We start from the raw sequence: 72089 nt of genomic DNA on the forward strand, positions 1-72089 counted from the left end.
AATGAATCTGCAATAATTGTTCTTTCAGATAGAGATAATCCAGAGTGCAATAAAATATTGGATAGTTACAAGAAGGGATGACATGCCTTTTCAGTTACTCAGGATAAATCAATATTGGTAACTCTCAAGGCAAAGATTCAAAGCTAGAATCACATATTGACCATTAAGCGCATGTGGTAAATATTTTATATATATATATATATTTTAACTTCCGACCACCATGAAAAAATTTCACGATTTCCAAATTAAAATGAGGTATGTTGACCCCAAAAACCAACTAAAAAACATCCATAATACCATAAACTAAAAAAGCAGTCTAACACAGAAGCTTCTGTTAAGAATTTTCAATATTCCAAAAAAGAAGTCGGAAACTTTTTGTAAATTGTAGCAAATAGTAAACAAAGTTACCCTCGGAAAGAGATGTAAAAACAAAATCTTTAGTATCTTCAGATGAAATCACCAAGTTCTTACAGAGTTAAAGACGCTTCCTTAAAATGCACATACAAAATCAAAAGACAAATGCTCCTACAATCCTACTCCTATGGCTCAACGAGCACACAAAGAATCACCAGGAAGGGTGTAAATGAGGAACACGGCGAAGACCCAATAGAAAGTGTAAAACTGAAATGGATTCATAGAGTACCTCCTACGTCGTCCGAATTCCATATTGGTCACCAAGCCATAAATAATACCAAATCCAAAAGCACTCCACTAAAACACATTCCAAACACTATATTTCACACAATGAGATATTTCTGCACCAAAATCAAAATGAAAGAAAATTTTGGGGATTTTGGAGTCATCCAGTTAGGGCCACAGTCAACAGATTATATGGGATTCTATATTGAATGCCAGCACCAGAATTAATGCTTAACAGAACCTTTGACCATAAATGTTTTGAATGGTAAGTTAGCAGGGATACCGAGAAACTCAAGGAATCAAGATTGATCTAAAACAGCAACAACAAATTACCCTATCTAAGAATATATATATAACTCATAAACGTTAGATCTTTACAGGGTCAAAGAGATCTTGTCAGGAATTAAAGGAAGTGTCTTTAGTGTAAACAACCAAGGAGGCGTAGGAAGAAATGTAGATTGATCTCAACAAAATTATAAGTCACACTCGTCATAACTCATAAACGGTAGCCTCCCAGTGTCACCCACAACCCATTTCACCCATTTGGATCACAGAAGAAAATATGCCATATTTTCCCTGCCAAACCCACTCCAAAGTGTTTATAGCTCTTAGTAATAAGGCACTTTTGCAATAGATATTCCTACTTTGTTAGGATCACCAAATGGCTCGAAAAAAGAAAGATTAAGTAGACCTAAGATTGATTGCCCTAAAAAAAAGCCAGAGGCTGAACAGACATGCTTGTGAGACCTATTACCTCAATAGACAAATAGAGTATCCTTCAAGACTTCAACCACAAGACTATACAAACCACTCAGACCATACATGATCTTGGCAAAACCTTGTCATAGGGTGTAACTAGTTTGGGCGAGGAGCAATTGTTAAGGGAAAGGCTGTTATTCTTGTGAGACCTTTCTATGTTTAAGATAGTATCTTAATGAAAATTTGAGAAGAATGTTAAATCTTAGACCACTTGGTCCACTCAAAGATATTATTAGCCACCAAAATCCTAGAAGTATACATCGACTGTAAACCCGAAATCTATCTGTAATCACATGGAAAAGGCCATTATTTAAGTACTGTAAGACTTTGCACTGAGTTTACTCTGGTCATCCAAAACCCTTCGAAGATCATAGACAGCACGAAATGCAACATAAATTTATCCTGATAAAAGATCTTAGGTATTGGAAAAAGAATACTGATATGCTTTATTCATTACTCAAGAGGAGAACCCCATGAAAGACGGTTCATCCCTCTGGGAATGTCGTCTCTCATGTGTAGCCCGATCTGCAGCCTTCACCGAAGGGACTTTCAGAGTTCCACCTTTAAATCTCTAAAACTTCGCCCCAAAAGGTTGACTTCAATTTCTTGAACATTAATCATGCCACTAGTAAAACCACATGAGGCGTTTCGTTGTGGAAACATACTAGAGATCTTATTCTCATAAAATAGAAACTAGAGAGGACTTGTGGATTTGCATGTACATAAAACACAAAAGGTTGCATAACTTCAAGTAAATACACTACTTACAGCATACCTCCATTAGTCCATACAGAGGAACCATAGTTTAAGCTAGCAACAACCATAAAAGCAGTTGTAATTTTTTGCTTCATTCACTTTGATCAAACAATCCTGCAAACAAAAGAAGTACATATGTAATGAATATAGCGTTACACCAGACCAAAGCAATTATGGAATACATATACACAGTACACCTATGAGTCACCAATGGCACTGGTACCAGAAAACCCCGCTTAGTACCCTAAGCTACACAGTTGACATGTTTCAATAAGAACAATGATTCGAGTCATAGACAACTTAAATGATAGAACGCAGAATCACGGTGCCTAAGCAGATACTGGCAGATCCAAGAAATTCTTCGTAAGTGTAAGGGGGGGGGGGGGGGGGGGGGCGTACGTGTAGGGGGGGGGGGGGGAGTACCCCGTAATAGTTTTCACCCAATGTTGATAAAAGTAGATTCTATAGTTCGTTACATTTTAAGAGATCTAGTTTACGTTTTCATTAATAATTTTGAACTTAAGTACTAGTACAACTCAACAAATTTTAAATAAAAAAAGAAAAAGTCATATAGAGAGAGAGAGAGAGAGAGAGAGAAATATAATAACTTTAAAAAATAAGCGGGGAAAGGGGGGGGGGGGGTGGCCTCAAAAAACTTTCGTACACCCCCCACCCGCCCGCATGCAGAATCATTATAGCAGCGGTATTGCATCAAAATAAAACGGCATGGCCATACTGACCACTGAGTTGGCCTCAAATGCCCCTCATAGTATAAATGCTGCTCCGCATAAAATTTAACCAAGTCCCTGCAGACTGCAGTGATGATAATTTCCATTAAAATCTTCTACTAGCAGTTAAGAGTAGAAAGATTAGGAACAACTGGTGATTTATACAGCCATTATAAACATCTCTACCAATTTGAAACAGTAACGCTGGCATTTGCATCAAAAGTCCTAAATATTAATAACATTTGATTACTACCAAACTTGAAAACTCCAAGATTGCAAATTGATCTGCTCAGAAACAGGGACATGAAATAACATGGACCTTGAACAATTGACTTCATAAATCCGCCATGTGCAGCCAGTAAAAAATAAAATAAAATTGTGAGGCTATATAAAATTAATAAGAGATGACACACTTGATTTAGAAATTTTTGCACTAATGCTCAACTCAGCCCTTGAAAACTTTAGGGTTTTCCCACTCAATACCAGTGTATAAAAAAGCGCAACGCGCACTAAAGCGATAAGAGTCCTAGAGCCAAAGTGCAAGCAGAAGGCGCGCGCCTCATCGAAGTGAAGAGCACCTTTTCAAAATTAAAGGTTTATTTACTATTATGCATATATATATCTGAGTATCTTACTAAAATAGAGTATTTAAACCACAAAAGTATATGAGCATCATTTGCTTCTTTATTACTCTTTGTTTTAACAAAAACAAAGCACATAACATAGTGTTTATCATGCACTATCCACTAGGAAGCAAATAGGAGTATACTATAAGCATCGCCGACGACGGTTATTGTCTTCTCCTTTTCTTCTTTTTCCTTATCATTTGGACTCTTGGCCCACTTTCTATTGTTAAGGGTTAATAGGGTGTGGTCCGGAACAAAGTAACAACATAAAAAGAGAAGATTTCAACATAAAATAAAAAACAGACGAAAGAATTTCAATGAAGCACACAAAAGCACGCTTCAATTCGCTTCTTCCAAAACGCTTCGATTATGACTAATTAAATGCTTTGTGATTCAGCACTTAAGCGCGCTTTTTCATACACTGCAAGTCAACACAAAACACAACTCCACCCTTGATAACTCTTCACTGGGTTGCTCCACTCAACAAAATATTCGTAAGATTATACTCAACTGGGCTAGCACCCGTTCTCTATCTTTAGACAATCCATGCCAGCTTAATCAAACTGAAAATATTCTCATATTCCAACTAAAATCATGGTTGCTTAACAGAATATGCAAGTGCACTGTTAGTGACTTGCATATGATTTTCACGACTGATACAACAAGCACACATCACCTGAAAGCAGGATAAACCAGCAACCATCTACGCCTTCTACACATTGACCAAACAACCAGTTCTACCTTGCTTGAATGCTTCACACAACTAACTTCATCATCACAAAATATACGAGTACAATTTAACAATATATCCTACACTTTGCTCACACCCGTAAAGAAACAAACAAAAAAAGGCCTCTAGAAATCCACAATTAACAAACCATAAAAATACAATTCTAATCCGCTTCAGAGTCTCATCAGACGACGTACCTTCACTGGGCAATTCAGGAGAAATCAAAACAGCTTAAAGCATCAAAATGGTAATTTTCTGCATCAAATATTTCATTGTTCAAAGCTCCTGCATATCAGATGCCAGATGGTTAAATGATCCGAAAAAGGTTCCAGTAGACTGTATCAAAATCACATATGGAAAATTAGAAGAACAAACTAACAATAGCAACAATATCACAATAATTCTAATAAAGCTCCCGTCCTAGGAAGAGCAACGTAGTCTCAAACACTGGTACCATATTAGGTGTTTTTTTAAGGAAGTGTCATATTAGGGTTACGTGTACATCGCCAAAAGAATTGAAATATAAACCTTTTACCTGTATTTGAAATGTAGAAATAAATCAACAAATCGGATCTCTAACCCCCCAGCCCATAACAAAACTGCAAATCATTGCTTTTCATATAGAGATAATCCCGATTGCAATATAGTTTTCAAAAATCAATATCAGGCTTCGCTATATAATGTTGGATAGTTATACAGAGGAATTGACATGCTTTTTTCATTACACTGAGGAGATATCAGCTTACCATGTTGACTCACAAGGTAAAGATTTAAAGCTAGAAACATAAATTGACTATTTGACAGTGGCAGATCCAGAAAAAATAAATAAACACAGGTGAAACAACAAAATTGTTAAATTTGACTTGGAACATTTGATTAATTATAGGATTTTTTGGCTTTTAACACCTTAAAAAAATGAGCGTTTGTTCTTTAACACTTTACTTAGTTTTTATTTTATTTTAACACCTTAAAAAGTACATAAATTTGGTTTTTTCCACCACTTAACAGATTCCATCCAAAAATCTGTTAGTGGGGCCTACTATTCAACATTTTTCCTCCTGTTTTCATTTCTTTCCACGGATCTCACTTCCAAAATTTCCCATCAACATGTTCAAGAAAAACAATTCTACACATAACCAATATTTCTAGATTAATCTTTCCCCTTTTACAATTTGCACCCCTGAATTAATTTTAGGTCATTCCTACATTCAATTCCTTCAAGCACCATAATTATTTCTTTTGAGATCTTTGACCATAGAAAATTTGCAATGGTAAGATAGCAAGGACACTGAAAGTCTTAAGGATTTGATATTATCATAGAAAATATTAAAAACAGCAACAAGAAGTCACTCTTACCTTATCTAAGCAGTATAAACGCATGCTCTTTAGAGCTTTACAAGGTTAAAAACAGATCTTGTTAGGCGTTGAAGGAAGTCTCTTTAGTGACAAAAACCAAGAAAGTGTAGGAAGCAATATAGTTTAGTCACAACAAAATTACAACAGTTAATAGTTGCGCTTTATCTGGTTAGTTCCATATCTCCAACATAGCCTCCCAAGGTCACCCTCAATCCATTGAGATCATAGAAGAAAACATGCTAAATTTTCCTTGCAAACCCTACTCCAAAGTTCACAATTCCTGGTGACAACCCTTAAAGGGCACTTTCGCAATCTATATTCTCTACTCTGTTAGGGTCACCAACTAGCTGCAGTGACCAAAGATTAAATTAGAGTATCAGAAAAAAGATTGATGGCTTAAAAAAGGCCAGAGGCCCACAGGCCATACTTGTAAGACCTTTACCTCCACAGAAAGCAGACCAGCAGAGTGTCTCCTCATTTCAAAGCCTATACTGACTACTCGGAACCATTGCATAGGGTATAACTCATGAATGTGAAAGAGTTTCAAAGCTGGTTCTCTCTAGAAACATGCGGTGAAGAGCAATTGTTATGTGACAACCACAATACTTGCGAGATATTTCTATGTTCATATAGCATCTTAATGTAAATCTGAAATTTGTTAAAGCTTAGACCACTTGGTTCACTCAGAGATAATATTGACCACCAGAATCCAAGAAGCATATACTGATTGTGAACCCGAAATCTATCTGTTAGCACATGGAAAAGGCCATCTTAAAGGCTATACTTCAAGATTGTAAGACGCTTTAGGGGTGACAAACTAGATAGTGACTCTTAGGCTCTTAGGTTGCCCATGGGATGGGGATGTAGTGACTGCCGGGTCACTGACATCCTCGGCCCACGAGCCATGTTCCAATGGGAAGCAAGCAGAAAGTCACACTTGTCACCTACTTTTGGGCTTTTCTGCCACTTGCTCCCACAATATTATTATTACACGGTACAACACCAATAGAGAATAGTGGGCAACCTCAACATTGTAAAAAAATAAAAAAGGTAACTCATAATAGTGACTAAAAGATAGTGGAAAATGATGTGGGACAGAGATAACTTTATGCATGGTCTTGGACAACCTCACCAATGTCACCATTGCTCATGCTCTAAGTGTTGTAATGACTGATCTTTAATCTCAATTTTCTTTTTCTAATAGCCACGTAAAGGTCTTAATTATAAGGATAATTTGTGTTGCATTTCATGTTGGCTATGATCTTTAACGGGTACCGCCGTATCGGATGACCAGAGTAAACTCGCTCCAAAACATTTTGGTAGTTTGTCACTATCTAGTATCTACAATGGTGAGCTTACTCATAAAGAGAGAGAGAGAGAGAGAGAGAGAGAGAGAGAGAGAGTTGTGCGTAACAAGAAATTCACCATTGCTCATGCTCTTAGCAAATTCATTGAGTTTCCACAGTTCAAATATTCTAAACACGAATTCGATTCAAGAATTATATTCCCTACGTCCCATTTTAGTTGTCAATTTTTCCTTCTTAGAATTCCCATACAGTTGCTAAGCTAGAAAAACAATGTTGGATGGTTATAATGATGATACTGAGATGCTTTATTCATTACTGAGAGGAGAACCCCCGCAAAAGACAAGAGGACAATTCCTCTAGGGATGCCCTCCCAAATTTGTAGCCTAGTCTGCAGCCTTTACTGAAGGAACTTTCAGGATTCCACCTCTAATCTCCAAAAACATCACCCCCAAAGGTTGACTTCAATTTCTTGAACCTTAATCAATGCCCACTAGTAGAACCACATAAGGCTGTACCGGTTTTGAAAGATACTGGAGATCCTATTCTCACGAAATAGAAACCAGAAGAAAGGACCCATCACGAAAGGGCTTTCATATGGCTATTAGATTTAACACAAAACACTGCATAACTTTAAGAACATACAGCATACCTTCATTAGTCCGTGCAAGGGATCCAAGGTTTAGCTAGCAACATCAACAAAAGTATGCGTATTTTCTGCTTCATTCACTCTGATCAAACAATCCTGCAAACAGAAAAGGTAAATATATGATGAATATAAAGGTTACTTAAAGTGAAGGTTTAAGAGGCCGGGATCACGTGAGGAAATGGGAAGTTTTTAAGAAGGAAAGCAGTATATAGAATTCATATCAAGTATTAAAAAGACCAAGGCTACCCTTGGGACAATACTACTGTTTATTTACAGATGTCCTTACACAGTACACATGTAGTAAGAACCTAGATTTCTGGTTCCAGGATATTCAGCCAAGTAGCCAACTGTTAAAATATAAGTCACATTCAACCTTTGGTAATCAGAGGCTTCGGCATGCAAGTACGGAATACATATACACAAATCACAATACCTATGAGTTCTAAATGGCACCGGCAACAGAAAACAACAAAGTTCCCTAACTACACATTGACACGCTATCTTGTGAAAAACAAAAACAGCTTAAATGTTAAAATTCCGAATCACAATCTACATGCAGATACCGACAGATCTAAGAGATATGTTAGTAAAGAAAATGATTTGACCCAATGTTACTAAAAGGGTGAAAACTGAAAATAGAATCTAAAGTTTGCTTCATTTGAAGAGATCTGGTCTATGTTTTCCTTCAAAGAATTATAAAATTTACTTTGAACTTAAAATACTCCAACAGTCCAACTCAACAAAAAAAATTCAAAAACAGTACAGAAATAGAAACATGGAAATGTAAACAAGCATGACTCCTTGATAAAAGGAGGAAGTCGAGAAACAGCAGTTTTAGGCAAGACAGTAACTGTAAAGGAACAAGGAAAAGTCCCAGAAAAGAAGTGCTTAGTAAGAGACTAAGGGGAAAACTTCCAAGAAGCATAAATCATGCAAAGCCCTACACAGTGGCCCAACCATTGCAGTTATAACCAACAAAGGTAGATTCAACATTATCCAAATCATGAACCCTGCCACAACTCACAAGTACCTCAAATCCACCCTACCCAATCCCAATCCCACATGCAGAATCATTATAGCAGTCGTATTGCATTCCAAATCAAAAGGATTAGCCATGCTGACTACTGAGGCAGCCTCAAATGACTCTCTAGGTCGCTAGTCGCTACCCAACCATCAATTACCCATACAGGCGAAGCCACAGATTGAGTTCACAATCACTCTTGGGGCCTTGCGCGCTACTCTTCAGTCATGTAGTTACTTATTCAAAGTACCCTCACCGGCCTAATCTCCATAAAATAAGAAACGACCAAAGAATTTGGTAACCATGTAACACACAAATATGGAAGAAAAAATCTAGAATAATTGGCTGAAGAGGATACGATAATTAGTTCATTAAAAATCACAGACCATAAATGTACAGAACAGTACTCCAACAAATCCTTATTCCTTAGTTCATCAGTCATCGGATTCTCAACAATATAGACACTAGAATTCACCCCCAAGTGTAAACTGTACTCCGCTAATGTTACTTAATGCAGAAGCTGGTAGGCTACCCAGAGACCAGGTCCTCATTGCTACTATAAGTTGCCAAAAGAACATACAATTTGTTTTCTGTGGGGTGGGGAGGGGGGGATTAGAGCATACAATTTCAAATTGGCCTTTTGTTATCTCAGGGCCTGGTCAACAAAAAACTACTGCTGCAGCGAAATATATGTTGCACAGATGATGATAATAATCAGAAGTTGCATGAACGTTGTCCCCCATATCATGTGCTACACTGATCAAACACTGAAACACTAAACCAGAAAGAGAAAGGAAAATCAAAATGCGTCTAAACTGAGGAGTTAGTTTATCTCGTGTTGAATACACTTAACAAGGTTTTCACAGCTACGATTATCATTGTACATAGAAGTTTAGAACATATAATATGAATAAGAAAGAAAATGAGAAGTATATACTCCTTTATCCCCAATTCCCCAGAGTAAAGGTACTGCTCAATATCTATTACTTCATACTAATGAAAAATAGTCCCGGGAATATAAAACCAATTTCCTGCAGCTATCATTGGTTTTTTTTCCTCCAGCAGCGTAGAAAAATTTATGAACCACTTATGATAGACACAGTTAATGAACATGTGCAGGATCTTAAACAGCAATGTTGGCATTAGCATCAAAACAGTCTCAAATCTGTATTAGCAAACTTGAAACCTCCAAGATTGCAACAGGGACATGAAATGACTTGGACCTTTAACAATTGTTGACTTTATAAGTCGGCCATGTGCATTGTGCAACCAGTATAAAAAAAAATTGTGAGAATCTTTAAATTAGTAAGAGATGCAATACTTGAGTAACTTCACTTAGGTTTTTTAGGTAACTTCCACTCTAATAAACATAAACATCATGATAATTATACTCAAGTTGGCTAGCATACTTTCTCTATCTTTAAAAAAAATCATGGAGTTCTCATACTCCAATCAAAAACATGATTACTTGACAAGAAGTTAGTGAACATAATATAATTTACACTCTGCATTCCCAACATGAAAAGTTCATTATAAATCCAAAAACTACAGAACCTCATCAGACAGCATACCTCAGAGGGCCGTTCAGTAGAATTTCAGACAGCTAAAAACATCAAAATGTTTTGTTCCGCTTCTACCACTTATTGTTCAATAATCCTGCACATTCGGATACTAAATTGTTAAATGAGCAATTTGCAAAAGGTATTGGTGGTATCAAAAGAAGCAGGTTACATTGTGTAAACCCCAAACATATGCCCTATCAACCATAGAAATAACAAATCAACAATCGCAGAATACCACCATATGTTTCTGCTGAATCTTCCGCGCTAGGCAGGGCAACAAATTCTCAAGCTATGGAGTGAAGTGTAAACCTTGAAGTAATCTTGATTATCAAGGGAAATTAAGATTTAAATCACTGAAGTCAAACAACAACAACAATAAATTGTTGAACTCATCACTGGAAGTATAATGCCACAAATACTTGGCTTATAATTGAAGTGTTTCGTTTATTGATTATCCATGAATCCTTATAATTCAGTTGCAGGAGCAAGTGAGATCACATGATTTGCATTCGAATTGGAAAAGGCAAAAAAAAAAAAAAGGAACACAATCATATACAATGACATTAGATCAGAGATTTAGGTACCAAAATATAGTAGACATTTAGTATTTCATATCCGCATCAAACAAATACAGATCTAGAAACATGAAACTAAAGATATAGATAGACATAATCATAAAAGTTAACAACCTAAAAACCCTAACCCTAATTTCATAACCTCCAAACAACTTAATAAATACAACCATAACCACATTCAAACCCTAACCACCAAACCTCTTAAGAGCTAGTAAACTTGGTGACCGCCTTGGTTCCTTCTGACACGGCGTGTTTAGCGAGTTCACCAGGAAGAACAAGCCTAACAGCAGTCTGAATCTCCCGGGAAGTGATGGTAGGCTTCTTGTTGTAACGAGCGAGCCTGGCTGATTCCTGAGCAAGCTTCTCGAAGATGTCGTTGATGAAACTGTTCATGATGCTCATCGCCTTGCTGGAGATTCCGATGTCAGGGTGAACTTGCTTGAGAACCTTGAAGATGTAGATCTTGTAGGTTTCGACGCTCTTCTTGTGTCTCTTCTTCTTCTTGTCACCAGCGGCGGCTCCAGCTTCTTTTGGAAGCTTCTTGCCGGCCTTTGGCTTCTTCTCTGCTGGAGCTTTCTCGGCGGCGGCGGCCTTCTTCTCCTCCGCGGGCTTCTTCTCGGCGGGTTTCTTCTCTCCCTTGGGCGGCATTTTGGCGAGTGTTTTTTTTTTAGAGAAAAAGTGTTTTGAGTTGTTGGATTATAGAAAGAGATGATAACAATTGAGAGTGAGATGTGAATGATGAGAGATACAATGGAGAAGTGTTTATAAAGGGAAGAGGGGTTGTTTCTAATTGGATGTTAGAGGTTCACACGGATTGGTGACGTGGATTTTCATTTTGGAAATGAATTCGTTTTCCGCCTTTTAATTTGGTATATTTCGTCATTTTCGCGCCTGTTTGGCAATACCAACTTTAGTGCCCACTGGAATACTGGACTATGAACTGGGTTGATTCAAGAAATGGGCTTTTGTTACCTCGTCAACCAACCCATAATCTGAAAATTAACCTTCTTCATATCGAATATTTGTTCCGTTCGTTTTTGCTTACACCATTTGGAAATTCATACTGCGTAATTTTGTGAAACGTTATCTTTAATTTTGGTAGTTTTATAAATTGCTAAATTTTAAAAATATTTTTAAATATAATTACCTTATAAATTTGGTTTGTTTGACTAAGGCTCTGTTTGACAACATTGGCTGAAAGTGACCTGAAACTGATAAGGTGTCACCTGAAACTGATAAAGTGCTGAAACTAATAGGGTAGTTATTCGTATTACTCGTTTGGTAGAACTAATTTCTTAAGTACCTGAAATTTTAGTATTTTCAATTGGTATATATATTTTAACATCTATAATTATTTTCTTTTGTAAGAATAATTACAAATAAAATCATATACAGAGTATGATTTTTGAAATTTTAGTTAATATTATATGAAAAATAATGTTATCAATATGGTCTATGTCGATCTATATGTCAAAAAGATTTCGTACTTTTTTTTGTTCTCTAGCAGAGTACAATATACTAAAGGTATACTCGTAATTGCAATATTATATTGATTATTAATACGAAGTATATAAGTTTAGTTGTATGTATTAGGGTAAATTGTATGTTATATTCACAAGGTATCAATCGACCAAGTTTCCTTTAGATCGAAAAACCTAAATCTGAATTTTTGTTTTTACATTGAAGAATTTTGACTAGGATCGATGTGATTTTATCTTTTATAAATAATCAAAGAATTCTCTTAATTCATTTCCCATGATGGTTCATATGAATTAGCATTGATGTACATTCGCAAATCTTGACAAAATTTACTGTTTAATTTCCTTCTCTGGTTTAATTTGGTTGGCATTCACTTAATCCAAATTTTAAATATTCAGACTTTCTTTTTCACATTAAATTGATTGTTCATCCATGGAGTCCTTGAAAGCACCGACCTCCATAGTTAATGCTCCACTCTCCCCTGCATAGGTATATCTATGCCTCTGCCGCAACCTAGAATTGAGTTCCTTGCTTCCCCTTCCAGTCGCCTCTAGTTCCCAGCCACACCCCACCTACGTGGAGAGCATCAGCATCACAGCATGAGATTAATTGTCAATAGCAACATCAATGATTTTACACTTAAGCTGCTATCAAAAAAAAAATTGATTTTACATTATTTTCAGTTTTTTTTTAATGAAAATTAATAAATTTCAGCTGCTGGAACTCAAACGTTATTCTGATTAACGTTTCAAAATCAGTCAATTTATCCGCCTTAAATTTTATTTCAGCTTCCTACCAAACACTCCTAATTACTTAAGGTGACTTATATTATTAGCTACTTTTTATTTAAGGCGACTGAAAGTGCTTGCCAAACAGAACCTAACACTATCATTTGATCTTTGTCGCTAATGTTTTCAAATGTGTATTTCTTTTACTCTTTTAAATAGTTATGTTCATTTGTTGTTTTGTTCATTTGCCATATTAAATAGCCGTTATAATGAGGTCCAACCGGACGGAAAACATTAACTGCAAACATCAAATTGTATTGTTAGTCAAACAAACCTATCTAATAAGTTAGTTAAATTTAATTTATTTATTTTAAACGTAGCAACTCACAAAACCTCCAACTTAAATGTAGTATTTCACCAAATTTTCCTAATTTTAATTGTCAATATTTCTAATTAGTTCTTAGGTCAAAATTATAATAAAGTTAATATTATGAAACTGTATATTGAGACGAATATGACAATATCTCATTTAACTATATTAATTCTTATGCATGAATTACAAAATATGATCAAATAATCTGTATTCTATAAGGAAACTCTTGTGTAAATGGCATTCTGGTGTCCCTACATAATTCACCAAATGCCCAAAACTAAAAATTATATCTTTGAAGCTCAACGACTAGTTTTTGTGTTTGAAAATTAGATGTTGCTTATTATTTGGTTCTAGATACCCCTATACAGAGTGTTCATTTAATTTTGACTAGATAAAAATCTATATGACTAGTTATATCTTTTTAAAATCATTTTTTAAATCATTTACTCTTACTGCAGTCTCCGTCTGTGGACACATGTTTTGGGGGATTTTATTTAAAAAAAAAAAACACAAAACAAGAATGTAACTGTGTGAGTGCTCGTCAATGGATAGGAAATCTTGTGAACTCATTTATACGGAGTATTAATTGAATATCTGAATAATTAACAGTGGTTGTATTGTAGTTTTTCCAGCAAAAATACAACAGAAACATCCTCTGAGATGAGAAAAAGGGATGAATATACATGGCTATTTCTGTACTCCAATAATGCAACAACACAGCTCAGATGTAATCTGTTTCCCAAACCTCCCAAGTCGCAAGTGATGTCCTGATAGCATACTTCTGTACGCAGGAGGTCTCAGTTGCTTGTCAAAATTCAGTTGCTTGTCAAAATTCAATAACATCAAACTATCCCAACTGCACAGATGATTAGAATGTATAGCTTAAGAATATATTCAAGGTACTCAAGCAGATTGTTAATGTTGCCTCTATTTGCACAGAATCTTGCTTATGTGTGTCTAGTTCCTGAAACAATAGAAGTTTTTACAAGGTTAGAAACCAACTTCCAGTTTGTCACAAAGTCCACATAAAAATTTACATACTTTCCTGCAATTAACCTCCTCTAACCAGAGATTGCCTCACCTAAAGAAAGGCATATGAACAAGGAAGTCGAGACAACATGGATATCCCTAGTGATCCCATGTATACTAGACGCAAGAGCTTGATGTATAAACTGGTAAGCTCAAGCGAATCAAGACACTAGTTTGTAAAGACACGAGGTGGAAGATATATACCACAAAGTTCTAGGCCATTGCCAACACTCAACACCTTAGTCTTTTTTTCTTAAAGCCATTGTTGTCCATTTTATCACGTTTTCTGGGAAAGCAAATCAAAATCATATCCCAAAAAAAACTCAAACAAATCACTGGTGGGATTTTTGTGATACTTAACATTTGGAAATTAATCAAATTCATAATGTTCGATCAAATTCTAACAAATTAAATTGTAACCCAATTGAAAATTCAACAATATTAAAGCAAACCCAATAACAAAAACAGAGTTAAATTCAATGAAACACGCGATTTTTTTACTAATTTACCTCACAAGACAACAATATTGAACAGATTAAACCAACAACGTTGGTTTTCAAAAATACCCAATTGAAAATTTCAATCTATGTTGAGAAAATAACCCAATTGAAAATTTCAATCTATGTTTGAGTACCTTGAAGATGTAGATCTTGTAAGTCGACGCTCTTCTTGTGTCTCTTCTTCTTCTTCTTGTCTCCAGCAGCGGCCTTCTTCTTCTCTGCGGGCTTCTTCTCGGCAGCCTTTCTCGGCGGCGACAACCTTCTTCTCCTCCCTTCTTCTTGTCGGCCTTTGGCTTCTTCTCAGCCGGATCTTTCTCGGCGATGGCGGTGTTCTTCTCCTCCGCGGGCTTCTTCTCAGCCTTTGGTGCCATAGTTGCTGATGAGAGAGAAAGTGAGAGAGTTTTTGGGGAGTTTGTTTAAAAGTATGGAATAAGGACAAAATAGTAAAGTTATGCTAACGGAGACTTAACGTCTGTTAAGTGTAAGGGTAGTTTGCGTATTAAGTCATTTGTGAGGGGCATTTGGTGAATTTCTGAAAGTCGAGGGGCATTTGGTGAATATCGCAAAAACTCGGTGGTATTTCATGAAAAATCCATATAGTATAACCTTTATTTTTTTAAATATGAATTTTGTGAACATTTTTTTAATCCAATATTTATATTAGTGTTAGTAATATAATTTTAAGCTTTTATATAATCCCGCACGCATCGAGTGCATATAAGACTAGTTAATCTATGAGCCAAGAGTCGTGTCAAGAGTCGAGTCTTGGCTTCATGATTAATTGTTTATTAAATGGATTTTGCATGTGGATTATTTATTGTAAGTGAAGCATGTTAGTACTAGGATTTCATTCTAGCTTGTTCGTACTCAGCTTTCGCTGACTTCGTGCTTCATGTCTTTTGGTCATGGCCTTCGCCTTAATGACCCTATGATGATCCACCATTACATTTGCGTTGTTGGGGAGTAGATTTTCAATAAGCAGGTTTGTAGAGATAACTTGCGGGAGAAATGATCTAGCATGGGATGTGTTTGAGCGTTGTTTTCTCATGCATTCTAATCTCTATTATTTTCTCTTAGTCTAGACTATTAAAACTAATTAGTTAATGTATTTTTAATGGATTGGTTTTGGGCCGTTGTGGTTCCAATTTGTATGGAAGCAATGAACTATTATTAAATGTTTGAATGTTAGGTATATTTCCGTTGTGTAATTCTGGTACTAGCCTTAACCGTTATCACGGTGACGGTAATACTTTATTAATTCCTTTATTTTAAGTTGAAAAACGGTTTAATAAAGACAAGGAATTATTAGGGTGTTACAGCATCGATGCATGGTTCATAAACTTTTAATATCAATCTAAATAGTAATTAGAATAAATCTATTTTAATGAGTAATAAGGGATAAGTATATATTAATAGATTAATAAAATTTCAAATATAAATACGAGTTTGAAAATTTCCTTAACACTATTATTTTCTTGTTTTTTGAATGTCTAACAACATAGCAATACAACTTCCCCCCTACGCTATTTTGAATCAAATGAATTGTTTTTTCATAATGGGGGATTCAAATATTCCTTTAGATATGAATAACTCATATACTGACCCATTCTATGTCCTATTTTATATACCAATTGATGTTATGCAACAAAATTTCCTATATTTATTTTTCTAGCTTGCAACATAGTTCCGGCGATACACAACTTACGAAGGAAGTAAAGAAGAAAAATACAAATATAAATACAGCTTCAAATCCGAATCACATAATGTACTCTTCTTACATATGTTTAATAAATTACTATCAAAAAAAAGTTTTAATTTAATTGTTCATTTACCTATTATATCTTCTTTAAATTGGGGTTTTGTTCCCTTCAAAAAAATAAATAAATTGGGGTTTTGTTTGTTTATAGATACGCAATAATATGTACTACCTCCGTTCCTAAAAGTTCTTTACGCTTTCCGTTTTAGTCCGTTCCTGAAAGTTCTTTACGCTCCTACTTTATTCCATTTTTACTCCTATTTGGCCCACCATAAATTACCCACTCACAATACTTTAATATTAGTTTCCACCCACTCACATTGTTGGACAATTTATAGCCACTCATTTTTCATTTGTTACCCCACCATCACATGTTCACCAAAATTCCTTAATTACCGTGCAAATAGTAACCGTAAAGATCATTTAGGAACGGAGGTAGTATTGAATTAGATATTTCCATATTGAGCTGTATTGTTCATCTAATCTATTTTTGTAATCCCCCTAAATTTATAAATGTTATTAATATATTTTAACGTATAGTTAATTATATTTAAATAGAATTTACAAATTTTAGTAATAAATATATAATGAACGTGCATTTATTTTATTTAATTACATTCTAAATATTTTAACGATTTATGCAATCTAAAATAATTTTATAATTTTATTTTGAAAAGAATTTGAATTACAAAAACACGTTTGAATTTGGAAAACAATCCTAATCGATTTTGGATTCAAACAAACCCAATTCTAATCCTAGCCCAAATTGACAAAGCCCAAAATAGATAAACCCATAACTCTCCTCTCCTCTGCTTCAACTTCACGTGAAAAACCTCTCAAGCCTCCCCTTGCTTGCTACTATTCACGTCACCGCCACCATCAACCTGCGACTACCGTCGTCCCTCGCCGTCGCCGGTCTGCACGGTAGTCTCCTCCTTCTTCCTCTTCTCCTTCGTTTTCTTACTCTCCTCCTCACTTGCGTATTCCTGTTATCCCACAACACCACCACCACGCTGCCACCAGCGTTCGTGGCTTTGCTTCAACCACCGTCGCTGCAGCCCTCGCCGTCCACCACTGCGGGGTAGTCTTCTCCTCCCTCCTTTTCGTTTTCTTTCTCTTTCTTTGTTTCTTGCTTTCGGCCTTTTCTTCCCCTTAATCGATGTTCTTCTATTCGACCAACAACCACCGCTGCCGCCTACGACAGCAACCACCTTCGTCCGACCGTCGTTCCACCGCTGCCGCACCCCTGCGCTGCATTCCAATCCTCTTCTCTTCTCCCTCTTGGTTAATTTCTTAAACCCTAAGCTAATTACATATTTTAATTATGTTTTAATTATGTAATTTATGTTTTATTGAATTAAATGCATATTTTTTATAATTCAATTATGAATTTCAGATTTATATGTTTTACATAATTGAATTATTAAATTTCAGATTACATAATTTGATTTAAATAAGAATTTGAATTATTTACAGCATGAATTTTAAGTTTTTAATGGTTTTAAATCCCGATAGAATGATTATGAATTATTAAAACTGTTATTTTTATTATGAAAGTAGAGAGAAAGGGAGAGAGAGGAAGAGAGAAACTGTCAGTTATTCTCTTATTTCATTAGGCATACATAATATATACATATACATAGTATTATATAGGGGTAAGGGTATAATGGGCATCCACCCTAATATATATTTTATAACACTCCCCCTTGGATGTCTATTATCCAAAACAATATAATGCCTTATAATGCGCATGAAATGCTGCCTCATTAAAAACCTTACCAGGAAAACCCAGTGGGAAAAACCATGGTTAAGGGAAAAAGAGTGCAACGCGCATTTACTCCCCCTAATGACAACATTACTAAAGATCTTTGAGACGGCGCAAACCAATGAGGTGAATCAACTTTTTAAATGTAGCAGTAGGAAGCGCCTTAGTAAACAAATCTGCCAAATTTTCACTTGAACGAATCTGCAAGACATTTATATCGCCATTCTTCTGAAGTTCATGAGTGAAAAAGAATTTTGGTGATATGTGCTTTGTTCTATCACCTTTGATGTATCCTTCCTTGAGCTGTGCAATACATGCTGCATTATCTTCATATAAAATTGTTGGTGCCTCTTTCTCGGAGGATAAACCACAATCTTCTCTTATATGTTGAATCACAGACCGTAGCCATACACATTCACGGCTAGCCTCATGAATTGCTAATATCTCAGAATGGTTAGAGGAAGTAGCTGCAATAGTTTGTTTCATAGAACGCCAAGAAATGGCAGTACCTCCACATGTGAACAGATATCCAGTTTGTGATCGGGCATTATGAGGGTCAGATAAATATCCTGCATCTGCAAAACCAACTAAACCTTCTTTTGATAAATTAGGAAAGAACAAACCCATATCTTTTGTACCTTGTAGATAACGAAGTACATGTTTAATCCCATTCCAATGCCTACGGGTTGGGCATGAGCTAAACCTTGCTAACAAATTCACAGAAAATGATATGTCAGGTCTTGTATGACTAGCAAGATACATCAATGCTCCAATTGCACTTAAGTATGGTACTTCAGGACCAAGAATTTCTTCATCATTTTCCCGAGGACGGAAAGGGTCCTTATCCACTTCAAGTGATCTTACAACCATAGGGCTACTCAATGGATGTGCTTGATTCATAGAGAACCTTTTTAGCACCTTTTCTGTATATGTTGTTTGATGCACAAGGATTCCATTCTTTAGGTGCTCAATTTGTAACCCCAAACAAAATTTTGTCTTTCCAAGATCTTTCATTTCAAATTCTTTCTTTAAACATTCCACGGTCATGGAAATCTCTTCAGGAGTTCCAACAATGTTTAGATCATCAACATACACTGCAATTATAACAAATCCTGATCCAAATCTCTTTATAAAAATACATGGGCTAATAGGATCATTCTTATAGCCTTCTTTTAATAAGTACTCACTAAGGCGATTATACCACATACGCCCAGATTGTTTCAATCCATATAGAGATCTATTCAATTTGATAGAGAAATGTTCTCGAGAACTTGATTTTGTTGCTTCTGGCAACTTAAATCCTTCTGGGAGTTTCATATAGATATCATTATCCAGTGGGCCATACAAATAAGCTGTGACTACATCCATTAAGCGTAAGTCAAGTCCCTCTCTCATTGCCAGACTAATTATATATCTAAAAGTTGTTGCATCCACCACAGGAGAATATGTCTCCTCATAATCAATACCAGGTCTTTGTGAGAATCCTTGTGCAACTAATCTTGCTTTATATCTTTCAATATCACCATTTTCATTTTTCTTTCGCACAAAGACCCATTTATGTCCCACTGGCTTTACATCTTCAGGTGTACGGACTACAGGTCCAAATACTTCTCTTTTTGCAAGAGATTTCAATTCTGATTCAATTGCTTCCTTCCACTTTGGCCAATCATCTCTATGTCTACATTCTTCAATAGACTTTGGTTCATGATCCTCATCATCATCCACAACATTTAATGCTACATTGCATGCAAAAACATTATCGACGTCGATTTGATTTTGGTTCCATGTAATTCCAGACATGATATAATTCATTGAAATTTCTTCATTATCAGGTACCTGAATTTCATCTTCTATCATGTCTAAAGTCTCTTCTGGAGATCCTTTAAAATTGATCGTATCCTCTATTGGACCATCATTAACCATTGCTCCTTTCCTTTTTCGAGGATTCTTGTCTTTGGAACCTATTGGTCTTCCACGCTTCTGGCGTGCCTTAGACTCATTAGCAACTTCATTTTGTCCTTCTGGGACCTCAATCTTAATTGGAGCATTCACAGCTGGTATATGTGACTTAGTCACTCTCTTTGGGTCAGTAAAAGCGTCTGGCAACTGATTTGCTAAATTTTGTAAATGAATTATCTTTTGAACTTCTAGTTCACATTGCTTAGTACGAGGATCAAAATGAGATAATGATAATTCATTCCAACTAATTTCTTTATCCAGCTGTTTGTTTTCTCCCCCTAAACCTGGGAAAACTGACTCATTAAAATGACAATCAGCAAAACGAGCCTTAAATAAATCCCCTGTAGTTGGCTCAAGATATTTGATTATTGATGGGGAATCAAATCCAACATATATTCCCAACCTCCTTTGAGGACCCATCTTGGAGCGATGTGGTAGAGCTATAGGGACATAAACTGCACATCCAAAAATTTTAAGATGGGATATATTTGGTTCCTGGCCAAAAACCAATTGTGATGGGGAGAATTTATGATAATTTGTTGGCCTGATGCGAATTAATGCTGCTGCATGTAATATAGCATGTCCCCAAGCAGTAATTGGGAGTTTAGACTTCATTAGCAATGGTCTAGCAATCAACTGAATGCGTTTAATTAATGATTCAGCAAGACTGTTTTGTGTATGAACATGTGCTACAGGATGTTCAACATTTATCCCAATGGACATGCAATAATCATTGAAAGATTGTGAAGTAAATTCACCAGCATTATCAAGACGAATAGACTTAATAGGAGTATCTGGAAAATGTGCTCTTAATTTAATCAATTGAGCAAGAAATCTCGCAAACGCCAGGTTGCGAGATGATAACAAACATACATGTGACCATCTAGTCGATGCATCGATTAAAACCATAAAGTATCTAAATGGTCCACATGGGGGATGTATTGGCCCACAAATATCCCCTTGTATACGTTCCAGAAAATTGATTGATTCAAAATTTATCTTAGCTGGTGATGGTCGAATTATCAACTTTCCTTGTGAGCAAGCAACACATGAAAAATTATTAGAGAGAATCTGCTGGCTCTTTAATGAATGCCCACAAGAATTTTCAATGATTTTTCGCATCATGATTGAACCGGGATGGCCTAACCGGTCATGCCAAACTATGAAGCTATCAGTAAACTTCTGGTTTACTATAGCATGTGTTTCAATAATATTAATTCTCGTGTAGTACAAACTAGTGGAGACTGTAGGTAATTTCTCCAAGACAGTCTTTGTGCCATTAGTTATGCTCGTGATTTGAAGGAATTCATCATTTCCTTCACTAATAGTCTCAATATGATAACCATTACTTCGAATATCTTTAAAACTCAATAAATTTCTTTGAGACTTGGGAGAATATAATGCATCAATGATGACAAATTTAGTTCCCATAGGCAACAATATATTTGCTCTTCCGGAGCCTTCTATAATATTAGTACTACCCGATATAGTACTCACACTAGTTTTTCTCATCATCAATTGAGAGAAATATTTCTTATTCTTAAGTATAGTATGAGTAGTTGCACTGTCTGCAAGACACAATTCTTCATCATTTATTTCCCATTGACCTTGAGAGGTATTCATATTCTTCAAGGAAATAAAAATATGTGTCACAAAACTAAACATGTCCAAAACAACCATTATAAAATAAAACACCCAAAATAATACAATATCTTAGAAAACACACAGAATATAAAGTAATTATACAATCACAAAGTTCATAACTTAAACACATAATGTCATAATTAAAATACTACAATTCTATACCAAATCCAACACAACATATTAAAAACTTAATTATTCCCTTCAGGGGAAGTAAAGAAATCTGCAACTTCTAGGAGAGTTGTATCACCAGACTCAAAATCACCTTCGCCATCTTCAAATACAAGATTGGTCTCAACATTCTTTCCTTTCTTCTTCAATGATGATTGATAAAGGTCAACAAGGTGTTTTGGAGTGCGACATACGCGTGACCAATGGCCTTTTCCTCCACAACGATAACAAACACTAGTCACATTGTCACTTTTTCCTTTCTCACCTTTACCATCTTTGCGGTCCCACTTCTGGTGGGAATGTGAGCTCTTGTAATAACCTCCACGACCTCTACCATAGCCACCAAAACCACGTCCACGCCCACGGCCTCGCCATTGGCCACGACCACGACCACTGCTGCTGGCATGGTCTTTATTCTTTGATATTTTCCCGCTATGGGATGTCACATTCGCTTCAGGGAATGGAGTTGAGCCAGTAGGGCGTGCTTCATAATTTTTCATTAACAGCTCATTATTTTGTTCAGCCACAAGAAGACAAGATATCAATTCAGAATATTTTTTAAAACCTTTTTCTCGATACTGTGTCTGCAGGACAACATTGTTTGCATGAAAAGTGGAGTATGTTTTTTCTAACATATCTGCATCAGTAATTTTCTCTCCACACAATTTCAATTGAGAAGTAATTTTAAACATGGCTGAATTATATTCACTCACGGATTTAAAATCCTGTAATCTTAAATGCAACCAATCATAACGAGTTTTTGGTAATATTACAGTTTTCTGGTGGTCATACCTTTCCTTTAGATTGCTCCAAAGGATTTGTGGGTCTTTAACTGTCAAATACTCAGTTTTAAGGCCCTCGTGGAGGTGATGGCGAAGAAATATCATAGCTTTAGCTTTATCTTGACATGTTGTTTCATTTCCTTCTTTTATTGTTTCACCAAGCCCTTTTGCATCAAGGTGTATTTCAGAATCTAACACCCATGACAAAAAGTTTTTTTCCAGTAATATCAAGGGCCACAATCTCAAGTTTTGCTAGGTTCGACATGATTCACTATACAAGATAATAATATTATAAATCAATCAAGCATATTATATACGGGTTTAGGTAATTCAATTCAAGAAATACATTATCTCAAAAAAAATACATCCATATATAACATGTTATGGACTCCATATAAATCTAAACAAATAAGATACATATATTGCCGTATATAATACTCATGCATTATGGAAGTAATTAAATGAATATGATGATTGCGACAATAAAGACATGGTTTACAAACCAATTTACAGATTGTGGACGGTTACCTCGGTAATTAATCAAATCACGTGCATTTTAGAATTATCAAACAACTTAGTAATCAATCCTAAAAGCCTAAAAAATACGTAAATTAAAAATAAAATAAAATAACAATCCTAAAAGTCTCTAAAGTCTGGAATACATGCTGATAATTTGATAACAATGAAACAAACGTCATTGAAATCGATGGTCAAATCCTTTTTTTTTTCGTTGGATATTATTATCCAATTGTAGTAGTAGACGGTTATTAAAACAACTTAATTAAAAAAAATAGTCTTATAATCAAATCATGAGAATTCAATCGGTATCATGTGCAAGATCTAATAACTACTTTAAAAGCAAATCATGAACATGAGATAAACTATACCAAATAATATAGTACACCATAAGATATAAAAATAATTCAATAATCCTAAAACATATAATTAACAATAACAATCCTAAAATCCCATAAACTCTAGAATACTTATAATTATTTGATAACAAGAATAAAAGGAAACAAACATCATTCAAGTATTCAACCTATGTAGTTCCGCACTTTCGCTAGTCAAACTACCACTTTGTATATCAACCGACAACATCAGGATGTAACATGCTATTTTTTATTTTACAAAAATGGATATAAGTCATATAACTAATCTATGCATTTATGAATTCAAATTCAAAGAAAAAGTGTAACATAGCAAATCATATGAAACAGTTGACTAACCGATATAATTAAAATCACTATCAGATTAAAATGCTTGTAAAACAAATCGATGAATATAAATTAACATTCAAAATATTTGACTAACCGATAATGATGTTCTTCGCCCGGTAATTTGGATTTAATTCTTGTTGGTGTACTCCCGTTTGTTCAATCTCGATTTTCTTTGATTTCCATCAACGGTTAGCAATGGTGCTGATAACGTATTATGAAAGTAGAGAGAAAGGGAGAGAGAGGAAGAGAGAAACTGTCAGTTATTCTCTTATTTCATTAGGCATACATAATATATACATATACATAGTATTATATAGGGGTAAGGGTATAATGGGCATCCACCCTAATATATATTTTATAACAATTTTTATGTTCTAAGCATGATAATTTGGTTTTGGGAAAGCTTTAAACGATTTCATATTGCTGGAAATTTAAAGAACGGTGTTTTATAGAATTTTAATGGATTTCTAATCATTAATATAATAATTATTATGCTAGGAGATTAAATATCCAAGTTTTGGATATTGGGGAAGGTTCTAAATATGTTTAGGATGTATTTAAAATACTTTATTATTGTTGTGAATTATTAGAAGTTGATTGGGAATCTTTATTGGTTGTTTAAGCGGAGAATTCTTTGTAGGCGACTTTTGAAAGTGTTAATGTGGCCTATCAATTCGCTTACACAAGGTACGTACATACCTGTGTGTTTTTGGATGTGTGTTATTGTTGAAACTATGTTGAATGTGATTATGAACCTGGTTTATGTTGAAATTTCATGTTCAATGTCGTTGAATGAATGCGTCGAGCATAGAACTTTATTATGAGAATTATAACATGTTAGCATGGATGATTGGTGCAAGCATGTCAGTTGGGAACTTTATATTATTTTATATATATTGGTTTAGATCAATTGATCGTTGTTCCTTTTAGCATTCCACTACTTTATGTGAGTCGAGGACCTTGCTTAGTAAGTTGATACTTTACACCTATATAAAGGTGGTTGACCATTGTTAAAGGAAAGATTGAATTAATTGAAATGAGTTATTGATTGATAACTTTGTGCACTACAAGAAAAATGGGTTATAGCAACACCCTTTTGTGCAACAGTTTTACTGGTGTTACTATAGACTGGCTATTGCAACAATTAAATTTTTATTCAATTGAGTAGACTTTAACATAGAAAAGTGTTGCTGTAGAAAAATTATAGCAACAGTTTTGTGATTTTTTTTATTCTTTTTAGTTTTTTAGGGGATATTGCAACACTTTTTGGTCAAGAATCTAAATCGTGTTAAAATGAGGGATTTCTTTTCCAATAGAGCTCTATTTTTTTTCCTTCCTCTCTTCCACGTTTAGTCTATAGTTTTCTCTCTAAACCTTTCCATTTCTTTCGTCCATCCTCTTCGCTCTCAAGCATACGAATTAGAAATTGGGTCTTTACTCAGGCGATTTATCTTCACACTTGTGATTGGGTTGTGAATTGGAGTTTAGAGAAACTAGCGATTGGCGGTATGAATTGCGAGAAGAAAAAGGTTAGATTATATATTTCTCTTCGAATTTGGTCTTAAGATTAACAATTTGAAGCTCTATTTTAAATTATTCAACGATTATATCTGGAATTTTTGTGTGATTTTATGGCTTAAATTAGGGTTTCTTAATTAATGAATTCGTATGATTTGATTCTCAGGAATATCCTTGTTATAATCTTGTTCCGGCGATTCAAATTCGATATAATATTATGCATTAATTTTTTTATCTAATTCCTTAATTAATTTTGAATTTTCTCTGTATGCTATTTGATTCTAGTGTCTTTACCATATACGATTATATTCGTGCTCATCCAGATATATAATTTTGAGACTGTAATCCTGTACCTTTCTATGATTTAATTAGGGAACTTTTTTGTTGAGTCCAAAATGTCAATCAAGCGTATGAAATGATTATCCTAGATGATTTTAGTTGCAAATTTTCGTACTTCCTTGGAAATTTTCTTCAGCAAACCAATCTACTATAAGGAAAGCACTGAGGTAAAGCTAACTTTGAGTGCCTATTTTTAGGAAAAACTTATAACTTTTGAGGCGTATCAACTAAGATCCTTCTACCATGATTTTTTTGCTTGCTAATAATGAATGTACTTGATTTTCAATTTCATATAAGCTGGTTCATGCCTTCATGTATGATAGAAACCATGTGAAGACGACTAAGGGTGTATATTCATTGTATTTCAGTACTCCTACGCAAATGATATTGGACCACTTTTGACATGATCATCCTCTCATTTTATTTTATTTAAAAAAATTTACCTATGTATTTGATGATATACTTCCTCTATGCAAAATAAAAATCACATTTTTCCGATTGCAAAAAGAATCTTATATTGTGAGTATAATTAATGTGTTATTTCTATTTTTTGTGTATCACTTGTAATAAATCATTACTATTTTTGAAAATATGATTAACCACATATTTAGAATATTACATTTCGTATGTGAGAATTTCAAGTAAGTGGTTTTATTTAATGTTTAATAGACTCCATTGTTTTCTGGTAAGATATAAAGTTATTTTGCATTATCTTGTTGTGGAGAGTATTGGGGATCTCAGCTACTTGTCGAGTACGACTGAACCGGAAGGTTCTTATTCCCAAACTCCACGTCATAAACTGACATATATAATGTAAGGAGCACGTTTTCATGAAGGTAAAGTTCTATTACTGCAAACTCATGTTTCATATTTTAAGTAAGGTGGATTTTGAGTCTTGGATGATAGTTTTCTCGAATCAGGTGAAAATCAGTTAAGAAAACAATTTTCGTGACTAAAAGGTGATGGTTTTTTATGTTTTAGCTAGAGCTGCTAGTTTTTTTATATTATTATTATTATTTTTTTGTCTTTGTATCTTTGCCTGTTCTTGGCTTGAAGAACTAGTCAATGAAATTAAGCTTCACTCCTTCACAAAATCTTCTCGTACGTAATTTATTTTTGGAACAGATATATTATAGTGAATTTAAACATTCACATTAAGGGGAGTCATTATTGGACCAAATCAGGCTTTTTTGACCATGTGAAAATAATAGTTGGTAACTGGTGCATTTTGTGTAGTTTGTTGGGGTTGGCCGCAGGTCTGTGTTTCCTCTTTTGCAGACTGTTTTGTTCTTGGAGGTGTTGTTGTAGCCAAGCTTTGTGTGTTTTGCTACTGGTTGGGTGTTATTTTTTGGGTCTGGTTCCTATGTTAAGGTGTTTGGATATGCAGTAGTGGTGGATGCTACTTGACTCTTGTTTCCGTGGTCAACTTTGGCATGATTATCATTTCTATTTCCATATGCTTGTTCCTACATAGCAGCTCCTCTTCTTTCTCTCTTTTTTCAATGTCAGAATGCAAAATAAACATTTTTATTTACCAACCTTTGCGCATAGGCTGCTTCTTGACCTCAACTTTAGTGTTTCCAATTTACCAAAGAACTTGTGTACTTTAGAATAATGATTCATAGTAGGAAATTTCAAACAGTAGAAACAGATCTTTAATTGACTATGTCAGTACATGCCTACAAGGTAACAACTGCCAATGACTGAATTCCTTCTTGTTTCCACCTTTCACTCTTGGATTGAGAAATTTTGGTTTTCCATAGAAAGCTTTAGATTTGCATGAAGCAATTTCAATGGAACCAAAGCCCTATCTTTCTTAAGTTTTTCCTCCCTTTCTTTTCTTCTTATTGTTGTTCATGCGAATGCCAATCATTTGTAGTAATCATAGTCATCACCCTTTTCTTCTAAATGGTCTATCCCTTGGAACTTTATATTCTTAGAGCTGTTTCCTTAATTTTCCCTAGAAATATCTCCATTCAACTCTGGCTGCACCTTCTTGGTCTTGTGTCCTCTAAACAAACCACATTGCTTAGATGAAATTGAAGATTGGTCACCTTTTCTTGACGGTGAGTATGGTTTTTACTTGCAGTTGTTTAGGTTTCTATTCATAAAATGATGGAACCTGAACTCTAGTTCAGCACGGTGTAGCATGCGTCGGAATGCAGGGTGGCTTAAGTATGAAAGAGGCATAACATGTCTCTTCTTGTTAGCCTGATCACCTACACAAACTGGTATATGTCCTTTTGGAACTGCTGATGCATGCTGATTTCTGCTAAGAACCTGCTTTGCAGTAGAGAGCATAGAAGGGAATCAGATAGCCATCTTTGCAATGAAATTGTTCAAAGCAGACAAGAATAAATGCTTATATTTGCTCATGTATTTGTTAGTAGCTTTTCAGATTATGATTTGTTGCTTGCTGTTCAGTTTTGTAAGGCTCTGATATGCTATTTGTTGTTCAGTTCTGAAAGGCTCTAATCTTTTGCTTGATATTCAGTTCTATAAGGCTTTGATTCTGATCTGCTGCTTTTTGTTCAGTTCAGTTCCAGTTGGCAGATTTATTTTGTTTAGGTTGGGGGGTTTAGGTTTCTGCCCTTCATGTGCGGTTGTGCTGCTTGTTTATGTTTCTTCCCGTGCAGCCGTTGTGTGGTTTTCATCTGCTGTTTTGCAAAATAGATCATATTATTTCATTTGAATTACATGCATTAATTTTCCTATTATATTGACTATTTAATTTGTTTTTCTTTACAGGGTGGTACATAGAAGGAAAATGGTAAGGATGGCAAGAAGGGCATAGATTGAAGTTTTTTTGGACTGATTTTTGGACAAATAAATTGAATACTAGATAGCTTTTAGATTGCTTGAACCATTAGTTCTTTTTTCGAGATTTATTAGTTTTCTAATTGATGTATTTATAAATTAACAAATTTTTTTGTTATTAGAATGATTGTTATGGATATTTTATTTTAAGTAGAACTTAATTTCAAATAAATGTTTTCTATTTGTAGTAGTTGGATATTTTGGTATAATATTTTCATTTTAATGAGCTACTAAATAAACACGATGAAACTGTGCTATAAGCTCGCATTAAAATGTCGCAATAGATGTATCAAGAAACGTTGCTAAAGACTCACATAAAAATGTCGCAATAGCGTAGCAAGAAACGTTGCTATAGACTCATGTAAAAGTGTCGCAATAGCAGTTTCAAGAAATGTTGCTATAGACTTCAAATGTGTTGCGATATTAGAGAAATAAACGTTGCTATAGACTATTGATAGTGCTGCTTTAGATAATAAAGTGTTAGCCTAGACACTAAAGCTGTTGCTTAAAATCCTAAATAATCGTTAATAAAACATAATAATTGTTGCCTTAGATATAATAAAACTGTTGGCAAAAGTTAAAAGTCGTTGCCTAAGAAAAGCGTTGCTAATGATAACTATGGCAACAATTCTATAATGTTGTTGCCTAAGGCATCACAACTGTTGCCATAGAGTTATAGCAGCGCCACCTATTGGCAACGCCATATAAACTGTTGCTATAGGTCTATGGCAACATTTAATGGATCTATGCAAACACATTTAGGCCGTTGCTATAGCCCTATTTTGGAGTAGTGGTGATCGCTTACTTAATTCCAAGATAAAAACAGTTGTGAATACTTGTTGATTATATGATTTATGTGATTGACGAGTCATAACAAATTATTAATTGGTAAATCATGTAAAGTGAAACTGAATAGCAATAGCTTTAGACTTTGCACGTCTGAAGTGACGGATAATCAGGAGTTGGGGTTCATGGTGGTAGCCCATGGCTTTTTCTGGGACCGGATTAATCACTGTGTTCTATTTTCTTCAAAAGTTTCTCGATATCGCAGGTCACTGAGGTTACAGCGTCGCGCCCGTACCTCGTCTTCCTTAGTGAAGGCTTCTGGTTAGACAACTCGGTCCATTGACTATTTCAAATAATATCAATGTTATAAAAGTCTAGTATAGTCTAGTCCAGTCAAAATGTGGTCTTCAAGTTAATATATTTTGGTTGTCCTTACTTATGTTTTATTAGTATCATGTTAGGAATATTTATTCATTGATTTAGTATGTACTACCTCCGTTCCTAAAAGTTCTTTACGCTTTCCGTTTTAGTCCGTTCCTGAAAGTTCTTTACACTCCTACTTTATTCCATTTTTACTCTTATTTGGCCCACCATAACTTACCCACTCACAATACTTTAATATTAGTTTTCACCCACTCACATTGTTGGACAATTTATAGCCACTCATTTTCCATTTGTTACCCCACCATCACATGTTCACCAAAATTCCTTAATTACCGTGCAAATAGTAACCGTAAAGATCATTTAGGAACGGAGGTAGTAGTACTCAACTTTATTGATTACGTGCTTTGTTTGTGTGTGTTGATCATGGATATGCCTTATTGATCCTGTGATGACCCATTTTGGTGAGAAGTCTCTAAGGATCAATAAATATTGTCCATCTACAGGTTTGAAGATGATGCATCATTGGGCTCGGGATTGGAGAGCTTGTAGTTTAGTTTGATTTACTAAAGTAACTTTGGTTTATTTAATTGGACTTTAAACTTGTTGAATTAGTTACAACGACTTTGCTTTCGTTGGTTGGTTTTGGAATTAATTCTGTAGTTGACTATTTATAAATTTAAAGTTAGTTTTATGTTTCCCGATGCAAAATTCTGAATAAGCCGTTACGTTTTCACACAGGCGATAATATATAATTTGAATATTCTCTATAGTTATATTTATTAAAAAGGTTATTATAGAAAAGGGAGAATTGTCGGGGTGTTACAATTTTTATGTGGTGTAAAAGAAAAATCATAAAAGTAATGAAGCTATCCATGCAATAATAAAATTTCAGTATTAATCTATGTCATAGTATACGCTTCGTTTAAATACTTTTTTTTTTGATATAGACAAGAGAATATACACGTTTTCCATAATATTGTATAGGGGGATGTTTTTTTAGAACAAATGCAATATTTTACGTCAAAGATTGTTAAAATTTGTTTTCTGGAAGTTCGAAGCAATTCACGTAGACATTAATTCGTGTATATATACTCCCTATTAGTAATATTTCAATTTTTATGTAAGTCTATAAAATATGTCTTTTTAAAAATTATTATATTACCTCTTATAATATATATATATATATATATATATATATATATATATATATATATATATATATATATATATATATATATATATATATATTTACACTAAAGAGATGCAAATCAAAAGTGATATTTATCAGCTCCACATTGGTTTTCCTCTCTTGTAGTATAGTATGTAGAAGATTAATATATATAGATAGATAGATTAAGATAAATAATAAAATATTACTATCAATGGCGGTGATAACTAACAAATTTAGTTGCTAAATATATTGCGTATAAAATAGTACAATCAATGGCAGTTACTCCCTCCGTCCCTTAATACTCGACCTGTTTTGACTTTTTGTACTATTCACATAATTCACTTTGATCCTATTTTATTTCTAGTATATGAAAACAAATGTTAGTATATAATATATTGTTGGATTCATCTTAATATATATTTTTTAAATATTAATATTTTATAAATTTTTATAATATGTAGTTAAAGAAATTGGTGGTCAAAGTTGTGCATTAACAAGCGTGTCCGGTCAAAACAGGTCGAGTACTAAGGGACAGAGGGAGTATAATTATCGAATTTAGTTGTTAAAATAGTACTCCCTCCGTATTTTAAAAAGAGATACACTTTCCTTAAACGGTTGTATTTTAAAAAGAGATATATTTTCCTTTTTTGACATATTTTATTCTCCACTTACATTATATTAATATTTCTTTCTTTCTTGTGGTCCCTACACTTACTCAAATCATATTTTTATTATAATAAATAATTCACCTACTACCCCACTCCCATCTTAATTTAATACATCCAACTCACTCTCCTAAAACTATGTGTCGGTCAAAGTGTATCTCTTTTTAAAATACGGAGGCAGTATATAGTAAATTTTTATACACTCTTATTCATAGTTGATTGATTTTCTAAATTATTTGTATTATAATTATGTAAGTATAAATCAGCAGATTACATACACTTAAATTTTTATAAAAAAAGATACTCTTATATTGGTTAGATTTGTTACCAACCTTTAGAAAAGATAATTACAAAATATTTTTCTTGTATAGAATGAAACATTAGTCTTATTATTTGACATATAATCAAAGGCAACTCAGAAAGCGACATTTGTCAGCTCCACGTTGATTTCCTCTCCTTTTTATGAAATACCCTCGAGGTTTAACTTTATTCACCAAATACCCTCGTAGTTTCAGGTATTCACCATATACCAATGAAGTTTCATTTTCTTGCATGACGTGACCTTGTTAAGTGGCCGTTACGTGACTATTAGAAACTTCCATTTTTTTCACCCTATACCCCTATGGTATCTAAAACTTTCACCATATACCCCTGTTAAGCAGCGACTAGTTTTTCCAAAAACTTAACCCACTTTTGAGGGTCTTAAGCACTAGATATATTTTTATATTTTTATATTTTTATATTTTTATAATATTGAAAAATTAAATATTTTCTTTCCTAGAGGTTTTCTATTCATCTTTCTATATGTATACATCAAATGTAATCTACGGATGTTTACAGATACTCCTATTCTTAATTAGTTTTCATACTTAGGTTGACAGAAAGATATATTAAGAATATTGAGTAGAGATGGAAAGAGATTAATTAAGTGAGAAAAAGAGTAAGACTCCTTGAAAATATTATTTTTATGATGAATATAGTAAGTCGTTGGTATCATAAGTGAAAAGCAATAGTTACCTGAGTTTCATAAGCGACTACCTGAGTTTCAAGGCCCCCAAGACTTTTCAATATTACAAAAATATAAAAATATATATAGTGCTTAAGACCCTCAAAAGTTATAGAAATATTTTACAAATAATGGCTAAAAATTATTTTTTTCGGAAAAACTATACTTATCAGGGGTATATGGTGAAAGTTTTAGATACCAGAGGGGTATATGGTGAAAAAATGAAAGTTTCCGACAGTAACTTAACGGCCACTTAACAACAGGGTCACGTCATGCAAGAAAATGAAACCTCAGAGGTATATGGTGAATAAGTGAATAACTGAAACTACGAAGGTATTTGGTGAATATAGTCAAACCTCATGAATATTTCATGAAAAATTCCTATAGTATATAGATGCTCCCCCCGCTTACCTATTTTTCTCACACATCAACATTTACTTCATATGTTTGTTAAAGGGGTGAATTAGGTTATAGGGAGTATCCTAAATGGGAGGTTCACTAAATACAGAATCATAAAAAATGCTAACACAAAAACTCAACTACTCGTAATATAATTGTTGGTATTTCTACAACAAAAGCAACCAATTTAACAGTTGCTAATTGCTAAAAGCCTAAAACTCATTGGTACTCCGTCTAGAACTACTAGGTGTAATCAATCACATTTATCCAAACAAATCTTATTTTACGAAGCTAAAAATTAAATTTAGGCCATGATCACTAAAAATAATTTTAGTTTTGTTACTTTCATAAGTACCCCATAAGTCCATATGAGCTTCACAAGCCAAAAATAAATCAAAGATTATTTTTTCTGGTATAGAGAGTCCCGACCAAAAGGCAAGGAGACAACTAATGTAGATGAAAATCAATCCGGTTAACATTTATATAAATCAATTATTGTGTTGCAAATGACTTCACTATAGATTTGAAATATCTAAAAACGTCTTCCTTATAAACTCAAACCTTCAACAGTTAATTAGTCGCATAAAGTTTTAGAAACCCAAACTTAACAAATTTGCTGCCTTGTTCAAAGTATTTAGCATCGTAAGAATCTATTTTACGCAATAGTGAAGCGCAAATCAAACATCAATCTCAAATTTGTTCTTAGAACTCCTAAATGGCTAAATATACCATCAATTACCAAAAAGAACCAATAGAATTCGGTCCTAAATGATCAAACGATAATTTCAACGACACTCGTCGTAAAACTTCCTATGTGACGTGATTAGGTGTTGAGACAATCCAATCAATAAATTTCATCAATTATAAAATCAAAATGGCGCAACTTAAAGCAGAATATTAGAAGAAAATTCAGCAGGCAGAAATGAAATTGAATAGATTAAAGAACAAACGATTTAAAATCATAAAATTCAGATCCGAATATATTCCATGTATCTGCAGTTAGAACATAGTAAACCCTAATTAAGCAACCAAATGCAGAAACCATAAACCCTAATTAAACATTCTAAATACATAATTTCCCAGAAATTAATAGCAAACCCTCAATCTAAGAGCTGGTGAACTTGGTAACCGCCTTGGTTCCTTCAGAAACGGCGTGCTTAGCGAGTTCACCGGGAAGAACAAGCCTCACAGCAGTTTGAATCTCCCGAGAAGTGATGGTAGGCTTCTTGTTGTAGCGAGCAAGCCTGGCTGATTCCTGGGCAAGCTTTTCGAAGATGTCGTTGATAAAGCTGTTCATGATGCTCATCGCCTTGCTGGAGATTCCAATGTCAGGGTGAACTTGCTTGAGAACCTTGAATATATAGATCTTGTAGGTTTCGACGCTCTTCTTGTGTCTCTTCTTCTTCTTGTCGCCGGCGGCTGCTCCGGCTTCTTTCGGAAGCTTCTTGCCAGCCTTTGGCTTCTTCTCAGCCGGAGCCTTCTCGGCAGCGGCGGCCTTCTTCTCCTCCACGGGCTTTTTTTCGGCTGGCTTCTTCTCTGCCTTAGGCGCCATTGGTGAAAGAGGAAGAGGTTTTCTGAGGAGAGAGAATGTGAACTGGGGGTGATTTTCAGAGGAGGGAAAGTAAGGAGACAATTGAGAATAGAATGAAAGTTGGTAGAAGTTTGGAATTGTTTATATAGAAACGTGAGATTTCTTCGGATTGGTTCATAAGGCTTCACACGGATCGGTGACGTGGCTAGAATTTTAGAACCAAAACAGTTTTCAAAAGTTTTGGAGTTGGGGAAGCGAAATTAAATTTCATCAGCTTCGCGCGTCTGTCTCTAACCTCAAGGGTTTTGATTAGGCTTCCTTAACCCCGTTGCGTAAATATATTTGGGTGGCAAAATAATTTTCCTTTTGTTTGGGCAAAATCCAAATTTTTGGTTGTATATGGGTACAGTTAGAGTTGGCTGTACCCCATTCAAAACAACGTCGTTTTGTGTTTTTTAATATGAATTTTAATGTACTACTATTTTGAAAATTAACATTTATTTTGTGTTCATATGAATTTTCAAAATAGTAAATGTTCATTTTCATACTGTTGGAGTAGTATGAAAATGAACATTTACTATTTTGAAAATTAACATTTATTTAATTATTTAAAAATGAACATTTACTATTTTGGAAATGAACATTTATCTAGATGAACGTTTATTTAATTATTTGGAAATCCTCATTTATTCAACCAATTTAAAAATGAACATTTATATACTGATTGTGAAATGAGTATTTACTAATTTTAAAATAAACATAGTTATTGTACTTGAATTACAAGATACTTATACAAATTATCCTCTTATTTTTCTATATATTCAATCTTGAATCTTGTTTTTTATGTAGTCTCGAGTTCAGATACTTTTGAATGTGTCTATGAAGTATGAAGTTTGATTTGGATACAATATTTGACCTTCACGATTTCAATTTCCTCATTGTTGTAGGCTGAAAATGAAAATAGTAAGTAATTTGATATGATGATCACAACTAATTTAAAAATGAACATTTATTCTTGACACAAGTGGGGTTATGTGTTAAGTGGTCGGATAATGAGGCGGATGAGACGAGTATTAGGTATATATGACTATCGAAGAGAATGGTGGATGAAAATAAATTTATTCTTGACACAAGTGATGAAGGAGGATGAATATAATTTTGTCCATGTACCATTTTGTTTTATTTTTTTAAATAAATAAGACAACGAATAGAACAATAACGAAATTGTCCATCATTAATTTAATTAGGAGAATATCTATAAACTCTATTTTTATGATTATTATCTACCACTATATTTAGATTCCATATAAATTTATATTTATATCACAAATCGTGCATCGCACGGGTACTATACTAGTTACTTTATATTAAAACAGACACCAGGAATTACCATGTCACTTCCTGGTGCAAAATTTTCCCTCCAAAAAAATTTCCTGGAAAAATACTCCCTCCGTTCCTAAATATGTGTCCACTTTGGACATTTGCACGGTAATTAATAAAATTGAATGGTGTGTAAGAGGTAATGATTGAGAATGTTTTTTTTGGGGAAAAGAAAAGGTAGATAATTGTTTAATGTTAAAAGTACAAAAAGAAAAGAGAGAAAAATCAGAAAAACAAGCATAATGCCATATCATCAATCCACTACCAACCAAAGCAACCAATCAAATTACACCAAAAAAATCGATCAACCAATAGAATTACAATCACACAGATTCACGGATTATCCATACAAAAATTATCAAAAATAATTATCAACCCCAGGAAAATTACCAAACCCATAAATCAAAACAAAACATCAAAAAATCGAACAAAACTACGATTAATTATCAAAAAAAATCGAACTAAACTAAAATAATCAAAAAATTCGAACAACCAAAAATTGGAACTAAACCCGAACTCAACAAGAGTCGAAAAAAACCCAGAAAAATCCCAAAGAATCAAGATCTTCAACCCAGAAAAATCCAGAAACTCAATCAAAACCCAAAAAAACGCACATGCAAACACTTTTTTGAAAACTCAGATCACAAAAGTTACCCAAATAACCCAGAAACCCTAGATCTTCTAGATCTTCAACCAAAAAATCCCAGAAACCCAGAAACTCAACAAGAGTCGAAAAAACCCAGAAAAACCCAGAAACTCAACCAAAGAATCAAGATCTTCAACCCAGAAAAACCCAGAAACTCAATCAAAACCCAAAAAAACTCACATGCAAACACTTTTTTGAAAACTCAGATCACAAAAGTTACCCAAATAACCCAGAAACCCTAGATCTTCCAGAAACCCAGAAAAAAAAAACCCATTAAATCACAAAAAATCATCAACAAACCCAGAAATAAAAATAAATCACCAACAAACCCAGAAATCGTCATTAAACCAAAATAAACTAAAATTCAAAATTTCAAAATACCTAGTAATCCAAAGCCATATTCGAGTTTTAAAAGGTCAAATTTGACCATGAAAACTTCAGATCTGAAATTTTCATGGTCAAATTTCACCATTTAAAACAAAATCTAGAATTTTGTGGGAGAAATTGGAGAGAGATGGAGACGAAAGAGATGATGGGAGATAGATCAGAGAGGGCCGAAGATGGAGGAAGAAAGAAAAAGGGAGAGACGAGAGGAGATGAAGAAGAAACAGAGAAATGGAGGAGAGAGAGAGAGAGAGAGAGAGAGAGAGAGAGAGAGTGGGAGAGAGGAGATGAAACAAAAAATGAAAGGAGAGAGAGGGGAAGTAACGTGGGTTTGGGTTCCCCAAATCTGACTTCCCCTCTTTTTTTAATAAAAAAATCTTTTTTTTTCATTATTTTAATATTTTTTTGGCACAAATAATTAGGAGAGTTAGGTATTGTGTGTAATTGTTTAGAACTTTAGGGGTATATTCGGAAAGATTTTATGTCCAAAAATGGGAAGTGGACACTTAAAAGGGAACGCCATATTTAGGAAGTGGACACATATTTAGGAACGGAGGGAGTATTAACTTTATTTATATTTTATTTAAATTCTCTATCATTTTTATTAACTATTTGTGTATAGAAAAAGGAATAAATGTTTATGGAAATAATAGATGTCACATAAATATTTGCTATTTTTGGCAACATTTTAGTCAAATCAATATGTTAATAATGGAAAATATATTTACTATATTTTTGTCTAATTAGCAAATTAAGCATATAAAATATGCACTATGTAATCGGACTGGAATTGCAAGATGGTTAAATGAATAATGTTCAAGAGTTATTAATTATGCGGTAATTTATGGGAGAAAAATATTTCAGCCAAATATATTATAAAAAATGGCTAAATAATTTTAGAAAATTCATGCGTGCACGAGACCTAATCTAGTATTTTTGTATATGCACCTTTTAATATATAGTACTAGTCTTATACGTACGCAATGCGTGCGGAGGTATGTAAAATTTAAATTTTCGTTATCACAACTAAAAACGAAAAACAATAGGCGAGAACAATTGTTTACAAAGTTCGGCTAAATAAATAATAGACATCATCTTATAAACTAAGCATTTAAGAGCATCTCCAATAGTAAGCTAATTTGACAATTAGTTTGTTGTGCCACATAAGATTTCAAGCTATTTTATTGTCTAGCTAATTTGTGCTCTAATGGATAGCAACTAGCTGCTTGTTAATTAAATTAGTTTCACTTGTCCCACTTGTCAATTAATTATTTGACAACTTTGGGAGCTAGTTGTCAAGCAAATTAGCTTGTTTAAACTAATTTGCTTGGCCAAGCTAATTTAATATTTGCACTCCAATGGTCTAGCTATTAGCTTGGAACTTTTATAAATTTCAAGCTAGTCCCTAGCTACAACCATTGGAGATGCTCTAAATAGTGAAACAATATAATATTCATGTCATTACAAGACGAATTTTAGTGCCAAAACAAAGATATATATTAAACATATAAAATATTTGTTTCACTTTTTCATTTCCTCGAAATACACTTGTATAACCATATGCACTCCTTCGTTAATCGATTTGCAGCACCTAACTAACAATTGTTATCATGGGGACCATCGAGGGGATTTGGAAGTTAGTTTTCGCCTTAGGTCCTCTAAGTCGGCTCGATGTTGTGGCGTACGCACGTGCCGCTTCTTCGGCTTTGTCAAACGTACTTAGCCAATGCCTACACTGCCCTACACGATCCCTTATCTCCGTTGTTGAGGCCCGGCCATAGGGAGCTCCGGTAGGATCTTCAACATAGGGCCCCAAAGTTTAGGGCCCACAAAAGGTTAAAGTTGTTGGATAAAGCTTTAAAATATAAAATTAAAACACTTTTTCTTCCCTCTCGCCTTCCCCGTGACTTCTTGAAAGTCAGAAACAAACAAAAATAAATCCTAAAACTCATATTCCGTAACTCTTCAAATTCTCTCTCCTTCCCATGATTTTATTTCCAGAAAATTAATTATCTTAACTCCTTTATTTATCTCTCCCTTTTTTTTGGTAATTATGAAAAAGTACATTTCATCAAGATCTCAATTTCATTTTTTAATCCATTTAATTCATTTTCTCAAAAAAAAAAACTAAAATCAAGGTGTTCAACAAATAATTTTTCAGATATTTATATATGGATCAAGACCTCTCAAGTATCAATATCTACAGTTTTGATTTTTTTTTCAATTTAAAGAGGAAAAATCGAGAGATTAATTAATAATTTTGTCAAAACAAAAAAGGAAATCGTGAATGTATTGTTAGGTTGAGCAGTTTGGAGAATAAAGTGAAAATATGGGATTAGGCATTTTGAAAAGATATGTTTTGTTACATGCGATAACTATTAGGTTGTGGGTAAGATAATAGCGTAAATGACGATTTTTTTCGCAGCCTTGGAGCGCTTGTGTTTGGGTTCTGATGAATACTATAGGCTAGCATACCCACACTATTGCAGAGTTATATGTTCTTGTTGAGATTTTAGGTCTATTCCCATAGACGCTTCTAATTCGACTATATGATTTTATTGCAATAGTTTTTATATTATTGTTGTTTGATTTTGGGGTATATAAATGAGTCATTTATGTTTTGTTGTTTGATTTTGGGGTACATGGCAAGTGTAATATTTCCTAATACTAATGTTACGTATATAGTCAACATTACTCAGAAATTAGAATAATCATCTCCTTGATTCTAAGAGTCAATCAAGGTGTAACTAGCATAATCATGATCTTGAAGATTTTAGACGTTATATTTCTTTGGTTTTCCTGATTTATTTAGCTTTTGAATTGAATTAATTTGTGAAGATGCTCTGGGGGTATTTTAGTCTTTTAGATAGGGACATTGAAGTGTGATTACAATAACGAAAGTTGATTTTGAGTATTAACTAGTAAAACTAAAGCAATAATATAAATGTAGGAATTATCAATGGATTAAAGGTCTAGGGCATACGTTCGGTCCACCATGCTTATACCAATCCAAGAACATAAATCAATTCGACAATGAATAAACTAAGCCGAGTAATTAAAGTACATGTTAATCCTACAGTCGGGTCTTAACACTTTCAATCCAACATATGCAGTACGGTTGCTAACATAATTAGAATTGCCAATTGTACCAAGCCTCTAAGAATACGATCTTTCAATTCTAATTCCAATCCATGATATTGGTCAATTACATGAATCAACAATTAAAACAAATCAATTGGAATTACTCAAGCAATAATCTATAAATTAACAAACTTTAGTGCATAAAAATCATGGTATAAACATGGCTTCCCTTACTTAGCCCTAGAATAAAACTACTCGCTCATAATTAAATTAACAAGCATGAAATAAATATTAAAAACGAAATTCATAATCAAAGGACGAATTAATCTAAGGAACGAAAATAATAAGAAAGAATTAAAGCAAGAGAAATTATGAAAAAGACCTTAGATTGATGATTGAAAGATTGAAAAGCTAGGGTTCAACAATTGAAAAGAAGGAATAGAAAAGAATTACATGAAAGAGTTCTAGGCAATTAAAACATAAGGGAAAATAAAAGCATAAGGGAAATAAATTAATTCCCTTGAAGTATTTATATGCTTCCTAAATTCTAAACAAAATAGGAAATATAATAATTACATAAGTTATCATTTAATTGAACGATCACGAGAAGCGACGCAACGAATCCGCGCGGAAGTCAGTTGGGCGGAGAAACCAGCGGCCCCGGTGGTTGGTCGCTGGTTTTCGCGCCCAAGGAGCAGAGTCGGGCCATCGTTTTGGGCTGCGGGCGAATCGGATAGTCAAGCCACCTTGTTTATGTCATAACTCTTGTTCTACAATGCCTATAGGGGCGTGTGACCTGTCGTTGGAAAGCTCTTGAATCCTACTTTATATCCCAATCAAAATAGTCTCGTTCCGACATGTAGAACTTGAGGTATCATCAAAAGAGTGAACGCTTGTTCGTCTTGATGCTTAGAAAAATAGCGTTTAGCTTCGTTGTTGACTCAAAATTATCCCTAGAAACATGTAATGATCCTCGAGTCAACATCTCATCCGTTCATCATCCATATCAACTCATAACACTCCGAAAGCATCCAAATGACCGTAAAATCGCCTGAAACATTAAAGACAACATAAACGGGGCGTAATAGAGTACGACAACGATAACTTATACAAATGTGACCCTAAATGCAACTAAAATGAAATAAATGCCTAATAATGCAACCCAAATGTGCCTGAAATACCCTATACAAATGTGACTTATCAAATTCCCCCAAGATAGACTGTTGCTTGTCCCCAAGCAACACTAAATATAAGATAGAGAAACAAGACGCACATGACTTTCATAAAACCATGGTAAGACCAACCCAACTCTCGAGCAAACAATCAAACAGAGTAATTGAAATACAAATCTAGCTCGGATACAAATAGAACCACAAAGCATCATGATCCACAATTGAAACAACCAAGCTTAGCCACAAACTATTCTCAATCAAGCTAGTCATCGCCGCATACCTTGTAGAATATGAATATATGATGCAACATGGGGTAAGATAACAATAGCAAGAAACAATTTTCATTCAATCACAAAACAAACATGCCGATCAAGAGGTCTTTATAATAAGCTTGTAATGGGGCTAGGTAAAAAGAAAGGGTAGGGTATAATTTGGTAAAAAGTGAGAGTAAGGTCCAACTTGGGGAGCAAAGGTGAACTATATGCGTCGGCGTGATAATGCCAAAAATCCAACTCCATCGAACCATGAAACCCGAAATCAACCAAGTTATAACCAAGGGGAAAAACATAATATAATGTCAATGATTTTTCTCCATTCCCCTTTCCCTGCTTTCAAACTATATACAAAAACGAAAAACATATTTTTTTCCCCTCTTTTTTTCTCTTTTTTTTCTCTTTTTTTTTCTTGAAATGAAACAAAATAATGAAATCGAGAGTACATAAATAAATCTAATGCTAACTGTTACAAGCTTGGGTGCCAACAATAATATGCATCATCTCCAAATCACATATCCAACCATAACCTAGAACCACGAACTATTGGCTTAGTGTGCCAATCAATCAACATCAATGAAACTATTACGAACACCGAAGCTCCCCCAAGCTAGACTCAGGACAAGTAACCAACGGGGATAATAGGGCTCAACTTTGTGGAGTTAAATAAATAAATGGACAAGGCTACAGCATGGGTATGAAAGGCAGGAACTGATGTTTCTAAATTCGTCTGAAGGCTTCCTAAGAGAATGGCCTCTGTCATACGCGGCATGCGTGGGTTACAACTAAACTACTAATGAATCTCAAGCAAGAATTATACGATAACAAGTCACATCAATCACACAAACACATAGTAAGGTGACCTACAAGATAATTGGCTAGCTATTCTTGACACGAGACCAACATCTTACCGCATACCATTCAATTGGTTCACACAATGCCAAGCAGTTATCAATGTATAGCATGACCGACTGAATTTCAGAATCATAACTAAGTTCTAAAGAAGCTCAAGAGAGTCAAATAAAGCCCGAACATAGTTTGAAAGTCAATTGCACAATGCAGGGTATAAAGACATATGAATGCAAGAGAGAATGCAACTAATTTGAACAATAACACTATGAAAGCAGTACATTTTTTTCGTTCCACGTAAACTCCCACCCCTAATGGATGGTACAAAGCGTACAACACCTAAAAAAAAGCAATAAAACTATACTAGAAAGCAATAAAGATAGATATCCCTCCCCCAAGCTAACCAAAAAACAGTGCCCTCACTGTGCAAATAGCAACAAAATAAGTCAAACAAGGGAGACAGATGGAAAGTGCTCACTTGTGATGAGCTTCGTCTTCCGAGTATGACTCGGTAGGACTGTCGATAGTAGAAGCGCTGTGGCCAGAAGCTTCAAACTGGCGACACAAAGACCTAATCTCCATGGATGTGGTGGATTTTGGGTGAGAGCTAGTTGGTTTAGTTGCTTTCATGATGCAACAACCACGATTTAAAATACTCCAATCAACCAAGACGGTGCATACTTCAAGATTCAACGATCAATCCCAACGAATAGTTCAAGCAATAATCAATAATCTTCCAATGCTAACAATTTGAACTCAACAATCAACAAACGTTAACCAATCTCAACAAGTAATTCAGATAATATTCGCCAAAAACGACAACCATTCAAATTCAACAACCAATATTGACATCAAAATTCCAATTTCCTTTTCAAAATATGAGTCAAGTGAATAAACTTTAGAAAAATTAAAATTTTAATATCTTTTGTGCACCACAAAGACTAGAATTTGGTTGCGAACTCACATGAATTCCGCAACCAAGCACTAATACTACACAATTTGTCAATGTCCACAAAGAAACAAAAATCCCCAAATTGATTTCAAAAGTCAGGGTTTTAAATTCATGAATAAAATAATGGTGAAGGTGGGAGAATTGAGGGGTATAGGGGGAGGGAAGGTGGCGGATGGTGGGCTGGTGGTGCGGTGCGCCGACCACCGTATTGTAGGCGTCGTTCCGGCGTACCGCCGGTTGATGGTGGCAGAGGAAAAATCGAGGGAGGAGTTCGAAGGGATGGCTGGCCGGCTGGGTTTTTGTTAGGTTATGACAAATATAAAACATATATTTCATGCGGAAAAACCTTAAACTCAGGAATCCAAGTTGATTGCCACATAGTCAATTATCATAATTTAGGATACATATATGTGATGCGTGCCTTCCCTAGCTGCTCCCGAACTGAACAAGAACAAGTTTAGGACTCCAAATGTCGCCCCTCCGTAGATAGTCCACAACACGTTCAGATCCGCATTAGATTCAACCAACTAGGATATTCTCTAAGGTATTATGTTTATTAGAAAGATTAATTATATATTTTAGGCGATTTATTAAATTCGTACTTGAACTTAAACTATATGAATACTTATTGAATTGTTATGTATAAATTGTGATTATGAACCATGTATTTATAGGGTGGAAATAACGAAATTAGATTTCTATTAGGATTCAAATAACTAAATCTATTAGAATTATAGTTAAATTAATCCTTTAGAATTTAATGTTTTAATCAAACACAAAAACATTTAATCCGTGCAGTATTAGGAAAACGATTTAATCAAGCAATCCTAAATGACCAAGGAATTGGTCGTACGTAGCATTGCACACACACGCAGCCCACATGGGCGTTGGTGCGCGGCTCGGCCCAAGGTAGGCGCTGGCAGCACACGGCCCATCGTGGGCGCTGCTGCTGGGCCTTGCCTTGCTCGCTTGCGGCTGGACCTGCCTTGCTCGCTGCTTGCGCGCTGGGCTTGCCTTGCTGCTTGATGTGCGCGCGGGCTTCGCTAGGCGCGGGCCTGGCTTCGTGCTGGGCCTTGCGTCTAACAAGCTCGTCCGACGATCGTTTCGTACGTCGCGCTTCCGATTCGTTTTTCGATTCCGGAATTCATTTCCGATTCGAACAATATTTAATATTTCCGATTCCGGAATTTATTTCTGATTCCGACAATATTTCCGATTCCGATAATATTTCCGTTTCCGGCAATATTTCCGATTCCGGTAATATTTCTATTTCCGATAATATTTTTCGATACGTACCATGTTTTCGTTTCCGGCAACATCTACGACTTGGATAATATTTATATTTCCGTTATGATCCATATTTCCGTTTCCGGCAATATCATCATTTTCGGAGTATTCATATTTTGCCTTTTGACGATTTCAGCTCCCACTTATCCATCGATTCCGAATATTCATAATAAGAGTATTTAATTTACTTAAATACTTGATCCGTTCACGTACTATTTGTGTGACCCTACGGGTTCAGTCAAGAGTAAGATGTGGATTAATATTATTAATTCCACATGAACTGAAGCGGCCTCTAGTTAGGAATTCAGCTCACTTGATCTCACTGAATTATTAACTTGTTTAATTAATTAATACTGAACCACATTTATTAGACTTAGCATTGAATTCATACTTGGACTAAGGGCATTATTTCCTTCAGTCTCCCACTTGTCCTTAGGGACAAGTGTGCATTGCCTAATTCCTTTGTCGCTTGATGCTTGCTCATGAACATAAGGTAAGAGTAGTCATCCTTATTATGTCCAAAGGTATTTCTCGGTTTCAGAGTTCAACTGATTAAATAAACAGATAATCATAGCCTATGATTCATCTGAGCACGGCCATGCATTTTACAGTTTCTAGCTCTCCGAGTGGCTTTGTACAACTTTCAGCATCTCATCCCGATTTATGGGAGGACAATCCCAATCTTATGATCTTGAGGTTAGACTTCGTTTTTGATAGGTGATTACCTGAGCGTTGCCGTTATGGTCTCCTTTTACGGTGCGACGGTTGACAACATCAAAGTAAACAGTTCTCAAACAAGTAATCTCAAATCACTCCGGTATTGAGGATTAGTGTCTAATAATGTAATGAAATTTACTTATGATAGATTTTCATCTCTTACAGTAAAGTTTCATAGGTATGTTCGATACTAGTCTTCTCAAAGTAAGTATCTATGCAAATGATTACGACATTGCCATGTCCACATAGTTCAAGTAACAGAACTACTAGTCATCTTGCATTCTAGTCGTCTAGCGTTTTCTATGCGTCCACCTTTATAGAAAACTTCCGACTAGGGACCACTTTCAACTTTTGACATTCAAGTTCACTTGATAGACATTTCTTAGTCACAGGACTGGTCCTGACAGTCTATCTTGAATATATCGTCAAATTGAAGGGACTCATCATTTAATAAACCATAAATTAAATGGAAAATGAATTCTATTCATTTATACGAATGGTTAACCAATAATGTTTTACAAAGTATTAAACTCTAAAACTTTAAAACATTAATTAAGGACATCAAAGCCATTCTCCAACATGCTTGATTCCCATAGCTGAAGTGTGCGAGTTGTGCTTCGCTTGCGACAGAGGTTTAGTTAATGGATCTGAGATATTATCGTCAGTTCCAATCTTTCTTATCTCGACTTCTTTTCTTTCAACGAACTCTCGTAGAAGGTGAAATCTACGAAGTACATGCTTGACTCTCTGGTGGTGTCTAAGCTCCTTTGCCTGTGCAATAGCTCCGTTATTGTCACAATATAGAGCTATTGGTCCTTTAATGGAGGGGACTACACCAAGTTCTCCTATGAACTTCCTTAGCCAAATAGCTTCCTTTGCTACTTCATGTGCAGCAATGTACTCCGCTTCAGTTGTAGAATCCGCAATGGTGCTCTACTTAGCACTTTTCCAGCTTACTGCACCTCCATTGAGGCAGAAGACAAACCCAAACTGTGATCTGAAATCATCCTTGTCGGTTTGGAAACTTGCGTCCGTATAGACTTTAACAATTAATTCATCATCTCCACCATAGACCAGGAAATCATCTTTGTGCCTTTTCAGGTACTTCAGAATATTCTTGGCAGCTGTCCAATGTGCCTCTCCTGGGTCTGACTGGTATCTTCTCGTAGCACTGAGTGCGTACGCATGATCCGGGCGTGTACATATCATAGCATACATTATTGAACCAATCAATGATGCATATGGAATCCCACTCATTCGTCTACGCTCATCCAGTGTTTTTGGGCACTTAGTCTTGCTTAGAGTCATTCCATGAGACATGGGTAGGTAGCCTCACTTGGAGTCTGCCATCTTGAACCTTTCAAGCACCCTATTGATATAAGTGCTTTGACTAAGTCCAATCATCCTTTTAGATATATCTCTGTAAATCTTGATGCCCAGTATGTACTGTGCTTCTCCTAGATCCTTCATCGAAAAACATTTCCCAAGCCAAATCTTGACAGAGTTCAACATAGGAATGTCATTTTCGATAAGTAATATGTCGTTGAAATATAGTACTAGGAAAGTGTAGGGGAATACAGTTAAACATAATAACATGTGCGGAACAATCCCCAAAGCCAGGAAACATGTATAAAGCACAAATTAAGCAAACTTACATTCGAAGCGTGTTTTCCACAATAATCTGTCAACGAACACGAACAAAGAACTCCACTTGTCGTTCCTCTACTTGGTTCACCGACACGATCAGATCCGTCTTGATAATCGTAGCTTAGACAATTGATCAAGATACTTTGCTTTTGGGAAGAACTCACTTTGGAGGCACAGAGAGAATTAGGGTTCTCCGCGTCTCTAGGGTTTGAGTAATATGAATTCTGTGTGTGTTGGAAACTAGGTTGTAAGGTTATATCATTAACCTTACTAACCGACCAAGCAAGAAGAAAGGCCGGCTAGCAAGCCGTGCGAGCAAAGCAACGGACACACGCCCGCGTGCCCAACGACACACTGCAGGCCGAAGCCCACAGCGCGCGCGCCGAGCAGCTGGGCCGTGGGCCTTGCTCGCTCGTCGTGCTGTGCGCTAATGCTTGCTGTTGCGTGCTCGCGCCCAATGGGCTTGCCTTGCTTGCTCGATCTTGCTGGCTCGTTGGGCCTTGCACGCTTACGTGCTTGGCTTGACGGGCCGGCAACTCCGATGCCCTTCGTATTCGCGATTTAATATATTTCCGATATATTATTTATCGTTTCGTATACGAAGAATTACCGTCGTACGATACGATTTATTCGTGTCACCCAGCTTACGAATATTCGCGATACGATATACGATTCCGACAAAGGTCGTGTCGTATAATACGTTTCCAACTAATTCCCGAAAAGCTATTATATGAATTTCCGATTCATTTAATCCGGTGATCTGTTACGTGTCATTGGTGTGACCTTGTAGGTTCAGTCAAGAGTAAGTTGTGAGTTCAATATCCATTAGAACTCACTGATCGGAAGCATTGCTCCAGCTAGCTGTTCCGATCACTTGATCTCACTGAATTAATTGTTCGCAATTAATCTGAACCTTGGTATTAGACTAAATGCACCTTGGGTGAAGGACATATTTCCTTCAATCTCTCACTTGTCATTCAGACAAGTGTGCATCCACATTCCTTTGTCACTTAGTATTACTTACTGAACATAAGGTAAGATCCAAGCCATCCTTATTAGGTCCAGAAGTGTTTCTCGGATTACAGAGTTCAACTGTCAAACTTTTGCAGAAGTTTAAGCCTAACCATTCTGTGCACGGCCATGCATTTTACAGTATCTAACTCTCCGAGAGGCCTTGTTACACAACAACACTATATCCTATCAAAGATAGGAGGACAATCCATTCTTGCAATCTATGAACACTCACTTTGATTCATAGTACGCCCAATAACTGCTTTTATAGCCTCCTTTTACGGTGCGACGTTTAGCTAGTATCAAAGCGAACTAATTCTCAAACGAGCAGACATAATCGCTCATGTTCCGAGGAACGGTTTCTAATCACCATTAATGAGAACTACCTATGACATGACTTTAATCTCTTAAAGCGTTCTCATGGTCAATCCAATACAAGATCCAATAAGTATCTATGCAAAAGATTCTGACATCCAGTCACTCTAGTTCAAGAAATAGAACTAAGTAATCTACTTGCAATCTAATCTTCATTAGTCACTGGTCGTCCACCTTTCAATGACCTGGATTAGGGATCCTTTGTGACTTCAATATTCAAGTTCACTTATGGGTGTTTCTTTGTCAAAGAATCCATCTTGACATCCCATTTGAATGATTTGAATCACATGGACTTATCATTTAATTCTAAACCACAATTAAATGAATATGAAATAAATAAATTTCATAAATATGAAATGGTTAAACCAATTGTTTTAAACACAGATCTAACAGATGTTCTAAAACAATACTTAGAAAATCAAAGCCATTCTCCAACATGCTTGATTCCCATGGTTGCTACATGTGCGTTGTGTTTCACTTGTGGCAACAGTTTAGTCAATGGATCCACGACGTTGTTGTCAGTTCCAACCTTGCAAATCTCGATTTCCTTTCTTTCAACGATCTCTCGAAGTATATGAAATCGCCGCAGTACGTGCTTGGACTTCTGGTGGCTCCTAGGCTCCTTTGCTTGGGCAATGGCTCCGCTATTGTCGCAATACAAAGCCACTGGTCCTTTAATGGAGGGGACAACACCAAGTTCTTCGATGAACTTCCGAATCCAAACAGCTTCCTTTGCTGCTTCTGAGGTAGCAATGTACTCGGCTTCAGTTGTAGAATCCGCAATAGTGCTTTGCTTAGCACTTTTCCAGCTTACTGCTCCGCCGTTGAGGCAGAACACAAACCCAGACTGTGATCTGAAATCATCTCTGTCGGTTTGAAAGCTTACGTCTGTATAACCCTTAACAATCAACTCATCTGTACCACCATAAACGAGAAATTGATCCTTAGTCCTTTTCAGGTACTTTAGGATGTTCTTGGCAGCAGTCCAATGCGCCTCACCTGGTTCTGACTGGTACCTGCTCGTTGCACTGAGTGCGAACGAAACATCCGGCCTTGTACAAATCATAGCATACATGATGGATCCAATAGCCGAAGTATATGGAATTCCACTCATCTTTCTACGCTCATCAGATGTTTTGGGACACTGATTCTTGCTTAGATATACGCCATGTGACATGGGTAGATGGCCTCTCTTGGCTTCCATCATATTGAACCTAGCTAGCACTTTGTCAATGTAAGTGCTTTGGCTTATTCCAATCATCCTCTTAGATCTATCCCTATAGATCTTGATGCCCAATATGTACTGTGCCTCTCCTAAGTCCTTCATTGAGAAACACTTCCCGAGCCAAGTCTTTACAGACTCCAACATAGGAATATCGTTTCCAATAAGCAGTATGTCGTCAACATATAAGACTAGGAATGCAATTTTACTCCCACTGACCTTCTTGTATACACAAGATTCGTCCTGATTCTTGATGAAGCCAAACTTATTGACTGCTTCATCAAATCGTTTATTCCAACTCCTTGATGCCTTCTTCAGTCCGTAGATGGACTTCTTAAGCTTGCATACCTTTCCTTGGTTCTTTTGATCGACAAAACCCTCCGACTGTGTCATGAACACAGTCTCTTCAAGAACACCGTTCAAGAAGGCAGTTTTGACATCCATTTGCCATATTTCATAGTCATGAAAAGCGGCAATCGCAAGGATTATCCGAATAGACTTAAGCATCGCGACTAGAGAAAAGGTTTCATCGTAGTCAACACCGTGAACTTGCCTGTAACCTTTTGCTACCAATCTATCCTTGTATATGTATACAATTCCATCTTTATCTTTCTTCAACTTGAAGACCCATTTGCATCCGATAGGTGTGAACCCATCCGGCAAATCAACCAAATCCCAGACTTGATTTTCAGACATGGAGTCTATTTCAGATTGCATGGCCTCTAACCATTTAATGGAGCTTAGGCTCGTCATAGCTTGCTTGTAAGTCAAAGGTTCATCACTATCCAATATGAGAACGTCTAAGTTTTCAGTCAAGAGGACGCCTGTCCATCTGTCCGGCAGAAAAATAGTTCTATTTGACCTACAAGGGGCAACAACGTTTTGAGGAACTACTCCCACTGGCTCTTCTAAAGACCTTGGAGGTTCATCAACTTGAACTGCTTCTAAAGAGTTCTGAGTTTGTTGTTCGTCTCGAATCTCTTCGAGGTCTATTATTCTCCCACTTGTCAATTTGGAAATATGATTTCTTTCCAAAAAGACACCGTCACGAGCAACGAATACCTTGTTGTCTGACTTGTTGTATAAATAATACCCCATAGTTTCTTTTGGATACCCAACGAAGAAACATTTGTCAGATTTAGGTTGTGGCTTGTCGGAAATTAATCGCTTGACATATGCTTCGCAACCCCAAATCTTCAGAAAAGACAACTTTGGAAGTTTCCCAGTCCATAATTCGTATGGAGTATTTTCAACAGCTTTTGATGGAGCACGATTCAGTGTGAGTGCTGCAGTTTGCAACGCATGTCCCCAGAACTGTAAAGGAAGTTCGGCCTGACCCATCATTGACCTGACCATATCAAGTAAGGTCCTATTTCTCCGTTCCGACACTCCATTCCATTGAGGTGTCCCCGGAGCAGTCAATTCAGAAAGAATACCGCATTCTTTTAGATGGTCATCAAACGTGGCTAAGATATTCACCTCCTCGATCTGATCTTAGAGCTTTGATTTTCTTGCCATGTTGATTCTCTACTTCATTTTGAAATTCTCGGAATTTCTCAAACGATTCAGACTTGTGCTTCATTAAGTAAATATAGCCATATCTACTGAAGTCGTCCGTAAACGTTATGAAATAGCTGAACTCACCTCTAGCTTTCGTACTCATAGGCCCACATACGTCCGTATGTATTAGCCCTAGTAGTTCGCTTGCTCTTTCTCCCACCTTTGAGAAAGGTTGCTTTGTCATTTTGCCAAGTAAACAAGATTCGCATTGATCAATCTTCTCTAAGTCGAATGATTCTAGAATTCCTTTCTGTTGAAGTAATTCCATGCGCTTTATGTTTATATGGCCTAATCGACAATGCCACAGAAATGTGAGATCTGAATCACCAGTTTTAGCCTTTTTGGTATTTATGTTATAAATGTGTTTGCTCGTATCTAGCACATAAAGACCGTTTTCTTGTTGTGCTGAACCATAAAACATTCCATTCAAAGAAAAAGAACAACTATTGTCTTTAAATTGAAAACTAAAACCTTTAGAATCCAAACTTGAAACGGAAATGATGTTTCTGGTGATACTAAGAACGTAGTAATAGTTTTCTAGTTCCAAAACAAACCCACTAGGCAAAGAAATAAAATAAGATCCTACGGCTAATGCAGCAATCCGTGCTCCATTTCCCACGCGTAGATCCATCTCGCCTTTATCAAGCTTTCTACTTCTTCTTAGTCCCTGTGAATTGGAACATAAGTGTGAGCCACAACCAATATCTAATACCCAAGAAGTAGAATTAGCAAGATTACAATGTATAACATACATAGCTGAAGTAGAAGCAACGTTCCCGTTCTTCTCATCTTCCTTCTTCTTCAAGCAATCTCTCTTCCAATGCCCCTTCTTCTTGCAGTAGAAGCATTCAGAGTCGGCAGGAGAACGAGTCGCCCTTTTCTGTTTACCAGAACCGGCGCCATTGGACTTGGATGAGGGCGAAGCCTTGCCCTTACCCCTCTTGCCCTTGTTCTTGCCTGATTTCTTGAAGTTCTTTCCCTTACGCACCATAAGCATATCATGCTTATTCTCTTGCTTGAGCGTCTTTTCAGCGGTTTTCAGCATACCGTGAAGCTCAGTAAGAGATTTCTCCATGCTGTTCATGTTGTAATTCAACTTGAACTGATCATAGCCATTATGAAGTGAATGGAGAATGATGTCAATAGCCATTTCATTTGAGACGTCAGAATCTAGAGCTCTCATGTTCTCAAAGAGTCCAATCATTTTAAGAACATGTGGGCTCACTGGTTCTCCTTTCTTGAGCTTAGTCTCAAGGATCAACCTCTGAGTCTCGAATCTTTCGATTCTGGCTTGGTCCTGAAACATGTTCTTCAACTCCGAGATGATTTGGTAAGCATCCGAGTTAATGAACGTTTTCTGAAGTTCAGGACTCATGGATGCAAGCATCACACATTTGACATCCCTGTTGGCCTGAATCCAACGATTAAGGGCAGCTTGAGTTACCTCCGGCCCATCCTCTTCCGGTAACTCTTCCTCAAGGACATATTCTTTTTCCTCATGCATAATAACTATTTGTAAGTTCCTTTGCCAGTCGAGGAAATTGTTGCCATTCAACTTCTCTTTGTCGAGAATTGAACGCAGGTTGAAAGTGTTATTGTTTGCGGCCATTTTTGATTACTACAATCGAAAAGAATTTGCAATAAATAACCATTCATACAATTCAATAACTTTGAAATAAAAGCAAAAACATGCAATCATTAAAGCTATTAAAACATTTCATTCATGCAAAAAGTAAAAACATGGTCCAAAATGAATGAAACGATTCCAAGACCCCAAAAGTCCTAAATCCTTAAGCAGCTTTAGCATGTCTTAAGTAGTTTAAGATTTTAGGTAAGCAAAACCTATTGCTAGTAATCTCCAAATTACTCTTGGTTAATAAATTAATGCCATAATTTATCCCATTGCCACAACTTAATGCCATTGTTGTTTGAGTTGCAACCACAATCAACGTGCTCCTTTAGGACGCCTTACCACCTAAGTCAACTAAAATAGCACCTCGCTTTAGCGTAAACCTACTATCTTAGATCCCTAGATTTTTGTAAGTGTTGATTTGGAAAGCAATTTTTAAAACTCAATATTACTTGGACCTAGTTGTTTCTATGTTGGTTCGATTATTTAGTGAACTTAAAACTAATCGATTCATAGGAAACAACCTGTTCATGCAAAGCATACATACATTCATACATTCACGCATAATATATATATATATTAAATTGCATAAATAAATGGTGATCTAGTATGGCCCAAAACTTCTTGTCTTGAAGAATCCAATCTTCATAACCTCCTTGTTAGCTTGGCATCGTCTTGAATCTTCGTTCAAATGCTAACTTAAAGTTCTAAACTTAGAAATACTTGAAAATAATAAATTACATCAAAATTTCCATGGTACGCAGACCATATTTAAAACTTTACATTCAAAGATAGAACGGTACGCAGACCGTATTTAACTATCCTAAATTGGCCATACTAGTCACTTGGAGTACCTGCATTGCATAAAATATATATTCTACGCATTCATCCATTCGTGTGCTAAAACGAATGACCCATGTTAATATGAAAGTATTTACGTGAATTAATTAAAATTCACGTTCACATAAACGCGTCCTAAAAGATTAATCAATTTCCAAATTATTAATCCTTAGACTTTATTCTAATTAAAATTGAATTTAATTACAATAATGCGACCTACGAAATAATTAAAACAATTATTTCATTTTAATTTCATTTTAGTGGCTCCCACTCAAACCAATAATTATTCCGGATAATTAATTATGAAATATTAAATTAAAACTCGCGGCCCGGCCCAAGCAAATAAACTATTAAATTAAATATCCCGTTAGCCCAAATTAATGCAAATATACGAAGCCCAACGAATTAAACGATTTTAAAAAAAATCCAATTGCTTGATTGGGCTAGGCTTGCGCCCAGCCCCGCCTCGCGTGAGGCCCAAGAGCACACGAGCAGAGCTCGCGCACCCCGCCCCATCGCTCGCGCGCGCGCGTCCCTGCAGCGATGCTGCCCTGCGCTCCGTGTTGTGCATCGTGAGTGCTCGACGTCGCAAGGCTTGCGCCTCGCTTCGTCGCAGCCCCGCAGGCTACCTCGCCTGCCCTTCCTTGCCTAGCGCGCACGAGGCACGCAGCATCGCTGCTGCCGCCCGTGTCGCATGGCTCGGTCGAGCACAATGGCCTCGTATGGCTCGATTAGCCATACTTCCACCATGCTCATGTTCGTGTTTTTGGTTCGTAAAACGGACCAACTTAATTAAAATTAAATTTAATTCAAGAACTTGCATTAATTTTATTTTCAAAAAAAAAGTTACGATTTAATTTTCAAAAAACAACGTTTTTTAACGATTTAATAAACTTTAACGACAATCCAATTTCATAAAATTAATAAATCAAGGGCTAACAATATTCAAACTTTCAAGAACGATCGAATCAACTTTAAAGTTTGAACTTTTAATTAATAAAATCCGAAGCTTTAAATCGTTCATAAACAATTAAATTTCAGATTATTAATAATTTGGTTTAAGTGCGATTAAAATTAACGAAACCATTCAAAATTTTAATCCAATGATTTTTATAATTAGCCACTGACCCATGAAATTATACCCCCTTCCCCAATTAACCGAATTATTAAACCAAAATTAAGTAAAATTCAATTAGGGTTGCAAATTTTACGAATTGGGGAAAGACAAAATTAGGGTTTATACTTATCGGAAAAATCTGAAATTTTTACCATAGGTCTAGCATGTAACTAACAACATTGTGTCAAAATTTCAAGAAATTCCGAGTAGTTTAGGTCGACCGTTTAATTGAATTACTGTCCGACACTTTTAATTTTTAATGAAAAATTAACAAAAACGCCCAAAAAACGATACTTTGAGGCCTGTTTTTGCAATTATATTCTCATGAGTTGATCTTATAAAATAGTTTTCCATCAGATTAGGGTTTTAAAAATCGAAAAAGCGATGATTTTTGATTTTGGACCTGATTATACGCAATTCATCCAATAATTCGTAAAAATTTCCGAAAAATCAACAAAAAATCCAAAATTTCGACAGATGCAAAAACAATAATAATCATGCTAATTCATGCTTTGAATACATAAGACTCATGATACCACTGTAGGGGAATACAGTTAAACATAATAACATGTGCGGAACAATCCCCAAAGCCAGGAAACATGTATAAAGCACAGATTAAGCAAACTTACATTCGAAGCGTGTTTTCCACAATAATCTGTCAACGAACACGAACAAAGAACTCCACTTGTCGTTCCTCTACTTGGTTCACCGACACGATCAGATCCGTCTTGATAATCGTAGCTTAGACAATTAATCAAGATACTTTGCTTTTGGGAAGAACTCACTTTGGAGGCACAGAGAGAATTAGGGTTCTCTGTGTCTCTAGGGTTTGAGTAATATGAATTGTGTGTGTGTTGGAAACTAGGTTGTAAGGTTATATCATTAACCTTACTAACCGACCAAGCAAGAAGCAAGGCCGGCTAGCAAGCCGTGCGAGCAAAGCAACGGACACACGCCCACGTGCCCAGCGACACACTGCAGGCCGAAGCCCACAGCGCGCGCCGAGCAGCTGGGCCGTGGGCCTTGCTCGCTCGTCGTGCTGTGCGCTAATGCTTGCTGTTGCGTGCTCGCGCCCAATGGGCTTGCCTTGCTTGCTCGCGAGCTTGCTGGCTCGTTGGGCCTTGCACGCTTACGTGCTTGGCTCGACGGGCCGGCAACTCCGATGCCCTTCGTATTCGCGATTTAATATATTTCCGATATATTATTTATCGTTTCGTATACGACGAATCATCGTCGTACGATACGATTTATTCGTGTCGCCCAGCTTACGAATATTCGCGATACGATATACGATTCCGACAAAGGTTGTATCGTATAATACGTTTCCAACTAATTCCCGAAAAGCTATTAAATGAATTTCCGATTCATTTAATCCGGTGATCTGTTACGTGTCATTGGTGTGACCTTGTAGGTTCAGTCAAGAGTAAGTTGTGAGTTCAATATCCATTAGAACTCACTGATCGGAAGCATTGCTCCAGCTAGCTGTTCCGATCACTTGATCTCATTGAATTAATTGTTCGCAATTAATTTGAACCTTGGTATTAGACTTAATGCACCTTGGGTGAAGGACATATTTCCTTCAGAAAGCAGTTTTGCTCTCACTGACCTTCTTGTATACACACGATTCGTCTGCGTTCTTGATGAAGCCAAAGTTACTGACTGCTTCATCAAAACGTATATTCCAGCTTCTTGATGCTTGCTTTAATCCGTAAATGGATTTCTTAAGCTTGCATACCTTTTTAGCATTATTTGGATCCTCAAAACCCTCAGGCTGTGTCATAAACACATTTTCTGTTAAAACGCCGTTTAAGAAAGCGGTTTTGACATCCATCTGCCATATTTTGTAATCGTAATATGCAGCGATTGCTAACATTATCCGAGTAGAATTTAGCATTGCAACTGGGGAAAAGGTTTCATCGTAATCCACACCGTGGACTTGCCTGTAACCTTTTGCAACCAATCTAGCTTTGAAAACTTTTAGTTTCCCATCCTTGTCCTTTTTCAGTTTGAAAACCCATTTGCTTCCTATGGCTTGGTAGCTATCTGGCAAATCGACCAAATCCCAAACTTGGTTTTCAGACATGGAGTCTAATTCAGATTGCTTGGCTTCTTGCCATTGCTTGGAGTTAGGGCTCGTCATATCTTGTTTGTAAGTCGCAGGTTCATCTCTTTCCAGCAATAGAACTTCATACCTCTCGTTCGTCAAAATACCTAAGTATCTTTCCACCTATATCTCTGCGATCTACGCGGGGTTATATTTCTAGTTGGTTCTTGATTCTCACCAGATACTTCTAAAGATCTATGAGTTTCAACCTGAATGTCATCTTGAGCATTCTCTAGAGTTTGTTGTTCCACTCGAATTTTTTCGAGGTCTACTTTTCTCCCACTTGTCATTTTGGAAATGTGATCTCTTTCCAAAAAGATACCATCTCGAGCAACAAACACCTTGTTCTCAGATGTATTGTAGAAGTAATACCCCTTTGTTTCCTTTGGGTAGCCCACAAGGATACATTTGTCAGATTTTGGTTGAAGTTGTATGAAATTAATCGTTTGACGGAGCTCTATTTATTGTGAGTGCAGTTGTGTTTAGTGCATGTCCCCAAAATTCTATTGGAAGTCCGGCCTGACCCATCATTGATCTAACCATGTCTAGCAAGGTCATGTTCCTCCATTCTGACACACTGTTCCATTGATGTGTTCCGGGAGGAGTCAATTCTGATAGAATTCCACATTCTTTCAGATGGTCATCAAATTCATAGCTCAGATATTCACCGCCTCTATCTGACCGCAGTGCTTTAATCTTCTTGCTTAACTGATTCTCTACTTCACTCTGAAATTCCTTGAATTTGTCAAAGGATTCAGACTTATGCTTCATTAGGTATACATAACCATATCTACTAAAGTCATCAGTGAAAGTGATAAAGTAGATGAAACCACCTCTAGCATCTGTACTCATTGGTCCACATACATCTGTATGGATTAAACCCAATAGTTCAGTTGCTCTTTCTCCAACTTTAGAGAAAGGTTGCTTTTTCATTTTGCCAAGTAAGCATGATTCGCACTTACCATAATTCTCTAAGTCAAATGGTTCTAGAATTCCTTCCTTTTGAAGTCTTTCTATCCGCTTCATGTTAATATGGCCTAATCGACAATATCACAGATATGTGAGATCTGAATCATTCTTTTTGGCCTTTTTGGTATTTATGTTATAAACTTGTTTGTCTTGATCTAGTAAATAAAGTCTATTGACTAATCTAGTAGATCCATAAAACATCTCTTTAAAATAAAACGAGCAAGTATTGTTTTTTATTTAAAAGGAAAATCCCTTAGAATCTAAGTAAGAAATAGAAATGATGTTTTTAGTAAGACTTGGAACATGGAAACACTCTTCCAGTTCCAAAACTAGCCCAGAGGGCAACGACAAATAATAAGTTCCTACACCTAATGCAGCAATCCTTGCTCCATTTCAATTCCCACTCGTAGGTCGACTTCACCCTTGCTTAATCTTCTACTTCTTCTTAGTCCCTGTGAATTGGAACATAAGTGTGAGCCATAACCTGTATCTAATACCCAAGAAGTTGAATTTGCAAGTATACAGTCTATAACGAAAAATGCCTGAAGATGGAACGACTGTTCCGTTCTTCTGATCTTCCTTAAGCTTCAAGCAAGCTCTTTTCCAATGCCCCTTCTTCTTGCAGTAGAAGCATTCAGATTCAAAAGTGGGTTGGCTCACCTTCTTATTTTCAGACTTGGTGCCGCCAGCTTGCTTAGTTGGGATGGCCTTCTTGCCACCTTTCTTAGCATTTCTCTTCTTTCCAGATTTCTTGAACTTGTCGCCACGTACCATAAGCACATCTTGCTTATCACTTTTGAGCGTCTTTTCAGCGGTCTTCAGCATACCGTGAAGCTTAGTGAGCGTATTGTCTAGACTATTCATACTGTAGTTCAGTTTGAACTGATCATACCCGCTATGAAGAGAATGGAGGATGGTGTCTATAGCCATTTCCTGAGAGAACTGCTGATCCAGCCGACTCATATTCTCAATGAGTCCAATCATTTTGAGAATATGTGGACTTACGGGCTCACCTTTCTTAAGCTTGGTCTCGAGAATTTGCCTACGAGTCTCGAATCTTTCGACTCGAGCCAGATCTTGGAACATGTTCTTTAACTCACTGATGATCGTGAAAGCATCTGAGTTGAACGTTTTCTGTAGATCTGCACTCATGGTTGCAAGCATTAGACATTTTACATCCTTGTTGGCATCAATCCAACGATTGAGGGCTGCCTGAGTGACCCCTTCGCCTGCGGCTTCGGGCATCGCCTCTTCCAGGACATACTCCTTTTCTTCCTGCATAAGAACTATTTGCAAGTTCCTTTGCTAGTCAAGGAAGTTTTTCCCGCTCAACTTCTCCTTTTCGAGAATTGAACGGATGTTGAATGAATTGTTGTTTGCCATAGTTAAAACTACAATTGAAAAGAATAAACAAGTAAATAACCATTCACAGTTTCTCTTAATAAACTTAAATTCTAGAATTCATGAATAATTCAATATTTATTAAGCATTTTATTCAAGTTATGTGTTCCGGCAGGTGTGAATAAAATGAATCCAAGATCCTAAAATCATCGAAGAATTAAGCACATTATGTAAATATTTTAGGTAAGCAAATCCTTTGCTAATAGTCTATAAATTACTCTTGGTTGATAGGTACGTCTAAGAACTTATTAGGTAAACCTATATGTTTTCCCACGACATAAAAGGACTCCTTACTTATATCGTTGAGTTTCACCAAAACTAACATGTACTCACAATTATTTGTGTACCTTACCCCTTTAGGATCAATAAGTAACACCTCGCTATGGCGTAAAACTATTACTAAGATTGATGTAAAGGTTATCCAAGTAAGTGTTATTTTGGCATGGCACCTTTTAACTCAATTTTTAAAGTTTGGAACATAAGGCTCTTACTATGTTGGTTAGATTTCAAGTGAACTAAAATCCTTAATCTTGCAACATAACCAAGCCATAATCTCATGCATAATTAAGACATACTTAAAGCAATAATAACTTAAAGCATGCATAAGATATAAATGTGATCTAGTATGGCTCGACTTCATCTTGAAGCTTCAACTTCAAACTCCGTCTTGAATTTCACCATGGGAGGCACCATTTTCTTCAAATAGGATAATCTATAATTGAAACTAATTACAACTATTTGATGGTACACAGACTATATTTAAAATTAAAAACTTTGGTGCATTAGACCAATTTTACATTCAAATTAATGGTACGCAGACCATATTTTCTATCATATTTGGGCCATACTAGTCACTTTCCATAACCTGCAAAACAGTACATTTACAATATACCATTCACCCATTCATTTATCAACGAATGGCCCACATAGCAAGTTAGTAGAACATATTATGCATCACATAAATAGTTGCAACAATCAATCAAGGCTTCCAATAATCTACAAATTATTAAATCCTTATTAATTCTAATCGAGTTGTTTTAACCTTAAAGGAATGTAGACCTAATCAAGAGTTTGATGACTAAAGGCTCCCACTAAAACCAAGAAATTTATATGCTTAACAAATTTTAAACATAAAATTGTATTTCCTAGTCCAACCGGAAACTTGCAAATTTAATTAAAATTTAAAGCTCATATAAAATAATATTTAAATCCTTTAATTTTATTTTCAGTTGATTAAAATTAATTAATTTAAATTTTATCAAGGTTTTAATTTTAGTAAAATAATTAGTATAAATAAATTTATAATAATTAAATTAATCAAAATTAAATTCCGAGAAAAAAATAAATTACGAAATTAAACTTAATTAAAATCGTTTTCAACCGAAAAATTAAAGCGAACCAACGGGCTAAGACAAAGCCACAGGCTTACGCCCATGCCTCGTCGAAGCCTTGTAGTAGCAGCGCCCATGGGCCGCGTGCACGAGTGCAGCGCCCATGGCCTACCACTTCGATGGTCGTAGCACAAGCGTCGAGCAAGCCACGCATAGCACGCGGCAAGCCGAGCAAGCCACGCACTACGCGCAGCAAGCATCCCTCACTGGAGCGAGGTATCGCTCGCTGGTGCGAGCCAGCACTCGCTGCCCGCGCACGCGGCCTTAGATGCTTGTTGCCTTCGTATCTCCTCTCGCCCACATGCACACAACACACACCGCACATGAGCATAGCCCCTCGCGCGTGCTTGTGTCTTGCTCGTTGCATAGTACCGCATGGGGGACGAGCTCCCTTGCTCGTCGTCGCATACCCGCACCATTGGAACACCCCTTAAGGGTAACACTTAACTTCCATTGCTTCGTGCGTGCAAGATTCATGAACGATTTTCAGAAAATCAAAACTTTATAATTTAAATTTATTGACAAATTAATAGCTCATACTAATTTCATAAATTTAGGCGAAAAATCGTAAATTTATTATTCAAATTTATTTCCGATTATATTTATTTTCATGGATTCAAATCTAGGTCATAAAATTTTAAAACTTTTCAATTTTAACAAATTTTATGGTGGTTTTTAATTATAGGATCCTAACTAAAATTGCTAATTAATTATGAAAATCAAAACAAATTCTAAATTATTCAAATTTCAACAAATCAATTACAATTACAAGTTAGGATGTATAATTAACAAGATTAGGCTTTAAATTTTTTAAACATATACAGTAGGTCAATCATAGATTCAAGATTTACATACAAGATTCGCAAATATTTAATTTAACATCATAAAAATTATAAATTTTGCGTTCGTAAAACTAAAACCTCCGAAAAGTCATAGTTAGGCTTCGAATTTGGGAATTCTGGGTTCGGCGACAAATCTTTGATTTTTGTCAAAATTTTAAAACGCCGTTTACATGCGAAATTCACTATAAATTATAAGATTCCGACCATTATTGACAAAACTGCCGAAAAATCCTGCGAACATATAAGTAAATAATCGCACGAATTTTCAATTAATTACATACAACGAAATTAGTCACCCCTTTAATTCATTGCAAATTTATAAAATTTAACCATGTTAACTATAATTGATTATGGAATTAATTAGAGGCTCGTGATACCACTGTTAAGTTATGACAAATATAAAACATATATTTCATGCGGAAAAACCTTAAAGTCAGGAATCCAAATTAATTGCCACATAGTCAATCATCACAATTTAGGATACATACATGTGATGCGTGCCTTCCCTAGCTGCTCCCGAACCGAACAAGAACAAGTTTAGGACTCCAAATGTCGCCCCTCCGTAGATAGTCCACAGCACGTTCGGATCCGCCTTAGATTCAACCAACTAGGATATTCTCTAAGGTATTATGTTTATTCGAAAGCTTAATTATATATTTTAGGCGATTTATTAAATTAGTACTTGAACTTAAACTATATGAATCCTTATTGAATTGTTGTGTATAAATTGTGATTATGAACCACGTATTTATAGGGTGGAAATAACGAACTTAGATTTCTACTAGGATTCAAATAACTAAATCTATTAGAATTCTAGTTAAACTAATACTACACAATTTGTCAATGTCCACAAAGAAACAAAAATCCCCAAATTGATTTCAAAAGTTAGGGTTTTAAATTCATGAATAAAATAATGGTGAAGGTGGGAGATTTGAGGGGTATAGGGGGAGGGAAGGTGGCAGATGGTGGGCTGGTGGTACGGTGCGCCGACCACCGTATTGCAGGCGTCGTTCCGGCGTACCGCCGGTTGATGGTGGCAGAGGAAAAATCAAGGGAAGAGTTCGAAGGGATGGCTGGCCGGCTGGGTTTCTGTTAGGTTATGACAAATATAAAACATATATTTCATGCGGAAAACCTTAAAGCCAGGAATCCAAATTAATTGCCACATAGTCAATTATCATAATTTAGGATACATACATGTGATGCGTGCCTTCCCTAGCTGCTCCCGAACCAAACAAGAACAAGTTTGGGACTCCAAATGTCACCCCTCCGTAGATAGCGCCGAAACAAGGTACTCCCATCTTGAAAAACTTGTCCTTGCACTAATTGTTGCTTCTACTAAATTACGCCCTTATTTTGATTGTCATCCTATAATTGTTAGAACTAACTATCCCATGAAGTCAATCATGAGGAAGCCTGAGTTATTTGGCAGGATGTCCAAATGGGTAATACAGCTAGGTTGCTACGACATTAGGTATGAACATCGCACAACCATCAAGTCGCAAGCTCTAGCAGATTTTGTGGCTGACTTCAGCCCAAGTATCCAACATGAAGTCGACTTGGAAGTCAACATGCTAACCGATGATGGATTCTCATCCACATGGACCCTACACACTGACGGCTCCTCCAACATACGGGGAACAGGTTTGGGTATTGTGCTAAAGTCGCCACAAGGGGACACCATAGTGCAATCTGTCTGTTGCGAGTTCAAAGCTACCAACAATGAGACGGAGTACGAAGCCTTGATCTTAGGATTGTCACTAGCACTCGACATGAGCATCCGTCGACTCGAGGTACGTTGTGATTCATTATTGATTATCAGTCAAATTAACGGTTCGTATGCAGCAAAAGATTCTAAGATGCAGGCCTACCTGGAAATAGCAAAAAGGCTCGTCAACAAGTTCGATTCATGCACCCTGCAACAAATACCAAGAGATCAAAATACCCAAGCTGATGCCCTAGCTAACCTTGGCTCAAATATCAAACCCAAGCTCACCTCCATCCCCGTAGTCCACTTGATGTATCCAGCCATCACAAAAGACAACCTACCCATCACTGAACAAACTCCACCAACTCAAATGCCCACATCTTGGCGCGACCCCTACATACATTGGCTCAAACACCATACCATCCCACCTGGAATCACCCATGAGAAATCCTTCCGTATGAAAGCCTCCAGGTTCATCCTAATCCATGGGGTACTGTTCAGAAAGTCAGTTGCAGGACCATACCTGAGATGCTTAGATCACGACGAGATCGAGTCGACTATGAGGAACATCAATGATGGCGAATGTGGAAATCACGTCGGAGGACGAAGCTTAGCCCACAAGACTCTAACCATGGGGTATTTTTTGGCCAACCATGAAGAAAGATGCAATCACCTTCGCCAGGAAATGTGACTCTTGCCAGCGGTTCACATCCATCTCTCACCAACCTTGTGAGGAGCTCCATCCTATCTTGTCCCCTTGGCCCTTCATGAAGTGGGGAATGGACATAGTGGGTCCCTTACCACAAGCGTCAGGGAAACGCGTCTTCATGTTGGCAATGACCGATTACTTCTCCAAATGGATCGAAGCAGAAGCATTCAAACGAGTCCGAGATACTGAGGTCATCTCATTCATCAAGAGGAACGTCCTTAGTCGTTTCGGAATCCCCTCTGAGATCGTCTGTGACAACGGTTCTCAGTTCATCAGCAACAAAACCAAAGAATTCTGTGGCAGGTACAACATCACCTTGCATACCTCGACACCAAGGTATCCTCAAGCAAATGGCCAGGCTGAATCAAGTAACAAAATCATCATCAACAACCTCAAGAAGCGCCTCGACGACGCCAAAGGAAGATGGGCATGCGAACTACCTATGATCCTTTGGGCTGATAGGACGACACCCAAGACGACAACCAATCATACTCCATTCTCTTTGGTCTTCGGTTGCGAGGCAGTCATTCCTCCCGAAGTCGAGCTCCCCACAGCAAGAAGCAGTTTTATCACACCAGGAATGAACGAATCAGTCCTGTCCTACGACATCGACACTGTTGACGAACTCAGGGAAGCAACATTGGTCAGGATGGCGTCCTACCAATAAGCAGGCGCAAACAGTTACAACAAGAATGTACGAGTTCGAGTATTCCAACAAGGAGATTGGGTTCTGCGCAAGGTCTTTCCAAATAAAAAGGATCCTCGACACGGCAAGCTGGCCCCGACCTGGGAAGGCCCCTATCATATCGTAAGACGAACAGGTCATGGCGCATACGAGTTGGTCGATAGAGACGGTACATCCACCCCAAGGAGCTGGAACGCAACGCACTTGAAGTTGTACCATTTCTAAACATTTTGTCAATCCATTCTTTTTAGTTTTTTCTAACACACAGGAAGACTGGTATTCACTGAAATCGTGTCGACATCTCCAAAGGGGGGACAATACGTCACATTCTCGACCCGAGACGATCTCAGATGCAATCATGATAAGGCACAACTATGACGACAACGAAATCAGATAAGTCCCCTATCTTTGTCTTTTTTATTTTTCGATTTTTTCCCTTCATTATCATTACTGACTTAGGCATCAGAGGGTCGTTGGCCACACCAAACGGCCAAACTTGACGCCATCGTCTCGTTTTGCAAATCACAACGTGAAGCTGACATGAACAAACACCTAGAAGGAATAACAAACATACACGTACAACACGACTTCATCTAGTATTTCTTATAAACTCTTTATTTTCCTCTTCTTGTCGTAACTTCGTTCTATTTCATGTCGCTCTATACTGACTTAAGCATCGGAGGGCCGTTGGCTCCACCAACGGCCAATCCTCACGCTCTGCTATGTTGACAGTATGATGCCCACATGATGACGGATTCGACAAGAAGAGGATAGGTTGGACAAATTGAAATGCAAACACAAGAATGCAAGTTGAAAGAAAAATCGCACAACAAGACATGTTCAGATACAAGGAAGATTCATCATTTTATTTCATATTTCTCAAACATTGCAAACACGCTTGTACAAATTACATATTACAACTTTACAAATTACAAACTACAATTTAGGCCATAACAAAAACGCCTGACACCTTACATTGTACATTACATACACATTGGAATACAGATTTACATTATGCTACAGTCTACATTTTCCTCTTTGCAGCATCTCCTCTGACAAGCTGGAGGCGTCGCCAGAGTCAAACTCGAGGTACGCATATTACCTGCAAAACAAACACAACCCCAAACACATTTTTCCAAAACACAAGCAATTCACACAAACCAAACTTAGAATTAAAAAGTCCACAAATATTTACATGACTTGTCCCCTTGGACAAGCCCAAAACACACACAAAAGGCTGCCTCCATTAAGACGAAACACAACCACAATATTTTTTGACCCCTTCAAAGGCCAAACACAAAAACCATTGTTTAAAAACACCAGTCAGCATTGAAATTTTAATTTTTTAGGGAGGAGGGGGACAGAGCTACTCCTGAGGATCTGCTGGACCTGCATTCTCCCCTTGTTCGCCATCGCCTGGTGCCGCCACCGTCTCGGCATTGGGGCTGGTTGCTGTTGCACCCTCCTCAACGTCTTCTTCATCGCTAACGGCACTAGGGGGGACATAGTCCTAGGGGAATGCAACGTTAAACTGGGCAATATCCTCCTCTGAAGTCCAGTTCACATGTTTGCCCGCCTTGAAGTCTTCCATCATCTCAACCTTCATTTTTCAAGTGTAATAGTCAGCACACTCGAAAATCCTCGCCTTGGCTTTGGAAAGAGACGTCTTCAGCTCGTTAACCTCAGTAGCCAACGTCTCCTTCTCGGCATTCAACGCAGCAATCTCAGCAGCACCTTTTACCTGCTCCGTCTCCAGCATCTCAGCCTTGGCCGTCGCCTCCTTGGCCACGCCGCCGAGTCGACCAACCTCCTGCCTAGCTTTCTTCATGTCGTTTTTAATTTTTACTATTTAATCTTCTAACATTATGACATGATGGCGCGTAGCCAAAGCAGATTACATGGCCTGCATTAACAGGAAGAAGAAGAAGAAAAGGAAAAGATACTCCAGTCACTATATGACGACTACAAGACGATATGTTAACAAAAGTTGAAGCACTAAAGTAAAGCATACCTTCCAAGCATCCGAGACAATCTCAACAGTTGCAGCAACTGGGGACAGGGTCTCTTGACGTTCTCGGCTTGACGGCATCCACAGGCGGTCAACCTCTGGCCAAAGCTGATGTTGTGGAGCATATGCCGACCCGAAGTTGTCAGGGAACTCCACAGCAAGCTTCCTCTTCCGAGTTGGAGGCGGCAACTTGAACTTGAACTCTGCAGCAGAAGATGTTCCCATCTCCCCAATCACAACAGCATCGTTGGAAGCCTTTGCCGGCCTCCGAGGTGACACCACTGTGATGGGCTTAGGCCGAGACACACTCCCTAGTGCCTCCAAACTCTTCTTCAGCAATGCGTCGGCAGAAGGAGCTTTGCCAGAGCGTGTCGACGGACCAGTTCCTGCACAAATATTTGGACGACACAGTCTCGTCACAACAATTGTAATCTATTTTTTGTAAAGGGCGACGAACCTAAGTTGGAAAATAACCCTAACCCATTTTTACCTGTTGATGTCGACATGTTTGCAGGCTCAGAATTTTCCTATTCATGAGAGAGTTCCTTGCGTTCAAACTTGATGCCGCTGAAAGCCCTGTCCTTCAAAGGGACCCCCAAGAGTACAACAGTTTTTTCCACAGCCTCGGCGCCGACTCCAACGGTGTCGAATGACGCACCTACAAAAACAAACAAGTGAGACAAAGTCAAATCGACAAGCCTAGAAAACACAAACAAACAACAAAAAACACCTCTAGCCATCCACTCCCCCGTCAAGAAGTCGGAGTCGGGCCCCAAACTAGCCAACTCAACAAAAAAGAACCGAACCATCCACCCACGGTCGTTCGACTTATCTGCACCTAGGAGGCCTCTCTGTCGTCCTGACATGCAGCAAATACATACCAGCTGTGAGGGGGTCGAAAAAGCACGAGGCTAATGCGTGACCTCGTCTCTCGTGGGCGTGACGTTGTCAGATCAAGTGTAATTGGATTTCCTGTGAGTTTACACCCAATCGACTATTAATATAGGAGTCGCCATTCAGTTTTTAACGACAATGAGAAAAACTGACAAAACTCGGTTATCGTGACATAAAGGGAGTGCAATTATGTTCGACCACGATGGCCATAGGTTCCTTTGTGATCCCTGGTGTGGGGATCGCTCAACGTACACCCGCAGGGCAGAGATTGAGAGTTCGGGGGACTGTAGCTACCGAGAGGAGTGCTCATCGATAATACTCCAGAGGCAGGTTATCCTTACTAGCTCAGCATAAATAATTGAAGGGACATGCGTTAAACTATTAAACTATTCTGAATTGATTTTAGCAATATGCAACACATAACACTAAATCGATCGTGATTATCTTATTTAGATTGATTTAAGGTACCTAGCATGATAATTCAATTGTCCAAGGTATTATCTTATTAGGCGTGATAGATCAATCAAGTTAATAGTTTGACAATTTTATAAAAGGGTGATGAAAGCGATTAAATCATATGAGGGACACATTGCAACGCACCCTTGAGAGGTGCGTTGTGGTTCTCAGAAAACTAACCACTTGACTTTGCTATTTCTCCTTTTATTTAACGAATCTCGGGTTTCTAAGCAATGTTCCAGTATTTAGGCTTAATTCATCAAGCTACAAGGGGCAGGATGCGTTCTGTAGACACCTACTTTTGTCCCCATTCCCGAAAGGGAAAGGTTCGATGATGAAAGCATAAATCTCCACTTGACAACGCATTTCCTATAAAATAAACGAATCTCGATTCCCCATTTCATTTCACCCGACACCTGCTATTTATGGAAACATGCTAAAAATAGTAACTGCCGTAAAAGGTAGCTTCTAAAAGTGGCAAATCATAAAGGATAGAAACCTGTCAGAATTAGGTGTTGCATTCCAACATAAATCCTAAATGAGATAGAAAACCGCGAGAATCCTATTCCTAATAGGATTCAGAAATAAGAGTTACGTATTAATTAAAATCCTAACGAGCCTAGAGTTCGTAACGGGCCCAGACGCATTCCGTCATAAAATTGATACGCGCTAAAAGACTCGAATTAATCTCAAACTCTACGGATTTCAGGAATCCGAATCTGACTAAAGAAAACAGCCCAGACCCTATTTTCAACGCCTGGCTTTGGGCGCCGAAATCTTCGGCGCCCAGGCCTGGGCGCTGAAAATACCTGGGTACGTGTTTTTTCCTAATTCTTTGTGGATTAGAACTCTGCAATTCTATCTTTCCACGAACTCTCCCCTATAAATAGACCCCTAAATTCGACGTGAAAAGAACACAACAACACACAATTATATTCTGAGTATTGACTCCAACCCTAGCCTAAGCCTCTCGCTGCGAAACTGTTTACGCGTTCTGTCGCAATCGATCCATAAATCGAACAGAACGTATCCTGTCCCATAATTGAGATTCGTTAAATAAAAAGGAGAAATAGCAAAGTCAAAGTGGTTAGTTTTTTGAGAACCGTGACGCACCTCTCAAGGGTGCGTCGTAATGTGTCCCTTTTCGATGATTTAACTGCTTTCCTCGCCCTTTTTATGAACTGTTAAACTAACCTAATCTGATTGTTCTATCACGCGTAACAAATATAATATTTTTGGGAAATCGGATTATCATGCTAGGCCCCTTAATGCTATTTAAATCAGATAATCGCGATCGAATTAGTATTATATGTTGCATATTGCTAAAATCAATTCAGATTAGTTTAATAGTTAACGCATGTCCCTTCAATTATTTATGCTGAGCTAGTAAGGATATCCTGCCTCTGGAGTTATCGACGAGCGAAGTACTCCTCTCGGTAGTTACAGTCCCCCGAACCCTCAATCTCTACCTTGCGGGTGTATGTTGAGAGATCCCCACACCAGGGATCACAAGGGAACCTACGGCCGTCGTGGTCAAACATAATTGCACTCCCTTTATGTCACGATAATCGGGTTTTGTCAGTTTTTCTCATTGTCGTTAAAAACTGAATGGCGACTCCTATATTACTAGTCAATTGGGTGTAAACTCACAGGAAATCCAATTACACTTGATTGAATAAAAAGAATCGTCACACCGACGAGGGACGAGGTCACGCATTAGCCTCGTGCTTTTTCGACCCCCTCACAGTGGCGACTCTGCTGGGGATAGTGAAGGAAATACTCGCGCTTGTAGGTAATCAAAATAGCCGAAGGGTGAAACGATCCTACCCCGCGTTTATTTCCTCATCAAGTTGGGACGACCTGAAAATCAGCATATTAATGTGAACGGGCAGAACCGCATAACGAATCTCGGCTCCCTCGGGAGTTGGGACTAAGGATACCTTTTTTCGCCAATAGGGGGGTGCATACGCCGCGCATGTTTCCCACTCGGTACTTGTGCAGGTAGTACACCTATCCCGAACCCAATCGCTCGCCCATTAGGTCCCTCTCGCCTGCATGCCCCCTTGGCTTGCACTTGCGGGTTGGCCTCTTGGGCGAAATTCGTCTGTTGAAGACACTACCTCGACCGGGGCATGTGTTGGATCTACGATAGAAGCGGTACCAAGCCAGGCGCAAATAAACTACCCATAGAAGCCTATCATAAACTACGTGGCATATTTAATGTTCAAATCCATGTTTGTAATGTAGTTATGTGTAGCGAAATATGTGATTGTGTGTGACAAACTATCCTAGAAAACCAACGACCTTAAAAATTGCCCAAACGTTCATAGACTAATTTGCCAAAGAGTTATACCGAAACACGTGTTCCACAAACCCGAATGATCGCCACAAAATAAGCGACGCTCGGGATGGCCTGTGACGAATCCCACAAACGCTGTTACGCGTAAAGGACGTTATTAGGCAAGCACGCAAATCGAAGTCGCATAAACAGAAGACAGAAAACGAGAACCAGCCAGGGACGAATTTTCAACGCCCCTGGCTGGGAGCCAGAATTTCTCACGCCCCTCGCTGGGCGCTGAAGTTGCTGCTTGGCCTTCTGGTCAGGCGCAGCAGCCTCGGTGCCCGTGCGAAAGGAAAATACGTAGCGCAAAAAAATGTTCATAAAAGGAATTGCTACAAGGGCGTAAGAAAAGCACTCGATTTCAAAAGCGACTCGCGAAAAAAAATTAATAACTCTTTGCGTCGTTGTTAGGCCTACTACGACGGCAATGCTCGACACTAAAAGTCGACCATGCAAATAATCATGAATGTCACACGGGCAGAGATTTTCGAAAACATAAAGAGTTCAAAGTGCACACATAGCAATCCAAATATACTAGTCCGACTTAAGGGTAGTCATAGAATGTCTAAAAAAACCGACTCACGAAACAAACTAATGTGTCTCCTACTCCACAACAATAATGCAGGGCCCCTGAGTACTTGCCCGTGATAGCCATCAAGGAACGCGATGGAAGAAGCATATCCCGAACATCTATACCTAGAGGTCGCACAAACCCAAGAGATGCATGCTCTGGGACACGACCCTTTACGTTCTCAAAGGTCACTCGCCCCAAAGAACCATGCTATGCCAAAAACGCTCCCCAACTCACACGCTTTCGGGCTAATGTTTGGGTTAGAAAAGAAAAGAGCGAAGAAAGAAACAGAAATTATGGCATTAGCTCTCCAAGATGAAGTGTTCGATCCTACTAAATTGATCGCTCCATCACCCTCAAAAGATGACCAAATCCAACGATGGTGGCGCAAGACTTTCAAATGGACTAACGGTCGTGGGATGAAGTTCAAGATATCTGCGGGAGAGGGTCCGATGTACGAAGAATTAGAGCCTGAATCCGAGTCTGAATCCGAGTCCGAACCTAGCAAAATTGTAACCCCTCCCAAAAATAGTTTAGACCCGGAAATCTCTACTCTGGGAGATCTTTTTGATGTAATGCTTCATGACTTTAATAAGATAAACAAAACTTTTGAGTATGTGCCGCTTAAAAATCCGAGTAATAATGCAGAATGTCTCGCCACTAATGAGCACGAAAAAGAGCCAGAAGAAGAATATACCGAACTAATAAAAGATGTAAGTGAACAAGAACTCAAAACTCCTATAATTGAGGACACAGAATCGGTAAATATTGGAACAGAAGAAAGTCCTAAAATTATTAAAATTGGCCACACCTTAACTCCCACTGAAAAGGCCGATCTAATCTCCACTTTGCGGGAATTCGAGGGTGTCTTTGCTTGGTCCTACAAAGACATGCCAGGAATAGATCGAGAAATCGCTGAGCATAAAATTCCGCTAGATCCCAAAATGACGCCAGTAAAACAAAAGCTACGGCGGCTCAAACCAGAGATAGCCTTGAAAATAAAAGAAGAAGTCACTAAACAATTAGACGCCAGCTTTATAAAAGTCTCCAACTACCCAGAATGGGTGGCCAATATTGTCCCCGCAACAGCTAAAAAAGATGGACGAGTGCGAATGTGCGTAGACTTTCGAGACCTCAACAAAGC

At 36.9% G+C, this 72089-nt stretch overlaps 4 protein-coding genes and 1 long non-coding RNA gene across 7 annotated transcripts in view; 1 reads left to right on the top strand and 4 right to left on the bottom strand.

Annotated features, from left to right (window-relative positions):
• Positions 1-10705: 10705 nt before the first annotated feature.
• LOC110804102 (probable histone H2B.1) lies at positions 10706-11447 on the bottom strand. Its single transcript, XM_022009667.2, has one exon. It carries the CDS (start codon positions 11351-11353, stop codon positions 10907-10909), a length of 447 nt encoding a protein of 148 aa, XP_021865359.1. The 5' UTR covers positions 11354-11447; the 3' UTR covers positions 10706-10906.
• A 10679-nt stretch (positions 11448-22126) lies between these two features.
• LOC110804090 (uncharacterized) lies at positions 22127-22993 on the bottom strand. Its single transcript, XM_022009654.1, has one exon. It carries the CDS (start codon positions 22991-22993, stop codon positions 22127-22129), a length of 867 nt encoding a protein of 288 aa, XP_021865346.1.
• A 2328-nt stretch (positions 22994-25321) lies between these two features.
• LOC110804105 (uncharacterized) lies at positions 25322-28972 on the top strand. Of its 3 annotated transcripts, XR_008923118.1 has the most exons (3): positions 25369-25637; positions 28055-28196; positions 28714-28972. It is a non-coding gene; the product is annotated as an uncharacterized lncRNA (long non-coding RNA). The 3 variants fall into 3 exon arrangements; XR_008923117.1 differs by having other exon boundaries at positions 25322-25637; positions 28055-28972; XR_002537641.2 differs by lacking the exon at positions 28055-28196 and having other exon boundaries at positions 25322-25637.
• A 5173-nt stretch (positions 28973-34145) lies between these two features.
• Positions 34146-34840, bottom strand: LOC110804101 (histone H2B). Its single transcript, XM_022009666.2, has one exon. It carries the CDS (start codon positions 34743-34745, stop codon positions 34299-34301), a length of 447 nt encoding a protein of 148 aa, XP_021865358.1. The 5' UTR covers positions 34746-34840; the 3' UTR covers positions 34146-34298.
• Positions 34841-67210: 32370 nt separating this feature from the next.
• LOC130463471 (uncharacterized) overlaps positions 67211-72089 on the bottom strand; it is a 10401-nt gene continuing 5522 nt past the window's right edge. The window contains exon 3 of the mRNA XM_056832607.1: positions 67211-67382. Within this exon, the coding sequence (XP_056688585.1) occupies positions 67211-67382 (172 nt within the window). The remainder of the gene's footprint in view (positions 67383-72089) is intronic.

Source organism: Spinacia oleracea, chromosome 6, assembly GCF_020520425.1.
Source record: "Spinacia oleracea cultivar Varoflay chromosome 6, BTI_SOV_V1, whole genome shotgun sequence".
Lineage (NCBI taxonomy): Eukaryota > Viridiplantae > Streptophyta > Magnoliopsida > Caryophyllales > Amaranthaceae > Spinacia > Spinacia oleracea.

Coding starts and splice junctions, on each gene's coding strand:
- LOC110804102 (XM_022009667.2), bottom strand. CDS start 11,353: ATGCCGCCCAAGGGAGAGAAGAAACCCGCCGAGAAGAAGCCCGCGGAG.
- LOC110804090 (XM_022009654.1), bottom strand. CDS start 22,993: ATGATATTTCTTCGCCATCACCTCCACGAGGGCCTTAAAACTGAGTAT.
- LOC110804101 (XM_022009666.2), bottom strand. CDS start 34,745: ATGGCGCCTAAGGCAGAGAAGAAGCCAGCCGAAAAAAAGCCCGTGGAG.